Genomic DNA, 72,089 nt, shown 5'->3' with positions numbered 1-72,089 from the left:
GACTCTAAGCTTAAAAGCCGTGATCTGAACGTGGCTCTCTCACTCCAGCGCTGTCCTACCAGACAGTCTCGCTCCCTTCACCTGATGAAGGCCGCTTGTGTTGTGGCCGAAACGTCGTGAGAATATTATTGTGTTATTTTATTTTATCAATTTATTATTTTATTCTCATTCTACGTGACTTTACCGAAAGAACCAAAGAAGATGAATCATTGCAGTCACGAAAGCTTTAAATCGAAATTTAACCGCCTCTACGGGGAGGGATTCCACACATCCTTAAGATCATTCAACAGACTTCGGGATAAGAAGGCTCAACTAATCGAGTCTCTCACCTTTCTGAAGAGATGCCGCGACTCTAAGCTTAAAAGCCGTGATCTGAACGTGGCTCTCTCACTCCAGCGCTGTCCTACCAGACAGTCTCGCTCCCTTCACCTGATGAAGGCCGCTTGTGTTGTGGCCGACACGTCGTGAGAATATTATTGTGTTATTTTATTTTATCAATTTATTATTTTATTCTCATTCTACGTGACTTTACCGAAAGAACCAAAGAAGATGAATCATTGCAGTCACGAAAGCTTTAAATCGAAATTTAACCGCCTCTACGGGGAGGGATTCCACACATCCTTAAGATCATTCAACAGACTTCGGGATAAGAAGGCTCAACTAATCGAGTCTCTCACCTTTCTGAAGAGATGCCGCGACTCTAAGCTTAAAAGCCGTGATCTGAACGTGGCTCTCTCACACCAGCGCTGTCCTACCAGACAGTCTCGCTCCCTTCACCTGATGAAGGCCGCTTGTGTTGTGGCCGAAACGTCGTGAGAATATTATTGTGTTATTTTATTTTATCAATTTATTATTTTATTCTCATTCTACGTGACTTTACCGAAAGAACCAAAGAAGATGAATCATTGCAGTCACGAAAGCTTTAAATCGAAATTTAACCGCCTCTACGGGGAGGGATTCCACACATCCTTAAGATCAATCAACAGACTTCGGGATAAGAAGGCTCAACTAATCGAGTCTCTCACCTTTCTGAAGAGATGCCGCGACTCTAAGCTTAAAAGCCGTGATCTGAACGTGGCTCTCTCACTCCAGCGCTGTCCTACCAGACAGTCTCGCTCCCTTCACCTGATGAAGGCCGCTTGTGTTGTGGCCGAAACGTCGTGAGAATATTATTGTGTTATTTTATTTTATCAATTTATTATGTTATTCTCATTCTACGTGACTTTACCGAAAGAACCAAAGAAGATGAATCATTGCAGTCACGAAAGCTTTAAATCGAAATTCAACCGCCTCTACGGGGAGGGATTCCACACATCCTTAAGATCATTCAACAGACTTCGGGATAAGAAGGCTCAACTAATCGAGTCTCTCACCTTTCTGAAGAGATGCCGCGACTCTAAGCTTAAAAGCCGTGATCTGAACGTGGCTCTCTCACTCCAGCGCTGTCCTACCAGACAGTCTCGCTCCCTTCACCTGATGAAGGCCGCTTGTGTTGTGGCCGAAACGTCGTGAGAATATTATTGTGTTATTTTATTTTATCAATTTATTATTTTATTCTCATTCTACGTGACTTTACCGAAAGAACCAAAGAAGATGAATCATTGCAGTCACGAAAGCTTTAAATCGAAATTTAACCGCCTCTACGGGGAGGGATTCCACACATCCTTAAGATCATTCAACAGACTTCGGGATAAGAAGGCTCAACTAATCGAGTCTCTCACCTTTCTGAAGAGATGCCGCGACTCTAAGCTTAAAAGCCGTGATCTGAACGTGGCTCTCTCACTCCAGCGCTGTCCTACCAGACAGTCTCGCTCCCTTCACCTGATGAAGGCCGCTTGTGTTGTGGCCGAAACGTCGTGAGAATATTATTGTGTTATTTTATTTTATCAATTTATTATTTTATTCTCATTCTACGTGACTTTACCGAAAGAACCAAAGAAGATGAATCATTGCAGTCACGAAAGCTTTAAATCGAAATTTAACCGCCTCTACGGGGAGGGATTCCACACATCCTTAAGATCATTCAACAGACTTCGGGATAAGAAGGCTCAACTAATCGAGTCTCTCACCTTTCTGAAGAGATGCCGCGACTCTAAGCTTAAAAGCCGTGATCTGAACGTGGCTCTCTCACTCCAGCACTGTCCTACCAGACAGTCTCGCTCCCTTCACCTGATGAAGGCCGCTTGTGTTGTGGCCGAAACGTCGTGAGAATATTATTGTGTTATTTTATTTTATCAATTTATTATTTTATTCTCATTCTACGTGACTTTACCGAAAGAACCAAAGAAGATGAATCATTGCAGTCACGAAAGCTTTAAATCGAAATTTAACCGCCTCTACGGGGAGGGATTCCACACATCCTTAAGATCATTCAACAGACTTCGGGATAAGAAGGCTCAACTAATCGAGTCTCTCACCTTTCTGAAGAGATGCCGCGACTCTAAGCTTAAAAGCCGTGATCTGAACGTGGCTCTCTTACTCCAGCGCTGTCCTACCAGACAGTCTCGCTCCCTTCACCTGATGAAGGCCGCTTGTGTTGTGGCCGAAACGTCGTGAGAATATTATTGTGTTATTTTATTTTATCAATTTATTATTTTATTCTCATTCTACGTGACTTTACTGAAAGAACCAAAGAAGAAGAATCATTGCAGTCACGAAAGCTTTAAATCGAAATTTAACCGCCTCTACGGGGAGGGATTCCACACATCCTTAAGATCATTCAACAGACTTCGGGATAAGAAGGCTCAACTAATCGAGTCTCTCACCTTTCTGAAGAGATGCCGCGACTCTAAGCTTAAAAGCCGTGATCTGAACGTGGCTCTCTCACTCCAGCGCTGTCCTACCAGACAGTCTCGCTCCCTTCACCTGATGAAGGCCGCTTGTGTTGTGGCCGAAACGTCGTGAGAATATTATTATGTTATTTTATTTTATCAATTTATTATTTTATTCTCATTCTACGTGACTTTACCGAAAGAACCAAAGAAGATGAATCATTGCAGTCACGAAAGCTTTAAATCGAAATTTAACCGCCTCTACGGGGAGGGATTCCACACATCCTTAAGATCATTCAACAGACTTCGGGATAAGAAGGCTCAACTAATCGAGTCTCTCACCTTTCTGAAGAGATGCCGCGACTCTAAGCTTAAAAGCCGTGATCTGAACGTGGCTCTCTCACTCCAGTGCTGTCCTACCAGACAGTCTCGCTCCCTTCACCTGATGAAGGCCGCTTGTGTTGTGGCCGAAACGTCGTGAGAATATTATTGTGTTATTTTATTTTATCAATTTATTATTTTATTCTCATTCTACGTGACTTTACCGAAAGAACCAAAGAAGATGAATCATTGCAGTCACGAAAGCTTTAAATCGAAATTTAACCGCCTCTACGGGGAGGGATTCCACACATCCTTAAGATCATTCAACAGACTTCGGGATAAGAAGGCTCAACTAATCGAGTCTCTCACCTTTCTGAAGAGATGCCGCGACTCTAAGCTTAAAAGCCGTGATCTGAACGTGGCTCTCTCACTCCAGCGCTGTCCTACCAGACAGTCTCGCTCCCTTCACCTGATGAAGGCCGCTTGTGTTGTGGCCGAAACGTCGTGAGAATATTATTGTGTTATTTTATTTTATCAATTTATTATTTTATTCTCATTCTACGTGACTTTACCGAAAGAACCAAAGAAGATGAATCATTGCAGTCACGAAAGCTTTAAATCGAAATTTAACCGCCTCTACGGGGAGGGATTCCACACATCCTTAAGATCATTCAACAGACTTCGGGATAAGAAGGCTCAACTAATCGAGTCTCTCACCTTTCTGAAGAGATGCCGCGACTCTAAGCTTAAAAGCCGTGATCTGAACGTGGCTCTCTCACTCCAGCGCTGTCCTACCAGACAGTCTCGCTCCCTTCACCTGATGAAGGCCGCTTGTGTTGTGGCCGAAACGTCGTGAGAATATTATTGTGTTATTTTATTTTATCAATTTATTATTTTATTCTCATTCTACGTGACTTTACCGAAAGAACCAAAGAAGATGAATCATTGCAGTCACGAAAGCTTTAAATCGAAATTTAACCGCCTCTACGGGGAGGGATTCCACACATCCTTAAGATCATTCAACAGACTTCGGGATAAGAAGGCTCAACTAATCGAGTCTCTCACCTTTCTGAAGAGATGCCGCGACTCTAAGCTTAAAAGCCGTGATCTGAACGTGGCTCTCTCACTCCAGTGCTGTCCTACCAGACAGTCTCGCTCCCTTCACCTGATGAAGGCCGCTTGTGTTGTGGCCGAAACGTCGTGAGAATATTATTGTGTTATTTTATTTTATCAATTTATTATTTTATTCTCATTCTACGTGACTTTACCGAAAGAACCAAAGAAGATGAATCATTGCAGTCACGAAAGCTTTAAATCGAAATTTAACCGCCTCTACGGGGAGGGATTCCACACATCCTTAAGATCATTCAACAGACTTCGGGATAAGAAGGCTCAACTAATCGAGTCTCTCACCTTTCTGAAGAGATGCGCGACTCTAAGCTTAAAAGCCGTGATCTGAACGTGGCTCTCTCACTCCAGCGCTGTCCTACCAGACAGTCTCGCTCCCTTCACCTGATGAAGGCCGCTTGTGTTGTGGCCGAAACGTCGTGAGAATATTATTGTGTTATTTTATTTTATCAATTTATTATTTCATTCTCATTCTACGTGACTTTACCGAAAGAACCAAAGAAGATGAATCATTGCAGTCACGAAAGCTTTAAATCGAAAAAAAAAAAGAAACACCCCTTCGTCCCATCGTCTCTACTATCAACTCCCCCACCTACAAACTGGCACGTTTTCTTGCTGATATACTGCGACCTTTCACTGGAGAAACCACCTCTGCGGTACTAAATTCTACTCACCTGGTATCGACAATCAAAGGCATTTCCCTGTCCCCAGACGACCTGCTTGTCAGTGTTGATGTGGTGTCCTTGTTCACCAAAGTCCCGGTACCTGACATCTTCGCTATCATTGAAGACCTGGTTCATCAAGGACTGCATACTAATGTACCCCCCATGTTGAGACATTGCTTAACCAACACATACTTCACCTGGAATGGAACTTTATACAAACAAACTGAGGGCACCCCAATGGGCTCCCCCCTATCTCCGGTTGTAGCCAACGTATTCATGGAATATTTTGAAACTGACGCCATCCAGACTGCCACTCTACGCCCGACCTTATGGAAGAGGTACGTTGATGACACCTTTGTCATCTGGCCACATGGCCAGCCTGCTCTAGACCAATTCCGCGACCACATCAATTCCATACACCCAGCCATCAGATTTACCATGGAGGTCGAAAAAGATGGCAAACTACCCCTTTTTGATGTCTTAATTAAAAGGAAACATGATGGTTCAATGAGCCACTCTGTCTACAGGAAAGCTGCCCATACACATGCTTACTTGAAACCGGATTCCCACCACCATCCATCCCAGAAGAACTCCCTCATCAAGACTCTATACCATAGAGCCCAATGCATTTCCGACCAGGAACACATTACGAGTGAACTCAAGCACGTACACCAGGCTCTCAGGGCTAATGGTTACTCCGACTACACAATCCGCAAAGCCATCACTCCAGTCATGAAGAAGGATCCTCTTGTGGAGCCACTCAAAACCATCACCTTACCCTACATTACAGGGGTCACTAAAAATATCTCCAAAATCCTGAATAAACACAAGATCCAGGTCCGATTCAACACAGTACATAAAATCGGTGATTTAGTTCCATCTGTAAAAGATGCTGTTCCAGACATACAGTACCTGGGCGTTTACAAACTAAAGTACCTCTGTGGTAGTAGCTACATTGGAGAAACCAAACGACATATCTCGGACCGCATCCGCGAACATAAAGCAGACTTGAAACACGGTAGGACGAACTCCTCTGCCGTGGCAGATCACTGTCATAATTCAGTGGGCTCACATGACATTGACTTCTCCAAGACGGAGGTTCTTTGCAAACCAACCGGCTACCATGAGAGATTCGTTCATGAGGCCATTCACATATACAAGCACAGAGACAATTTCAACCGAGATGGATTCTGGCTTAGTAACCATTGGAAAGATGTTTTAAACCATTTCTGTTCTTAATTAATTGTATTTTACGATGACCTTCAGACCGCAGCTCTTTCGCCAGCATTGACTCTTAATACCTCTCACACCACGGTTAATGGTATGGTTTACAACATGGAGTATAATAGCGCCTCGCAGCTGTCTCTCTCCCCCTCCTCTGTTCCGACCATGGATGAACTCGTCCGTCTGAACGGGGCCCATAGCTATCCGTGGTGCTAAAGTTGAGGGTAAGAATCCACCCATTTTTTCGCCATATAGCATTGTGATATATAACGACTTATTGTTGGTAGCTTAGCTGATTGGAGAATATATAGTTTATTGATAACATTAAGGTAATTTATATTTTAGTTTTTTATTGGTTCACTATATAGTACTGTGAATAGCTCAGATGTGTAGGCCTTGACTTCAACATAGTCATTTCTGTGACCAGTCACTAGCTAATCACTCAGTTATTTCAATGCTAAATTCGCCTAGTTATTTCAATGCTAAATTCTCCTGTTTGATTTGTACTAAGTGCCTCGGTGAATGTGTATGCTCTGACTTTAACATAGCTATTTCTGTGACCAGTTACAAGCTAATCACTCAGCTATTTCAATGCTAAATTCTATGTTGATTCCTTTGTCAAGGGGTGCCTCTGCGGATGTGTATGCTTTAACTTAGCTATTTCAATGCTAAATTCTATGCTAATTCCTTTATCAAGGGGTGCCTCTGCGGATGTGTATGCTTTTACTTTTAACATAGCTATTTCTGTGACCAGTCACAAGCTAATCACTCAGCCATTTCAATGCTAAATTATATGCTAATTCCTTTGTCAAGGCGCTTTGTTTCCTCTCACACAGCTTAAAGGTCGTGATCTGAACGTGGCTCTTTCACTCCAGCGCTGTCCTACCAGACAGTCTCGTCACTTCACCTGATGAAGGCCGCTTGTGTTGTGGCCGAAACGTCGTGAGAATATTATTGCGTTATTTTATTTTATCAATTTATTATTTTATTCTCATTCTACGTGACTTTACCGAAAGAACCAAAGAAGATCTTTTTCTCACTTATGCTCACACATGCCTTTGGGACAGCACAAGAGGGAGTCTTTCTCCATACAAGAACTGATGGCAAACTGTTCAATCTTGGCCGTCTCAGATCCAAAACCATAGTTCGCAGAGTCCTCATCAGAGAACTCCTATTTGCCGATGATGCCGCACTGACAGGTCACACAAAACAAGGTCTGCAGATACACGTGGACCACCTTGCCAATGCCTGCAACAACTTTAACTTGACAATCAGTCTGAAAAAGACCAATGTCATGGGCCAGGATGTCAAAGACACCACTTCCATAAACATTGGTAGCTACACCATGGAAGTCGTTCAGGACTTCACTCACTTGGGTTCCACCATCACCTGCAATTTGTCCCTTGTCACAGAGATTGACAAGCGCATTGGGAAGGCGTCTACAGCTATGTTCAGGTTGACCAAAAGAATGTGGGAGAACAAATCTAGAACGCTCAACACCAAAGTAAAAGTGTATCGGGCCTGCGTCCTTAGCACCCTCCTCTATGGGTCTGAGTTCTGGACAACATACGCCCATCAAGAACATCGACTAAACACATTCCACCTCCGATGTCTCAAGACGCATCCTCGGTATCAGATGGCAAGATTGCATTGCCAACACCTCAGTCCTCAACTTGGCCAATATTCCCAGCATGTACTCTCTACTCAGTCATAGGCGCCTGAGATGGCTTGGACACGCGCGCCACATGCAGGATGGCAGAATACCCAAGGATGTCTTGTATGGCGAGCTGGCATCAGGCACACGGGTCACTGGTCGCCCAGTCCTGCACTTCAAAGATGTCTGTAAACGGGACATGAAGAGCTGCGACATCAACCCAAATGACTGGGAAAAAACTGCCGTCGACCGACTCAGCTGGCAGCAGGCTATGAAAACAGGCCTCAGGAGAGGCAAGGAGAAAAGACACTGCTTGGCAGACCAAGAGAGAGCGACGTAAAGAAAAAGCAACAAACACCTCTGGAGCTGCCACCGCCTTCACTCGCAATTGCTGTGGCAAGGATTGTAACTCAAGGATTGGCCTACTAAGTCATTATAGACGCTGCAAAACCTACAGCTGACCTCGTAAGGTGCAACCGAATTGTCTCTCGAAACACAAAGGCCGATGCATCTTTAAAAGTAGTTTGATGCTTACACACATCTCAAAAAGGTTTTTCGAGAAAATGTAACAATGAAAATTAAATCAAATGTACATATGCAGGTGATCACATATGCTAACAAAACACTTAAAAATGAGCAACATCTGCCGACTTATGTACAAGTGTGCATGATAAAATTAACCTGTCAGGCAAAAGTCTACATTTGATGGAAGGCACTGGCATATTTAAGATTCTATGAAAGTCACAATGCAAGCAAAAAGGGAAAAAAATCTGGATTGTTTCACAGCGGCCAGGGTAGAACATGTTGACACGTGATTACAAGGAGGAATGTATTGTAAAGGCAAGACTGGAGTGTGGAATCTATTTACGCAATCTTAACAAAACAGCTTTAAAAAAAAAATAATGGCATTGTAGATTATAAGCATGGCAAATCTCAACAACAATTTAACGTGATTCGGGACAAACCACGAGATCTGAGACAGCACACGCACATCCATCCATTCGTTACTACTTTAGCAAATGATAACAAAATAGAAAACTGGTATGCATGCATGGTGGCACCCATTTGTATAGACTTAACAAAAACAACATTGTATAAAAGTAGGACTGATATTTTTTCAATATTATAAACCAAGCGTTCAGAAATATTTGAACATAAATACCCCCAATTGCCGCACATATGCAGATTCTGATTGACAGGCTGTGGTACAGATTTATTTTATTAATGTCGACATTTTTTTGCACCGTATGTAGCCAACCATGATAATCAGGGGTGGAAGCAGGGACGCTCCTCTTTAGGAGATAATTGTATGTTTTTAATCAGTCATGAAGGAATACGGGCAGTCCTCGGGTTACGAACATCATTCATTCTTGAGACCCATCCATAACTTGAACGGTTCGTGAATCGGAACACAATAATCCATTGTATTTAAATATGGTCAGTGTTAAGAAATATGCTAAGGTTCAACAGAAAGGGAAGCACTGTCCAACTCACAATTAAGAATATGGTACTTTTACATGTAACGCTATAAAACTACTGTATATTAAATAAAATAAAACATTAAATAAAGTGGCATTATTGGAAAAAAACACTTTATTTTCATGAACCTTGAGTCCTGATGCTCGTCAGAAGAGGGGCAATGAGTTACCACAATTGCAGACACCCACACACAGACAGAGACAAACACACCACGACGACAATGATCCCCCGTGTAGCCTTAACAGACTATAGGGGCAAGTGCTGTTAGTAAGTAGAGCCGATGAAGGCCGGCACGGCACACGAGGAGGTGAGTAGCCAGCGCCACGTCCGACTGCCTTTGTCTCCCCAGTGGCGATGTTTACACACCACACCAGGTACTCATTTGACGATGAGCCGCCATGACGTCACCACGGCGCCTGTGCCAGGCTAGGTGCACTTTGAGGCTCTAAATATGTGGTTGGCTGTCTTGCTTTCTTCTCAAACAGTGGGATGCTTTCCAAGCAAGAAAATCTCACGAAAATATAGATTTGAGACAAAAATAAAATCAGAAATGCTGGATATGATTAGCACTTTGAGACCAGTCTGTAGTTTGACTGCTTACAAATGCTGCTTGGTGATTGATGTTCGCCTGGAAAAATAAACGGTCGATGGACTATACTATTTTTCTAATTATATTTGGATAAAGAATGGAGTTCTTGCTTATTTGTCCTTTCGCCCATGATGCTCCACATATATGCAAAACAAGTTAGTGTATGATTTAAGTTTTAGTGCTTTGAGAGCCTTAGTATAATTTGGAAATTATATCTCATTGTCCGACTCCTCGATAGACTCCTTCATAAGCTATCCTCACTGCTGAGGCAACATGCTATGTTCAACAACTCAAAGGGCATACCCTCACAATCTTCATAAATCATCTTTAAAACTCCTGGCCTCGCCCCTGAAAGAAATGCATGTGATTGTGTGTGTGTGTGCGTGCGTGCGGTCTCGTAATCTGGTGTCATCCATTCGCCCGTACGTCATTGTGACTTTTATAGATTCTGAAATGGACAAGTGCCTTGAAGGCATTCGCTAGGAATGCAGTCCATAGTGTTTAGAGACCACACCTTTGCTCTTGTCGGCTTGAAACAGTCTGCCACTGCATTTTCAAGCTGTCATCATTCAATATCCCACTCAAAAACTCACCTTTCTAAAGTTATAAATGCTACATATATTTCTCACTTCAATTGCCGAACGACTCGTGATTAATTTGTTTGTTGCTTGTTCAGATAGCCCATGTAAAGGCACTCTATAAATTGTCATTATGTTTTAATATTATTGGGAGCCCTGAGATTATGGATTAGTGCAAACTCTAGAGGATAGAGTTGCAGTAGATCAGTCCAAATGTGATGACAACATGGGGGAAGGTCTTGAGTGACAGATCTGGCAAGGAATATTGGATGTGGGAAATTTTACTCAGGTGGAGATATAGGGCCCAGCAGAATTAAGATATGGGAAAAATTTGTTCAGGTTTAAATATAATGGGAAGATTTTGCACACTGTCTAGCAGTGCAATGTAAGACGTGAGCATTTCCACACTTAATCTACAGTCTTGGCTGAGTGTGGTCTTTTTGGAGAAGTGAATTCGTTAATTTTTACATTTAACTTGAAAAGGTCAGTACCAATCCGGTTGGAGCACCATTGGGGTATGTCCTCAGGTCCTTCCTATTTTTAACAGAAGTCTCTCCGATCGTCGATGTCATCAAGTGACATCAATATGCTTATTTCCCGCTGCTGCATTCAGGCTCAGGTTAAAACAGATTTTGGGCGGACCAGGTGTGGTGGTTGCAGACGTCAGGATTCAGTTGTCTACTAATCTAAAGAGCCTCGGCACCTTTCTCGATACAAAATATGTTGTATGATCTCCACGTACGATATATAGTCAAGTCCTGCAAGTTTAATTCCATGGCTCTACAACTCATTCGACTACCATTGAGTCATGGCATAGCCAACACGGTGGCGTTTAGTATCATAGCGATGAGGTTTGATAATTACAACTATACTCTACGAGACGATGGCAAAAACATGAAAAGCTGCAGCCTGTACAAAATTCGTTGGAACATGTCATGACGGGTACTGCAAGATCACACCACGTCCATCCAGTGCTCACCCAGCTCCATTGGCTTTCGGTTGCCAAACGAATGCATTAAAAGTTTGATGCCATTACACACAAAATTATTTCCACAAATGTGCAACGAAACTTTTCTGATCTCGTCAAAGATCATGAACCATCACGTGAACTCTGCTCATCCTTGCAGTGGATTTTGACTGACCATCGAACAAAGACGGTCACTGCATCGTATGCTTTCGATTTAAAGCTTTCGTGACTGCAATGATTCATCTTCTTTGGTTCTTTTGGTAAAGTCACGTAGAATGAGAATAAAATAATAAATTGATAAAATAAAATAAAGCAACAATATTCTCACGACGTTTCGGCCACAACACAAGCGGCCTTCATCAGGTGAAGGGACGAGACTGTCTGGTAGGACAGCGCTGTCCTACCAGACAGTCAGTCTCGTCCCTTCACCTGATGAAGGCCGCTTGTGTTGTGGCCGAAACGTCGTGAGAATATTATTGTGTTATTTTATTTTATCAATTTATTATTTTATTCTCATTCTACGTGACTTTACCGAAAGAACCAAAGAAGATGCATCGTATGCGTTCAGGAGCACGTCTTTGTCCATCAGGAACGCTCTTCCGTCCGACATGAGGAAGCTACTGGAACTATGCAATTTTAAATCAAGATGGGAAGCAAATTTCTTAAGAACTGCTTTGTGTTCAGTTTGTTGTCCTTCCCCCGAGCCTCTGATGAGTGTGGTTGGCTACATATGGTGCGAAACAAGTTTAACGATTTACAACTAGGGCTACAACAGCCCTTTGATTATCTACAACTGTTGAATAATGCTTTAAAGTTAATTCTCAAAAATCAAATGTCGGTGCCCTGGCGACACAAATGCTGGTGAGGTGAACTGCGGTGGTGGACTTGCGCCCTCCGTGGCGCGCGTCCCTCCCCCACCTGCATCGTAAAGGCCACTGCTGACTTCCTCTTGGCGGAGTGACGCATGCGCTAGGGACGGGTGAAGGCAGTTAGCAATGGTTTTAAACGGTTTGCCCTCCACTCTGTCCTTCATTCCTACAAAAGAACTCATCATAGCAAACTCTATATCACTTGGAATTTGACCATCCTTGACATCCTAAAACACTGCCACAGGGCAGTCTTCATTCTGAAAGCGCTTTTAAACAAATCCGCCCAATATCTACAGGACCTCTTGAAACAGTCACAGCATCAGATGTGCATCCATATTCTTACTGTAATCCGAGCGATTCAAAGTAGAGTTTGTGACCTCTTTTCACCCTGCCGCCCCATGTTCCTGGCATGCCTTTGCTTCTCAACTTAGGATCGACTCCCTTCCCTCCCTCCACCACTTGAAATTATTCCTAGCTCAAAATGCACAATTCCGTTAACAAAATGCATAATTTGCATATATATTTTACACGTACTTTGACAAAATTAAAGGGTACAAAAGGTTGCTCAAGTTTTCAGAAAAGTTTAAACGATGATGAGTTAAAGGAAGCCGGTGTGAGTAAAGTTTTCAGTCATTCACGATATGCTGTCATACAGCCGAATACGCACATCAGGGAAACTGCAATGACTGTTTGTCTAGAGTCAAACATTATAAATCCCAATGTATATACGTGTGAAGATTAACGCGTTTTTACTTTCAAAGTAAGTAGTTCGATGCTTACACACATCTCAAAAGGGTTTTACGAGAAAATGTAACAATGAAAATTAAATCAAATGTACAAATGCAGGTGATCACATATGCGAACAAAACACTTTAAAATGAGCAACATCTGCCTACTTACGTACAAGAGTGTATGATAAAATGCACCTGTAAGGGAAAAGACTACAATCTGAGAGACATTTGATGGAAGGCACTGGCATATTTAAGATTCTATGAAAGTCACAATGCAAGCAAAAATGGAAAAAAAAACTGGATTGTTTAACAGCGGCCAGGGTAAAACATGTTGACACGTGATTACAAGGAGGAATGTATTGTAAAGGCAAGACTGGAGGAGTGGAATATTTTTACGCAATCTTAACAAAACAGCTATAAAAAATAATGGCATGGCAAATGTCAAGAACATTTTAACATGATTCGGGACAAACCACGAGTTCTGAGACAGCACACGCACATCCATACATACATTCGCTACCACTTCAGCAAATAACAAATGGAAAACTGGTATGCATGCATGGTGGCATCCATTTGTATAAACTTTAAAAATAACATTTTATAAAAGTAGGACTGATATTTTTTCAATATTATAAACAAAGCGTTCAGGAATATTTGATACTGATTGACAGACTGTGGTACAGACTTATTTTATTAATGTTGAAAATATTTTTCACCGTATGAAGCCAACCATGATAATCAGGGGTGGAAGCAGGGATGCTGCTGTTTAGGAAATAATTGTAAGTTTTTAATAAGTCATGAAGGAATACGGGCAGTCCTCGGGTTACGAACCACATTCATTCCTGAGACCAGTCCATAACTCGCACAGTTCGTGTGTCGGGACACAATAATCCACTATATTTAAATGACCATATGGTCAGTGTTAAGAAATATGCTAAGGTTCAACAGAACGGGAAGCACTGTCCAACTCACAATTAAGAATATGGTACTTTTACATGTAACACAATAAAATACTGTATATTAAATCAAATAAATCATGAAATAAAGTAACATAAAACACTTTTATTTCCATAATACCTTGAGTTCTGATACTAGTCAAAAGGGGGGCAATGAGTTACCACAATTGTAGACACCCACACAGACACACACAGAGATACCCACACACACACACAGAGACACACAGACAGAGATACCCACGCACACACAGACAGAGATACCCACACACAGACAGAGACACACACAGAGACACACACCGCGACGACAATGATCCCCCGTGTAGCCTTAACAGGCTATAGGGGCAAGTGATGTTAGTGAGCAGCGCCTATGAAGGCCGGCACGGCACACGAGGGAGTGGGTGGCCAACACCACACCCGGCCCCCTATGTCTCCCCAGTGGCGATGTTTACACACCACACCCAGGCACTGATGTTAGCCGTGAGCAAAAATCGAACTCGGGTCGCCACCTTTGTAGCGCAGTGCGCTCACCGCTACACTACCGCTCCGCACACACCAATACCAATATCAGTCATTCGCCACAAAGTGACGGCGACGTCACCACGGCGCCTGTGCCAGGCAAGGTGCCCTTTCAGACTCTAAATGTGGTGTTGGCTGTCTTGCTTTCTTCTGAAACAGCGGGATGCTTTCCAAGCAAGAAAATCTCACGAAAATATAGATTTGAGACGAAAGAAAATCAGAAATACTGGATATGATTAGCACATCGAGACGAGTCTGTAGTTTGACTGCTTACAAATGCCGCTTGGTGATTGATGTTCGCCTGGAAAATAAACGGTCGATGGACTAAACTATTTTTCTATATACGTGGATAAAGAATGCAGTTCTGCTTATTTGTCCTTTCGCCCATGATGCTCCATATATATGTATAACAAGTTAGTGTATGATTTAAGTTTTAGTGCTTTGAGAGCCTTAGTATAATTTGGAAATTATATCTCATTGTCCGACTCCTCGATAGACTATTTATTCATACGCTATCCTCACTGCCTAGGTAACATGCAGTATTTAACAACTCAAAGGGCATACGCTCACAATCTTTCTTTCACGTCCACACACGCGTTGTCTCTCACACACAGGAAAACACGCATTCGTTATTATCAAGCACTGGGTGGAGTCTGGGAAGCTCCACCTTTTTGTGAATCTGAATATAAAGCCGGGGTGAATGCAGAGCTGAAGAGACGGAGCGAATTACTTGCGCCCTACGACTCTCCATCACCTGAACATCGTAAGTATTATAAGAGATGCAAGTCGGCTGCACATTGGCCAGTAATAGGCTAAAACTATTGAAATCAGTTATAGGTAAATTATATACGGCATAGATGTGAGAACGTACATTGTATAGACTATGTGTGGTCAATACATGATCGCTATTGTATATCAGATATTTTAACAGGCTACGTTTAAAAAAGAATACCATATTAAAATGCATGTTAATGTCTTATGGGTTAGTGATGTTAAATATGTTGAACAAATGGCCCTGTAATTTTGGACTGCATGCAAACACCACAATAGTGAAATATAGGTTATTACAATCTAGGCAAAAAAAAAAGTTTTGAAAATATGTCAGACATTAATCTTGCCTGAACACTTGCACTTATGCTAACCTTGATGTTTGTTTATAATACTATCCATAGCCCAAACACAACATTAGCAACTCCCTTAATAGTCTTCATTTATCAAACGCATTATCTACTGATATGCCAATAACAGTGCATGCTACCTTCAATGACATTGCTCGGAGATATGGTCATTAACGAAAAATATAGAACAAAAACTCAGGGAAAAAGAAGAGATTTTATCCGTTCTGGCAATAAAAGAGGTGTTAAGATGTTAAAACACCTAACTGCATCCTTTGCAAGGCATCATGTCTGCATTAACCACGTACACTTGTGGTGAACAAATAATGCTTAAGTTTAAACACAGGACACAATCTAACCACCAAAGTATGCAAGGGAGCATGGAGAGGTGTGTATGTGTACAAAGAATTGTACATACAAGTGACGCTGTGTAGACTAAGGTTGCCGCGAGTCAGTACAGGGTTTTCACTTTATGCGGGTCCGGTTTGTGTAATATGTATATTGGACGAATGCACTTCTACCCAAAATTCTCTATATGCTGTTTAAATTCACTCATATACAGCTTCGTGATCCGACGTGGGATACCATTGTGTGTGTGTACTGTTTGGCAGGTAAGCTGTCCTGTGTGGTTTAGGTTTGTGTGCCCTTTTTCTTGGACCACATCTACAATCACAAAGCGAGGGAAACCTGTATGTGTTGCACTTCAGGCCCTTTCCAATGAATGTGCAGTATCATACGGAAAATTCCATCGCACAACAGTGGCATAAAAAGGGCTGTATAAGACGACCACCACTAGGGTGCTCTTATTAAAACATTTCTATCACAACTAATTGCAACACTACAGGCGCAGTCCTTGGCTCGGAAAGCGGCCCAAAAACAAACGAAAAAAACGTAAGATAAGCCTTCTAGCGACACCGTGTGCCTCAGCAGGAATAAAGCTCTGTTGCCAGTCACGAGGGCAAGCCCCGCAGTCTGCCAGTGCAGAACCGACTAATATGATTGTGTGCTGTATATATAGGATTTCTAGCTCATGCGATTAATAACCTAATATACATTATGGCCCGACATTCTCCTCCCACCTTTGCACACGTGGTGCATCCATCGGGTCAGCCTGAGATCATTCCTGGTTCTCCGCAGACATCCTGGCGCTTGATGTCATAACCCTTATCAAACTCCTTTCTTCGGAGGTCATCCCACGATATGTGTGAGCACAGACCCACTCAATTTCCCCTACGTGTTGTGTGTCTGTAGCCATGTTTATTGTGAAACGGCTTTCCTCGTTAGGTCGACTCATCCTTAAAATTAATTCCTGCTGCAGCAAGCAATGACAGTCACTGGGAAGACAAAGGCGGTTGGCAGGCTCTGGTTATACCCCTGGATGACATGTTATTTTTGTCGTGGAGATTACGTATATTTTCTGAATTATCCTTTGGTTCAATACTTCACTATAAAACTTCCATACATCATTATCAACTTTATATGCTTAACCCAGATCTCATGGCACTCATGTATTGATAAGTGGATGTTAATAGAACATGTAACTAGTCGTATTCACAACCCCCTGACTATGTGCTGTATTGTCACTTAACAACATATCATATCACCAAAGTTAATGTTTAATACCATGATTTTGATTTAAAGCTATCGTGACTGCAGGGATTCATATTCTTGGTCCTTTCGGTAAAGTCACGGAGAAGGAAAACAATAAAATAATAATATAAAACAATAAAATTCTCACAACGTTTCGACTGCAACACAAGCAATCATCATCAGGCGTGAAAACCACAGTAAAAAGAGGCCCGATGGTTCAATGAGCCACTCTGTCTACAGGAAAGCTACCCATATGGATGCTTACCTGAAACCGGATTTCCACCACCATCCATCCCAGAATAATTCCCTCATCAAGACTCTGCACCCTAGAGCCCAATGCATATCCGACCAGGAACACATAGTCAGTGAACTCAAGCACGTACACCAAGCTCTTAAGGCTAATGGTTACTCCGACTACACAATCCGCAAAGCTATCACTCCAACCATGAAGAAGAACCCTCTTGAGGAGCCTTTCAAAACCATCACTTTACCCTACATTGCTGGGATCACAAAAAAGATCTCCAAAATCTTGAATAAACACAAGATCCAGGTCCGTTTCAACACATTACATAAAATCCGTGATCTGGTTCCGTCTGTAAAAGATGTGATTCCGGACATACAATACCCTGGTGTCTACAAACTAAGTTGCCTCTGTGGTAGTAGTTACATTGGAGAAACCAAACGCCATGTCTCGGACCGCATTCGTGAACACAAAGCAGACCTTAAACACGGTAGGACCAACACCTCGGCCGTGGCAGATCATTGTTCTAATTCAGTAGGCTCACATGCCATTGACTTTTCCAAGACAGAGGTTCTTTGTAAGCCATCTGTCTTCCATGAGAGATTCGTTCATGAGGCTATCCACATATACAAGCACAGAGACAATTTCAACCGAGAAGATGGATTCTATCTTAGCTATCATTGGAAAGATTTGATAAACCATTTCAGGTCTTAATTGATTGTTCACGCTTACAGTGGCTTTCAGACAGCATACATTATAAAAAATTTCGTCTCCCCCCTCCTCTTTTCAGAATATAGATGGACTAGTCCTAAATAAACTGCCAAATCGTTGCGCGTGGCGCTAACGTTTTTTATAAATAAATAAATGCGCCGTTTAAAAATAAATTTATGCGAACCAACACACCTGAAGACGACCGTTTGAGTTATGGTCGAAACGTCGTGAGAATTTTTTATTGTTTTATATATATTTTATTATTTTGTTGTTTCTCTTCAACGTGACTTTACCGAAAAAACTAAGAATATGAATTACTGCAGTCACGAAAGCTTTAAATCAAAATTTAATCGCCTCTACGGGGAGGGTTTTCACATAACTTTAAGATCCTTCAACAAACTCCGGGATAAGAAAGCTCAGCTGATCGAGTCTCTCACCTTCCTGAAGAGATGCCGCGACTCTGGGGTAATACCAATCGCATTTACACTGACCTCTGCTGCTGTAACTTCTTCTAATGCGAAACGAATTCTTTTCAAAACTAGCTTAGCTCTTATCTCAGAAAAAATCAGACTTATACGCACCGAACTAGATCAGTTAGACAAGACACTCTACAAATCACACTTATCATTGACGGCAACAATGTCCACATCGGATTGGGAACATGTAGACAATATGACTGCCTCTTCAGCTGCTACTATGTCGACCAAATGTAAGGAAAACCTGATTTCCAAATTTAACCTCCTCTTCAACAAAAGACCGGACCCACACAACAAAAAGTTAGACGTTAATAAAGTCGTAATTAATCGCAGTAACAGTTCTATTTCCGATGGTCTGAAATCCGTTTTAGCTAAAGGTCTAAACTTTGCAGTCACACCTAAACACATACCAGTTAATGATACAATTGCCCAAGTAGACGTTGCTCTCAGGGGCCTGGGTCACATCGCTGCAGACGTAGCAAGATCTGAAATCGCTGCAACCCTCAAAAACGCTAAGATGCCAGCTAGCAACCTCAGCAAAGATGAGCGTTTTGAATTATATAAATTAAAAAAGAGGAATGATATTGTAGTCCTCTCAGCTGACAAAGGCAATGCTACTGTCATCATGGATAAAATAGAATACAACAACAACATTAAAGAATTACTCGACGATGGTAGTTATACAAAAATAAAAAGAGATCCCACCAACAGCCTCGTCACACAAACCACCAAAATAATTTCTGATTCAACCACATTAATTGATCAATCTAAACAGTTTTCGTTGAAACCTTCTGCTGCCAGCCCACCAAGATTATACGGCTTACCAAAAATACATAAAGTAGATACACCCCTTCGTCCCATAGTCTCTACTATCGGCTCCCCCACCTACAAACATGCTCGTTTTTTGTCTGAAATCCTGCGTCCTTTCACTGGAAAGACCACCTCTGCGGTACAAAATTCTACTCACCTGGTATCGACAATCAAGGGTATTTCCCTGTCCCCAGACGACCTGCTTGTCAGTTTTGATGTAGTTTCCTTATTCACCAAGGTTCCTGTACCTGACACCATTGCAATCATTGAAGACTTGGTTCATCAAGGATTAAACAGTGAGGTACCCCCCTGGTGAGACACTGTTTAACCAATACATACTTTACTTGGAATGGAACTTTCTACAAACAAACTGAGGGCACCCCAATGGGCTCCCCCCTTTCTCCAGTTATAGCTAACATTTTCATGGAGAAATTTGAGACTGACGCCATCCAGACTGCCACTCTGCGCCCAACCTTATGGAAGAGGTACGTGGATGACACTTTTGTCATCTGGCCACATGGCCGGCCTGCTCTAGACCAATTCTTCGACCACATCAATTCCATACACCCAGCCATCAGATTTACAATGGAAGTCGAAATAGATGGCAAGATACCTTTTTTGGATGTCCTAATTAAAAAGAGACCTGATGGTTCAATGAGCCACTCTGTCTACAGGAAAGCTACCCATACGGATGCTTATCTGAAACCGGATTCCCACCACCATCCATCACAGAAGAATTATCTCATTAAGACTCTGTATCATAGAGCCCAATGCATATCCGACCAGGAACACATAAGCAGTGAACTTAAGCACGTACACCAAGCTCTTAGGGCTAATGGTTACTCCGACTATACAATCCGCAAAGCTATCACTCAAACCATGAAGAAGAACCCTCTTGAGGAGCCTTTCAAAACCATCACTTTACCCTACATTGCTGGGATCACAAAAAAGATCTCCAAAATCTTGAATAAACACAAGATCCAGGTCCGTTTCAACACATTACATAAAATCCGTGATCTGGTTCCGTCTGTAAAAGATGTGATTCCGGACATACAATACCCTGGTGTCTACAAACTAAGTTGCCTCTGTGGTAGTAGTTACATTGGAGAAACCAAACGCCATGTCTCGGACCGCATTCGTGAACACAAAGCAGACCTTAAACACGGTAGGACCAACACCTCGGCCGTGGCAGATCATTGTTCTAATTCAGTAGGCTCACATGCCATTGACTTTTCCAAGACAGAGGTTCTTTGTAAGCCATCTGGCTTCCATGAGAGATTCGTTCATGAGGCTATCCACATATACAAGCACAGAGACAATTTCAACCGAGAAGATGGATTCTATCTTAGCAATCATTGGAAAGATTTGATAAACCATTTCAGGTCTTTATTGATTGTTCACGCTTACAGTGGCTTTCAGACAGCATACATTATAAAAAATTTCGTATCCCCCCTCCTCTTTTCAGAATATAGATGGACTAGTCCTAAATAAACTGCCAAATCGTTGCGCGTGGCGCTAACGTTTTTTTATAAATAAATAAATGCGCCGTTTAAAAATTAATTTATGCGAACCAACACACCTGAAGACGACCGTTTGCGTTATGGTCGAAAGGTCGTGAGAATTTTTTATTGTTTCATATATTGTATTATTTTGTTGTTTCTCTTCAACGTGACTTTACCGAAAAAACTAAGAATATGAATTACTGCAGTCACGAAAGCTTTAAATCAAAAAATAAAATGCTCTATATCTTCTAATGCAAGGATGAGAACTTAAAAGATTAATTGCTTCCATCATGTATTTATTAAAGTATTTTAATTGAAATAGAACAAACATAGAACAATTGTTAAGTTACATTTATAAAGTTAGAATAATAAAAAATAAAACAATTACAATGTAAAATAGAATTGTCAAGATGTGTATGCCTTAACTTAGCTATTTCAATGCTAAATTCTATGCTAATCCCTTTAACAATGGGTGCCTCTGCGGGGGGTGTATGCTTTAACTTTTAACATAGCTATTTCTGTGACCAGTCACAAGCTAATCATTCAGCCATTTCAATGCTAAATTATATGCTAATTCCTTTGTCAAGGCGCTTTGTTCCTCTCACACAGCTTAAAGGCCGTATCTGAACGTGGCTCTTTCACTCCAGCGCTGTCCTACCAGACAGTCTCGCCCCCTTCACCTGATGAAGGCCGCTTGTGTTGTGGCCGAAACGTCGTGAGAATATTATTGTGTTATTTTATTTTATCAATTTATTATTTTATTATCATTCTACGTGACTTTACCGAAAGAACCAAAGAAGATGAAAGTAATAGGACTTTTCAAATCGAAAAAATCGTAGCCTTTGTGATTTGCTAATCGCATTGTTTCAAATAGCGATTTCGATTTGAAATCGACCCTTTCACATCGTGGGGGTTAGGGGTGCAGGCCCCCTCGATCTGGAAAAACCGAGTAAAATTTTTGGTCCCCTTGGTCCCCTTGGCGAGCGAAGCGAGCACTTCCAGCCCGGGGGGTTCGGGGGTGGGATGCTGTGAGATATCACGCGAGAGGCTACCGTAAATACGCTTGGCATCCTCCCAACCAACGTGCAAAGTAACTTTTTACAAAATGTAATGTAAAAAAATGGTGTATATTTATGGTATTAAAATAATAAAATACATTCATATCATACACATGTTGTGAGTCCAACTGAGTCACAGACTTTATTCTTCAGAGGCAACACGTTTATCATAACAGTATATACAAAGAGGTAACTGCTCCTTTACCAGATACAGCCTGGGGTGGTGACCACCCAGCTAACTACTCTATACGTAAGAGTTATAGCTACGAAGGGTCGGACCCTCACTCGGGTCCCCGGCCACATGTTGATGCCTCGTAGGACGTAGAGCTTCCAGAATGTAGACGTAGAGCTTCCAGCGTGTAGACGTAGAGCTTCCAGCGTGTAGACGTAGAGCTTCCAGCGTGTAGACGTAGAGCTTCCAGCGTGTAGACGTAGAGCTTCCAGCGTGTAGACGTATAGCTTCCAAGCGTGTAGACGTAGAGCTTCCAGCATGTAGACGTAGAGCTTCCAGCATGTAGACGTAGAGCTTCCAGCTTGTAGAACGAAGTGACTCTGGTCCCTCTCAGGGACCCACCTTATATCCTCCCGGGTCGGGGTCGGCTCCACCCTCGGCCCCACCCACTTTCTCGAGCATTCTAGCTCCTCTCTCAATCCCCCTCGAGAGCTCTCCCTGGACACGTGATCACCCCCTAGCCCCCCCCCCCCCCCCCCCCACCTGGGGCCTTCTCTGTGAACCCACCCGGTGCTGTCCGCAACGTAAGAACATCGCATGCTACGGTGACATTCCCGATGTCACTACACATATATTTGAAGCATTTGTGCAGTACTAAACGTTGTGTGTGTCATCTGCTGGCCTTCGTGTGTCGTATGCGGCTTTTGAAAAACTCCCAAAAACTTCCCCAAAAAATTCCCATTTTATTTCTCTTGCCGACCCCGCGATATATCAAAACCGCGATGTAGAAAGTCGTGATGGAGAAGGGTCGTCTGTATATACAATAAGGAACCAAGATGAGCTAGCTTTGTTACCCATATAGACACGCAGTTAGGTATTGATCAGCATCATCCATATCACAAGGATTGTTTCGAGGCAAGGAATGGTCCTTGTGAGCTTCCACATCAAGTCCTTAATCTAGGCTGTTTTTTCGGCCAATGACAAGTCCACACATCCCGCTTGTTCTTCAGGGATCACTGATTCGAAGAAGGGGTTGATCCTCCGGAGGATGATGCGTTCTAGGAGTCTGTAGGTCGTTCACATGAGTAATATTGGCCCATAGCTTCCCAGGTCATCGGTTGGCTTGGCGGGTTTGAGTATTGCAATGACCAACACCTCCCACCATGATTTTGGGATTCGTCTGGTTTTAATGGTTTTGTTCAGATTAACTGATATTTAGATGCTGTATAAATGTGTATGTTGTTGTAATAACCCTTAAATGAAAGTCTATGCGAGTCAGTAAACCCATGCATAGTTCACAGCTATCTGAAATTGTGGTTGCTGTGTAGTGTACGGTGAAAATAATTAATCACGTGTTTGATCTTCTTTTCTTTTCAAGCTGGACACAATGCAACTCCACCTCACCCTGACACTTGTCTGTCGATAAAGAAGGTCAGGAAGAGAGTTCCAGCCTCCTTTGTGCTCCGAGCAAGCGAGAGGTGAGTCCATGAGACTGTCAACTCTGGCACTTGCATTGTGAACATGTAGGTTGCCGTTGGCATCACGATTAGAATGTCTCTGTCATGTAAATGGCATGTTTAATTATGCAATTGTAGTAAACAAATAATTTAAATCGTATTTAATAGTCAGGAATAGATATTTATTTTCGTTGTCAAGTATTTTATGCACATCGCCTCACCACCTGCATTAGGCAAGGCCTAAAGGGCCGAGCTCTCAAATCCAGCACAAGTGACGGCACATGAATAATAACAGTCATGGTTGGTAATGTGATGGTAATCAATGTATACAAGCCACGAAAAAGCAATGGCCATTACCACCTCAGCAGTCACTGCAATGGCTAATGTACTTTGCATTACATTATCGCATAGGGATAATGTAATGTACAATATAACATTGGGATAATGTAATATGATGCCCAACACATTATCCCTATGTGATCGACTGACTCCAGTGTAATTGTAGCTTTGAGCAAAGCCTAGAGCCACCCTTCTCTCGCGCAGGAGCGCACAGGGTATGCGTGTGTGGTCTTAGCTCAGCTCTTTCTACCACCACACCTTAGTACCACCACTTTTAACCTCTGCCAGATCCTGCAATTGCACAGTAGACACACGATCTCTAAGACCATACCTCATAATATCCCCCATCTGTAAACTCCAAGCGCCGCACCACTTTTTTCAATACATGACGTTGGCCCCACCCCAGTACATCCCTTACTACTGCCTCTAGGGGGGCCGGTGTAGTATTGGCTAAAGACCGACTTTTATCAACATTTGCATTGGGAAATGACATGCAGACAAAAACGTTCTCATGTGGCATGAGAACCATATGTGGAGCTTGAGCACAGGAGATGGGCAGGATTGATCCATTAGCTATGGTGCCATGGCTGAAGTGCTGCTTGTTATAGCATGGTAAGTTAAAACACTTCCCATTAGTCTCTTGAGAATATTGGGCCCGTTGAAGGAATGAATTTCGTGCTGTTATATTCCAAATTTCAACCTGCAATGACTCAATCAATTGTTTAAATATTAAAATTGTATATTTATTTCATTTTTATTATTTAAAAAGTAGATAAGCGTGGTAGGTATTTGGAAATACTTAATTTAATATTTATCACAGATGTTTGACATTAAAATAGGTGATGAAATTCGGTTATTCGTCTGAATATTTGTTATGCTCATGATTAAAACAACATTAAATATTCAACTGAATTATAAATTGATTTGTATTATTGTTAAATGTTGTATTACTAATTAAGGACGGTCTATGTGTGTATTCAAGGCTATGTCTGAAGAGGAGGACCACGACATTAAAGCTCAAGATGAGCTTGCCAAAGTACTTACAGACTTAGGTCTTAATAAAACTCTTTGGATTACAAAACTACGAGATATTTTGGGTATCACCAATGTACAAGCATTGCAATATTGTGGCCCTGAGGAATTTGAAATCATAGAACCACATTGCCGGCATTCATGGGAGAAAAAGGCATTGTGTAAGTTAATGAAAATGTCTGGCAATGAAGTTATTTTAAAACAATCACAACAATGTGAGCCAATTGGAAATAAACAGGAGCAAGATACACCAACAAAGCAGCATCCAGAACAAATCCATCAGAAAATATTAACTCGCAGTGATAATTCTAACATAGAGACTGAGACAGAGCAGCGAATGGAATTGAAAGGAGCAAAAGAAAACCCATTGCGTGATGGCAACCATTCCACTGATATGGCAAACACTTATCTAAAGCAGTTAGATTTATCAGACATTTCAACTTTACGTGGAACAATATCACATATAAGTCTTTTACAATATGCATCTAAAGGACTTGTTTTGGAGGGGGTGTATCGATCTGGTCAAATAAACGATATGTTAAAGAAAAGAGGCAAACTCCTAAACATCCCAATGTCGTTTGATCTTGCTGGGCCAGTACATCAACCGATGATAAAGCAACAAGAGTTTCCATCCTCTGAAGAGGAAAACATATTTGAGACAGCAGTGGAAAAATTGGGATTCAATACCATAACGACAGAAGAAGGTTTCTTACAGGCCTTGAATGAAGAAATCACCTCGTGGCATAGCAAGGCATTACACACTGAAAAAAAGCAACAAAAAAATCCCACGGATACCTGCATTCATAGCGTCAAATACCTGTACTTACCACTTGCCTCAGGAAGTCTGAACTTTGATCAACTCAAGCTGTCTGATGAGGCGTTGGAGGAATTACAAAGCATTGAAAACACTTTAAAAAACGTCAATGAGTCTTTTAAAACGCACGTGCTAAGCAGCAGGTTTGGAAGTTTTTTTGAGAACTTTGGCTCTCATGCCCATACAGGCCCTGTCCACTTTGGTGGGATATTTAAGTGGAAAGCATCAGCAGAGGGCATCAGCTCAGATGAGGAAAAGGAAGAAAGAAATATGCTATCGGAGGCAGTGGAAAGGTATTCCACTTCTGCCTACAACAGCAGTGGCTGTGGTGGTGGTGGTGAAAGCATGATGGCATCCGAATTTACAACGGAATTTTCCGAAAAATACAATGCTACACCTCTTAGTAAGGTGACAATTTCCGTAGGTACAATAGGTGGATCACCTGGCATTTGTTCTTTTCAACAATGGAAAACTGACATTGTCTCGAACACCAAGACGTGGACTGTCATTGATCTAGGCACATCATTGGTTCCAGTGTGGGACATTGTCACGTTTAACCACAAGGATTACTTTAAAAATACCTTGATAGCTAGCAGGCTCAAGGAGGCATACACACTTTTGACAAACCAAAATCCAAATTTTGGTCTTGAGGATAAATTGGTCTCTGCTAATGCTAAAGCCAGGTCAGTGATGCAAGATATTAAACAGTGGCAAGAATCCGACATGGAATATAATTTAGAAAAGATACTTGATTTGAAACAGACGTTATATGATGAAACAAAAAGCAATTTAATTTGGATAAACACCTGTTTGTCTCACCCAGCCTTTCAATCATTTTTGTCAAATCTTGTTACAGCACCTGCCAAAACGGTGAAAATCAAAAAGCTTATGCGCTCTATTATGGAGCCAAACAGTTGTGAAGTTAACAGCTTTCCACAATTCGCCTCCATTATGCAGTGGCTGAATGAGTATGAAAGAGTCCCTAATCATGTATCTGAATTTAAAGATCTTGTGAACATCTTAACACAAGCATAAGAACATTTAAAAGTTGACTTTTCACCAACTTATTCAGAAATACATGAAAAAAAACAAAGAAATCACACATTCATTTAATTCATTATGCCAATCACTGAGAACAACAAAACTCATCGAACAAGAGCTACTCATCATTTCAGTAGCTTCTGCTGTTGGCTACTGTGTAAAAGAAAAACGATTTCAGCATCCCCTGAATTACGACAACATTGATCATCTTCAACGTGCACTAGAGTCCGCTTACGGAGAGTACTCAAGACTGATGGAACAAGACAAATCCAGAGCTCAGGCATACGTGTTCCGGACAGGTTTGTCTAATGCACGAACTCCTGCCGAAAAGCAAAAACAGTTCGATTTCATGAGATCCCAGATCGAAGCAACAATGTGTGCTGAAGTTTCCCATGTGATTAAATGCAGTGAAATAAGGCCAACTGACTGGAATAAACTTGATATGATGCTGGAATCCATTATCGTTGGAACTTTAAGGCAAGAAGAATTACAAAATAAACCATCTATTCAACCACGAAAAAATAATGAAGAGTTATTGAATCTGCTTGAAAGACTCGCACTGATAAACTACTACCCTAAGAAATTACACACAAGTGATGTATGTGTTGTCAACAGGTCTCCAATTCAAACTAACCCTGATCGATGCACAGAACAAGAACTTGCTCTTTCTTATCTGCAAAAACTGATGATGATTGACTATCGAGCAAGATGTGTTAGTTTTCAGTGTAACAATCTAAACAAAGGTAAATTAAACAACTTATCTCAGTCCACGTATACAAATAAAAGCCCTAATAGTGATAACTTCTTTTCTGATGATAAGAATGATGATGACATAATAAATAACAGGGATAGGCCTAGTACAAACACTGAAACCCACATTCACCCTATGGATTTACAAATGGCAATATTCCATTGTGGAGACAATTTTGTAAGGCAGTACATTTTCACCAAACTTTCATTCATCCAGTTCGCACTTCCGCTATTAGTTCCAAATCCTTGTTGTTCAGAAATAGAATTCCCTATCTGGTCATTCAGACAGATTAAAAAAAGCTGGAAATGCCGTGATGCATCTACCACAAAATGGAAATCTAAAAACTGTGCAATCAGTGATGCCAACACTGCACTCGTGTCCTTCGTAAGATTTGGTGAATCACCCACATCAAAATCTCAGATAATGAATTCTCTGCTCGGCAAGCAAAAGCATGAAGTTTTCTTTCATAGGCACTGCCGAGGCAGCAGCAGGAATGGTCAACTAATGAAAGGAGTTGCAGAGATCGCCTGGTATCTTCCAGGTGGCAAGGACGATGATGTATTTAATGACTGCATAGCATTCACTAATCTCCACGGAGATGCAAGAGAACACAAAACACAGGTGCAATTTTTACATGAGATATCGTCTATAAATGTGATATTACTGTCAGATGGTGATCGCAATGAAGAAGGTAAACGCATCTTAGACGAATGTTTGAGTTCCCCAAAGCCGCTAGTTTGCCTCTGTGCTGACAATAAGAGAGTTTCCAGTGGAGTATCTGGAACAAACGCGAAAATTGCTGTCGGGAATCGAAATGAGGCTGAGTTAATTGATGAATTGACGTCAATAATAAAATTATATTTAGACAATTCAAAAAGAAATATTAATATCGAAGCTTGCTCAGATATTGCAAGACAGTATGGCTTCATTGTTGATGAAGATGATAAACAATGTTTAGAGGGCAAGGATATGGCGAAAGTTTTGCTGAGTCTTATAAGTAACAAGCCGCTGTGTTCCATAAAGGAGATATTTTTGCCTCTTCAAGGAAAATTGTGGCAGTCGTGGTGCAAGAAAGACAATCCCTTTAACAATGGGTGCCTCTGCGGGGGGTGTATGCTTTAACTTTTAACATAGCTATTTCTGTGACCAGTCACAAGCTAATCATTCAGCCATTTCAATGCTAAATTATATGCTAATTCCTTTGTCAAGGCGCTTTGCTCCTCTCACACAGCTTAAAGGCCGTATCTGAACGTGGCTCTTTCACTCCAGCGCTGTCCTACCAGACAGTCTCGCCCCCTTCACCTGATGAAGGCCGCTTGTGTTGTGGCCGAAACGTCGTGAGAATATTATTGTGTTATTTTATTTTATCAATTTATTATTTTATTATCATTCTACGTGACTTTACCGAAAGAACCAAAGAAGATGAAAGTAATAGGACTTTTCAAATCGAAAAAATCGTAGCCTTTGTGATTTGCTAATCGCATTGTTTCAAATAGCGATTTCGATTTGAAATCGACCCTTTCACATCGTGGGGGTTAGGGGTGCAGGCCCCCTCGATCTGGAAAAACCGAGTAAAATTTTTGGTCCCCTTGGTCCCCTTGGCGAGCGAAGCGAGCACTTCCAGCCCGGGGGGTTCGGGGGTGGGATGCTGTGAGATATCACGCGAGAGGCTACCGTAAATACGCTTGGCATCCTCCCAACCAACGTGCAAAGTAACTTTTTACAAAATGTAATGTAAAAAAATGGTGTATATTTATGGTATTAAAATAATAAAATACATTCATATCATACACATGTTGTGAGTCCAACTGAGTCACAGACTTTATTCTTCAGAGGCAACACGTTTATCATAACAGTATATACAAAGAGGTAACTGCTCCTTTACCAGATACAGCCTGGGGTGGTGACCACCCAGCTAACTACTCTATACGTAAGAGTTATAGCTACGAAGGGTCGGACCCTCACTCGGGTCCCCGGCCACATGTTGATGCCTCGTAGGACGTAGAGCTTCCAGAATGTAGACGTAGAGCTTCCAGCGTGTAGACGTAGAGCTTCCAGCGTGTAGACGTAGAGCTTCCAGCGTGTAGACGTAGAGCTTCCAGCGTGTAGACGTAGAGCTTCCAGCGTGTAGACGTATAGCTTCCAAGCGTGTAGACGTAGAGCTTCCAGCATGTAGACGTAGAGCTTCCAGCATGTAGACGTAGAGCTTCCAGCTTGTAGAACGAAGTGACTCTGGTCCCTCTCAGGGACCCACCTTATATCCTCCCGGGTCGGGGTCGGCTCCACCCTCGGCCCCACCCACTTTCTCGAGCATTCTAGCTCCTCTCTCAATCCCCCTCGAGAGCTCTCCCTGGACACGTGATCACCCCCTAGCCCCCCCCCCCCCCCCCACCTGGGGCCTTCTCTGTGAACCCACCCGGTGCTGTCCGCAACGTAAGAACATCGCATGCTACGGTGACATTCCCGATGTCACTACACATATATTTGAAGCATTTGTGCAGTACTAAACGTTGTGTGTGTCATCTGCTGGCCTTCGTGTGTCGTATGCGGCTTTTGAAAAACTCCCAAAAACTTCCCCAAAAAATTCCCATTTTATTTCTCTTGCCGACCCCGCGATATATCAAAACCGCGATGTAGAAAGTCGTGATGGAGAAGGGTCGTCTGTATATACAATAAGGAACCAAGATGAGCTAGCTTTGTTACCCATATAGACACGCAGTTAGGTATTGATCAGCATCATCCATATCACAAGGATTGTTTCGAGGCAAGGAATGGTCCTTGTGAGCTTCCACATCAAGTCCTTAATCTAGGCTGTTTTTTCGGCCAATGACAAGTCCACACATCCCGCTTGTTCTTCAGGGATCACTGATTCGAAGAAGGGGTTGATCCTCCGGAGGATGATGCGTTCTAGGAGTCTGTAGGTCGTTCACATGAGTAATATTGGCCCATAGCTTCCCAGGTCATCGGTTGGCTTGGCGGGTTTGAGTATTGCAATGACCAACACCTCCCACCATGATTTTGGGATTCGTCTGGTTTTAATGGTTTTGTTCAGATTAACTGATATTTAGATGCTGTATAAATGTGTATGTTGTTGTAATAACCCTTAAATGAAAGTCTATGCGAGTCAGTAAACCCATGCATAGTTCACAGCTATCTGAAATTGTGGTTGCTGTGTAGTGTACGGTGAAAATAATTAATCACGTGTTTGATCTTCTTTTCTTTTCAAGCTGGACACAATGCAACTCCACCTCACCCTGACACTTGTCTGTCGATAAAGAAGGTCAGGAAGAGAGTTCCAGCCTCCTTTGTGCTCCGAGCAAGCGAGAGGTGAGTCCATGAGACTGTCAACTCTGGCACTTGCATTGTGAACATGTAGGTTGCCGTTGGCATCACGATTAGAATGTCTCTGTCATGTAAATGGCATGTTTAATTATGCAATTGTAGTAAACAAATAATTTAAATCGTATTTAATAGTCAGGAATAGATATTTATTTTCGTTGTCAAGTATTTTATGCATATAAAGATTGCTATTCACAGCTTCGAAGTGGATTACGCATTCGAAAAAAAACACTTAATACAGAATTAGGGAGACTGCAGTCAAAAGATGTAAATTTTCATATGATACAGTAGTTATGATGAGCCTAAAAGCAGACGTACACATTTTTTTTATTCAACGAAGAGTATATAATTCTGTGTCAGCACGCGGATAGCAAGTTACAGAATAAATGGTGCTGCCATCTACCAACCTAAACATCGCCTCACCACCTGCATTAGGCAAGGCCTAAAGAGCCGAGCTCTCAAATCCAGCACAAGTGACGGCACATGAATAATAACAGTCATGGTTGGTAATGTGATGGTAATCAATGTATACAAGCCACGAAAAAGCAATGGCCATTACCACCTCAGCAGTCACTGCAATGGCTAATGTACTTTGCATTACATTATCGCATAGGGATAATGTAATGTACAATATAACATTGGGATAATGTAATATGATGCCCAACACATTATCCCTATGTGATCGACTGACTCCAGTGTAATTGTAGCTTTGAGCAAAGCCTAGAGCCACCCTTCTCTCGCGCAGGAGCGCACAGGGTATGCGTGTGTGGTCTTAGCTCAGCTCTTTCTACCACCACACCTTAGTACCACCACTTTTAACCTCTGCCAGATCCTGCAATTGCACAGTAGACACACGATCTCTAAGACCATACCTCATAATATCCCCCATCTGTAAACTCCAAGCGCCGCACCACTTTTTTCAATACATGACGTTGGCCCCACCCCAGTACATCCCTTACTACTGCCTCTAGGGGGGCCGGTGTAGTATTGGCTAAAGACCGACTTTTATCAACATTTGCATTGGGAAATGACATGCAGACAAAAACGTTCTCATGTGGCATGAGAACCATATGTGGAGCTTGAGCACAGGAGATGGGCAGGATTGATCCATTAGCTATGGTGCCATGGCTGAAGTGCTGCTTGTTATAGCATGGTAAGTTAAAACACTTCCCATTAGTCTCTTGAGAATATTGGGCCCGTTGAAGGAATGAATTTCGTGCTGTTATATTCCAAATTTCAACCTGCAATGACTCAATCAATTGTTTAAATATTAAAATTGTATATTTATTTCATTTTTATTATTTAAAAAGTAGATAAGCGTGGTAGGTATTTGGAAATACTTAATTTAATATTTATCACAGATGTTTGACATTAAAATAGGTGATGAAATTCGGTTATTCGTCTGAATATTTGTTATGCTCATGATTAAAACAACATTAAATATTCAACTGAATTATAAATTGATTTGTATTATTGTTAAATGTTGTATTACTAATTAAGGACGGTCTATGTGTGTATTCAAGGCTATGTCTGAAGAGGAGGACCACGACATTAAAGCTCAAGATGAGCTTGCCAAAGTACTTACAGACTTAGGTCTTAATAAAACTCTTTGGATTACAAAACTACGAGATATTTTGGGTATCACCAATGTACAAGCATTGCAATATTGTGGCCCTGAGGAATTTGAAATCATAGAACCACATTGCCGGCATTCATGGGAGAAAAAGGCATTGTGTAAGTTAATGAAAATGTCTGGCAATGAAGTTATTTTAAAACAATCACAACAATGTGAGCCAATTGGAAATAAACAGGAGCAAGATACACCAACAAAGCAGCATCCAGAACAAATCCATCAGAAAATATTAACTCGCAGTGATAATTCTAACATAGAGACTGAGACAGAGCAGCGAATGGAATTGAAAGGAGCAAAAGAAAACCCATTGCGTGATGGCAACCATTCCACTGATATGGCAAACACTTATCTAAAGCAGTTAGATTTATCAGACATTTCAACTTTACGTGGAACAATATCACATATAAGTCTTTTACAATATGCATCTAAAGGACTTGTTTTGGAGGGGGTGTATCGAACTGGTCAAATAAACGATATGTTAAAGAAAAGAGGCAAACTCCTAAACATCCCAATGTCGTTTGATCTTGCTGGGCCAGTACATCAACCGATGATAAAGCAACAAGAGTTTCCATCCTCTGAAGAGGAAAACATATTTGAGACAGCAGTGGAAAAATTGGGATTCAATACCATAACGACAGAAGAAGGTTTCTTACAGGCCTTGAATGAAGAAATCACCTCGTGGCATAGCAAGGCATTACACATTGAAAAAAAGCAACAAAAAAATCCCACGGATACCTGCATTCATAGCGTCAAATACCTGTACTTACCACTTGCCTCAGGAAGTCTGAACTTTGATCAACTCAAGCTGTCTGATGAGGCGTTGGAGGAATTACAAAGCATTGAAAACACTTTAAAAAACGTCAATGAGTCTTTTAAAACGCACGTGCTAAGCAGCAGGTTTGGAAGTTTTTTTGAGAACTTTGGCTCTCATGCCCATACAGGCCCTGTCCACTTTGGTGGGATATTTAAGTGGAAAGCATCAGCAGAGGGCATCAGCTCAGATGAGGAAAAGGAAAAAAGAAATATGCTATCGGAGGCAGTGGAAAGGTATTCCACTTCTGCCTACAACAGCAGTGGCTGTGGTGGTGGTGGTGAAAGCATGATGGCATCCGAATTTACAACGGAATTTTCCGAAAAATACAATGCTACACCTCTTAGTAAGGTGACAATTTCCGTAGGTACAATAGGTGGATCACCTGGCATTTGTTCTTTTCAACAATGGAAAACTGACATTGTCTCGAACACCAAGACGTGGACTGTCATTGATCTAGGCACATCATTGGTTCCAGTGTGGGACATTGTCACGTTTAACCACAAGGATTACTTTAAAAATACCTTGATAGCTAGCAGGCTCAAGGAGGCATACACACTTTTGACAAACCAAAATCCAAATTTTGGTCTTGAGGATAAATTGGTCTCTGCTAATGCTAAAGCCAGGTCAGTGATGCAAGATATTAAACAGTGGCAAGAATCCGACATGGAATATAATTTAGAAAAGATACTTGATTTGAAACAGACGTTATATGATGAAACAAAAAGCAATTTAATTTGGATAAACACCTGTTTGTCTCACCCAGCCTTTCAATCATTTTTGTCAAATCTTGTTACAGCACCTGCCAAAACGGTGAAAATCAAAAAGCTTATGCGCTCTATTATGGAGCCAAACAGTTGTGAAGTTAACAGCTTTCCACAATTCGCCTCCATTATGCAGTGGCTGAATGAGTATGAAAGAGTCCCTAATCATGTATCTGAATTTAAAGATCTTGTGAACATCTTAACACAAGCATAAGAACATTTAAAAGTTGACTTTTCACCAACTTATTCAGAAATACATGAAAAAAAACAAAGAAATCACACATTCATTTAATTCATTATGCCAATCACTGAGAACAACAAAACTCATCGAACAAGAGCTACTCATCATTTCAGTAGCTTCTGCTGTTGGCTACTGTGTAAAAGAAAAACGATTTCAGCATCCCCTGAATTACGACAACATTGATCATCTTCAACGTGCACTAGAGTCCGCTTACGGAGAGTACTCAAGACTGATGGAACAAGACAAATCCAGAGCTCAGGCATACGTGTTCCGGACAGGTTTGTCTAATGCACGAACTCCTGCCGAAAAGCAAAAACAGTTCGATTTCATGAGATCCCAGATCGAAGCAACAATGTGTGCTGAAGTTTCCCATGTGATTAAATGCAGTGAAATAAGGCCAACTGACTGGAATAAACTTGATATGATGCTGGAATCCATTATCGTTGGAACTTTAAGGCAAGAAGAATTACAAAATAAACCATCTATTCAACCACGAAAAAATAATGAAGAGTTATTGAATCTGCTTGAAAGACTCGCACTGATAAACTACTACCCTAAGAAATTACACACAAGTGATGTATGTGTTGTCAACAGGTCTCCAATTCAAACTAACCCTGATCGATGCACAGAACAAGAACTTGCTCTTTCTTATCTGCAAAAACTGATGATGATTGACTATCGAGCAAGATGTGTTAGTTTTCAGTGTAACAATCTAAACAAAGGTAAATTAAACAACTTATCTCAGTCCACGTATACAAATAAAAGCCCTAATAGTGATAACTTCTTTTCTGATGATAAGAATGATGATGACATAATAAATAACAGGGATAGGCCTAGTACAAACACTGAAACCCACATTCACCCTATGGATTTACAAATGGCAATATTCCATTGTGGAGACAATTTTGTAAGGCAGTACATTTTCACCAAACTTTCATTCATCCAGTTCGCACTTCCGCTATTAGTTCCAAATCCTTGTTGTTCAGAAATAGAATTCCCTATCTGGTCATTCAGACAGATTAAAAAAAGCTGGAAATGCCGTGATGCATCTACCACAAAATGGAAATCTAAAAACTGTGCAATCAGTGATGCCAACACTGCACTCGTGTCCTTCGTAAGATTTGGTGAATCACCCACATCAAAATCTCAGATAATGAATTCTCTGCTCGGCAAGCAAAAGCATGAAGTTTTCTTTCATAGGCACTGCCGAGGCAGCAGCAGGAATGGTCAACTAATGAAAGGAGTTGCAGAGATCGCCTGGTATCTTCCAGGTGGCAAGGACGATGATGTATTTAATGACTGCATAGCATTCACTAATCTCCACGGAGATGCAAGAGAACACAAAACACAGGTGCAATTTTTACATGAGATATCGTCTATAAATGTGATATTACTGTCAGATGGTGATCGCAATGAAGAAGGTAAACGCATCTTAGACGAATGTTTGAGTTCCCCAAAGCCGCTAGTTTGCCTCTGTGCTGACAATAAGAGAGTTTCCAGTGGAGTATCTGGAACAAACGCGAAAATTGCTGTCGGGAATCGAAATGAGGCTGAGTTAATTGATGAATTGACGTCAATAATAAAATTATATTTAGACAATTCAAAAAGAAATATTAATATCGAAGCTTGCTCAGATATTGCAAGACAGTATGTCTTCATTGTTGATGAAGATGATAAACAATGTTTAGAGGGCAAGGATATGGCGAAAGTTTTGCTGAGTCTTATAAGTAACAAGCCGCTGTGTTCCATAAAGGAGATATTTTTGCCTCTTCAAGGAAAATTGTGGCAGTCGTGGTGCAAGAAAGACAAAGAATTGACTCGCATGAAGGTAAAGGGGGGCCTAAGTGTTGAGGAACACAAAAGTAATATTTCAATGGAAAAAACACTCATTAGGAAAGAACAGCTTGAAAAAGCATTTCCTCTTAACGATTTTATGAGATCATTCATCATAATTTTGACCAAGAAGTCATGCACAGTAAAAACATACTTTATGCATTGGCTACGCATATACTTAGAAAATATGTCTGCAGATCGCTTATCACAACTTAATCTCACTTATCATCAGATCTGGACAGCAATAATACAATTGAAAAAACAAGGTTCTAACACGACTACCATTGCTGCAAAACAATCAGAGTTGGATAAAATATCAGAAGAACTTGATGCCTCTTCCTTTGGAATTTATCACGTTTTTAGGGAAGTTGGTCAGATCTACGAAGCTTCACAGACAACGCCATCAGTTGAAAAACTCCCAGCTACTTTGTCAAAGATCGCAGCAGAAATGATGATCTCTGGATTTCCCCTTGAACTCATGGATGGTGATGCTGCACATGTCCCTCTCATTTGGATTAGCTCAATCTTGGATGGAATCATTAATGAAATTGGAAACGTGAGGCTGTTTGTAATCTCAATACTGGGAATACAGAGCAGTGGAAAGTCCAAGCTACTTAATGCCATGTTTGGTCTCCAGTTTCCTGTTGGTAGTGGGAGATGCACCCAAGGAGCCTACATGCAGTTAGTGAAGGTGGAGGCAGAGTTCAGTAAACAGCTGGGATATGACTTTGTGCTGATAGTCGACACAGAAGGACTACGTTCTGTAGAGCTGTCAAATGCAACACATAGTCATGACAATGAGCTGGCAACGTTTGTGATTGGGCTGGGAAACATGACCGTGATCAACATTTTTGGAGAGAACCCTTCTGAAATGCAAGACATTCTACAAATTGTTGTGCAGGCATTTCTGAGAATGAGGCAGGTCAAGTTATCACCGAGCTGTGTGTTTGTCCATCAAAACGTAGGGGATGTGACTGCTCACAATAAAAACATGGAGGGAAGGAGACGCTTTCAGGAGAAACTTGATGAGATGACCCGCATGGCTGCAGCCCAGGAGCAGTGCGCTGTTGAATCATTTGATGCGGTTATCAGGTTTGACATGAACTCTCAGATCCGTTACTTTGCTCATCTTTGGGAGGGAGACCCTCCGATGGCTCCGCCAAATCCAAGCTACTGCCAAAATATTAAAGACCTTAAAGAAATGTTACTTAGAAATGCGAAAAAAGAAAAAACAGTCAACGTCTTGAAGATATCAGAATTCAAAGCACGCATTAAGGATCTATGGACGGCTTTGCTTGCAGAAAACTTCGTTTTCAGCTTTAAGAACACATTAGAGATTGCAGCTTATACCAAACTGGAAGAAATGTATGGAAAATGGACTTGGGAACTCAGGAGTGATGTTCTTCAGCAGGAAAACAAACTCTATAACAGCATTGATAACAATACAGATGCTATGACACGATCACAGATTGAACTAAGAATTTTGTCAAACTATCAGGATATTAAAAATAAAATGGAAGAACATTTCAATAGCGCAGATGATGCGGAAATGTTGGTTCAATGGAAAGTTAAATTTGAAAAAGGATTTGAAACAGTGAAAGAAGAGCTATTGTCTGATGCTTACAAAAACTACACAGCCCTGATGGCTCAAAAAGACAAAAAACGAAATCTCGATCTACAGAGATCAAGTTACGAAGATCAGCTTATTAGAAAGAGCAAGGATTTGGCTTCAAAATTGAGAGACAAAAATGTAAATGACGGACAATGGGACAGGGATTTTGATAAAATCTGGCAGGAGTGGATTAAAGTGATAAAAGACAGTATGACCAGCCCTGCAACACTTGATGTAAAAACACAAATTGAAAACCTTCTTTACGAAGTTAATGCGAATCAAATTAAACACCTACAAACAGCGATATGTCACTATCACATAGGGACAGAATTTTACGTTAATCAAAACGAACACATTATGATGGGCACGAAATGGCTTGGAAGTCGGAGTCACCATTTCAAAGATGAGGATATGGAGTCAATTAAAAAAATAATTACTGACATAAAATTCAATGTCAATAGATGCATTACCACCCAAGAGAAACATAAAAGAATTTCAATTCATCCTACATATATGAAATTTTAGAGGTAATTAATTCAGAAATACAAGAATTTTCACAATCCAATAAAAGATTTATGCTCACAGATAAGTTCAAAATTAATTTATCTGTCCACATATTGGCAGCGGTTACAGGGCGATTTCAGAAAATGCATGAGAATTTCCAGAGGGAAAATGACCCATTAGTATACTTCGTCAGTAAAAAAGAAGAATACTTCAACAGCTTCAAAATTCGCTGCCAAGGCTCAACATCCACAGCTATTTTTGTGGATTTTTTGTGTAACAAACTGAAAACATCCATTCAACAGGCAGTTTATGATAAAGTTTGTGTTGACATTGCAGGCAGGATGAAGTCCACATTTCCGGCATTCAACGGAAATCGATCAAAATTAGAAAACTACATTCTCATAGATTTAGCGAAGAAGAAAGATTTTAATGCATTTGATGAATATATTCACCATCCAAAACACCACTTTGAGAAATACATTACGGAACGTGTAGAAGAGTATTGCAAGGAAAACTATAATGAAATAATTTATGAGATGTTAAAGTCAAGTCTTGGGGATTCCACAGCTGCAATTACTCGTGCAATTAATAAAGCAACTGAAATCGTACAAGAAAACGAGTATGATGCATCTTCATGGCTGGATGCATTTTGCACACAGCTTGATGACGCCATCAAGCTCCCAAGACAAACTTTGGACAAAGGCGACTACAAAGAAATAACGGATATTGAATTTCTTAAAGAAGAATTAACAAACGGACTAAAAACCGTGGTTCAAGGCTTAAAAAATAAATTTTCTTCAGCATGCTTAAATGATTTACAAAACGTTCAGAACGAACCTCACGAAATACTATTTCGGCAGCTATGTGGGTGCTGGGTGCAGTGCCCGTTCTGTAAAGCCATCTGCACAAACACGATGTCCAATCATGAAGGAGACCACAGTGTTCCCATTCACCGCCCCAGGGCAGTACGTGGAGGACATTGGCATGAAACTGATCACTTTGTCACCGACATCTGCACTAGTTTAGTTGCCAGTAACTGCAGCATAGTGTTTCCAGACAGAAAAATACCATGGAAGGATTATCGTACAGCCGGGCCAAATTATGCTTGTTGGAGCATAACACCAGACTTAACCACACAGCCATATTGGAAATGGTTTGTCTGCAAGTTCAAGTCAAACTTAGAAAAGCGCTATAACCTAAAATTTGCAGCGCTGGGAAAAATTCCATCAGATTGGGAATGTATTAAAGAACATGATGTTATTGAGGATTTAGAGAAACTGTAGGTTAATAAAACTACAAATGAGCATCCTATGTCACAGATGAACTTATGAATATGTGGCTCTGTTTCAAAGTCTGAAAGATTTTCATTTTTATGTTATTAATAATAACGAACAAAATTCATCATCAAACAGGAACATCTCTAAAATGGCATGTCATTTAACGGTCGTTACATGCATGCATATGGACATACATTTAACTTGAGACATTGTGGATGTTATAGTAAACTGATCATCTGCCTTAGACGTGAATATTTTCGCGCAAAATAAATATATGCATCTTTTTAAGTAATCCATAAAGAAATATCTACAATCATTTACAATGTGTTTATTCCTCTATACCCTTGTTTTGTTTAAACGTGCATTTTGTTTGTGATGCACTTCAAATGTAAATCCAAAATTAAGAATAGAAATGTCAATGAAAATGGTAAATTACACATCAGCTAACTGCGTGCTTAATATTTAATTGTGTTTCTACTTTAACATTTGTAATTGAAATCTAAAATCAATATTGCATGTTTTAATAGTAAATTTGTGCTTCTAGTTCCCACAAATACTCACCAGCCTTGCACTTTCTTCTTCATGTTGGTGTCGGACCCCTATTTCATGATGCAGAACCTTCTCCCCTGGGTGCTCTCTTCTAGAGCTTTAATCACCTGCCCATCCCCTCTCATGAATGCCCAAGACAGGTATTTTGCCTCTCACGATCGTTCTTTTCAGACTTTTATGTTCATCCAAAATTGCTTCATCATGAGCATAATACTATATTTCCATGGGATAGCATATGGCCAGTTGAAGTCAAATCCAAAGCTGAAAAGGTTCCAATATTATCAAGTATTCCGTTCTCAGCATGGATATCTGCCAAATGTAACATTTAAGTAAATGTTGAAACATCTTTACCAGTAACTTCTTCTTTGCTGCTTATTTCCCTTTGCAGCAGCAATTCTGTCTTGCTGAATGCTATTTTTTCCATTAAAATAATGATATCACCATTACGCACAATTAACTCGTTTGCTCTCCAATTATACGTTCAGACCCAACAATAACACATGTGAGTAAATACAACACAATTTCAGCAAACCTCAGGGTACTGTAATTCTATAATCGCAACAAATGCTTCCAATGACTGGAAAGGCACCAAATGAGACACAAAAATTAGCGGGGTTTACAAGGCTCTTAGAATTTACAAAATTAAACAACATTGTACTGATCAACACCATTCACCCCCACAAATAATCAAGAAGATCAACGTAGCACTCATGTTGTGGTGCATTTCACTACTGGACTGACGATACACGAATGTCAAACCATTTTTGGTCAAATAAAAAGAGTGGATATTTCTCTGGGGCAGACATTGGAAGTGATGACGGTGGCTTAATCATGATGATGGTCACAATCAAACTCAGAAAGAATTTCAGGGAAAAGAGCACGAGAGCGAGATATGACTTGGACAAACTCTACAGCCGACAGATAAAGGTAGAATATTAAGCAATGATTTCAATAAGGTTTGCGCCATGACTAATGTTAGTGCTACATTAAGTTACGGATGATTTCATGTAATATCACAATAAAGGGCCAAAATATGTTATTAACAAGGCTTGGGAGTTTAAACAGCAATGAGTGACTAAGGGGGGCATGTACCAAAGTGACTAGTCATAGAATTTGAAATCCAAGAGACCTGATGGAGAAGACGATACAATGATCAATCATCCACTAAACAATCCTGTCAGAACTGAAAAACTATTTTTTCTCGACAGAAACAGAAGAAAGCTCTTGAGACTGTAAGGAAACTCATCAAATGGAACCAGTCAATACAATCAGCAACATAACTATTTAGCAACTTATTTGCAAACAGTAACACACACTTACACGCTCTAACCCAAAAACCTCTATTTATGGATGATATTGGTCGCGAAAACCTCCGTGTTAAACTGAGTAACACAAACAGACAGCCAATGACTCCCTCCAATATCAATGTTGCTGAAATGATGTGCTTCCAAAATGTCGTGTCGCTAATGGGATGTGAAAAAATATTTGTTTAATGTTCATGTTGAGGTAAAGATATTGGAGAGATGTGCATTGTGACCCTATTGATTTTGGAACTTTTATTCGAATAATTATGTCATGATACAAAGTATCCAAGTCACAGTAAGGTTGGCAGCATACTGTGAAATATCTGTCGAAGCCCAGAGGAACTTTTTAACCACATTTTCTAGGGCACAGTCGAAGTTAAGAGAGGGTGGCCAATGATCAACATCGTGCCTTAGACGTAAATATCAAAGGCATACATGTAGATCACAAGAGACTGATAAAGGTGGAATCGGTTGATACATCACTGGCCACACCTACGACATTACAAGTTAAGTAAACAAAACTCACATTCGTAATCTTCAACTCTTATCCACTCTATATCTCTGGCCTCTGTTTATGTGCTATGAAAAAGGGCCATTGTCACGAATAATCTGTTTTATATATATAAAAATGAGTATTTATAGCAGTGCTATTGCATTTTTAAGCCAAACGTCCAGTAACTTATGATAATGACGATACCAACATTTTCATACGTGGACATATAATCATACAGGTTGGTAAATGTGAAGAAATAGTAACAGTTTTGCATACAATTAATAACATTTCTAGGTTTGATGCATCGAAGTCAATAGGCTGTATGACTTGAACATTATAATGTTTTAGGTGATTTTCAGATAAGCATAGGAGCAAATATTGTCCACGCTGCCTACCCATCTTCCTCTCTTCCAGATCCATTGTCAGTTATTGCAAAGTCTACATTATTTTTAACACCACAATTTGCATAGCATGAAGATGGAAAAAACTGCATATTAAGTGTAACACGATCAATATCAATGGACAAAAGCAAACAACTTTAAAATGTAAATGAGTGGAAGCTGGATCAAGAAAACGACAAATGCAGAGTTCTATTAAATATCAACGAATAGGCTGAGATAAATAAGTAGAACAACAGATTCATCCTCTGGGCATTGTTGGCAATACAGGCGGCAGGAAGACGTCACTTTGAAGGGACATGGAAGGCGATGAACAAGACGACAGAGATGGATTCATAAAAGCAACTAATAAAAGTGGCATCATTGCTGACAAATGCTTCAGAAGGGTGGACGAGTGGAAAGATCAAGTTCTACAACTGCCAACCGCTTCCAAAGACAACATAAATTGTTGACTTTTGATATAATTATTTTACACGAAGCTTCATATTTTACTTCATTAACAACTTTAAGTTAATTACATCTATTGTCAATTTGGTCATTGTAGATAAGGTGCGTGAGCAATTGGGAGGTGTTCTGGAATTTGAGTTATTTTCGATCCCATGCAACTTTATATATACATAGAGTAAGATGATACTATCTGAATACAATACAGGAATATATATATGTACATCTTTACGTCATATTTACGAAGTGGAGTGTTGGCATAGTGCTTTGCTATCTGCCATATGATATTTGCCATCTGTGCATCTTATATTTTGTGGCAATAAGAATCTGATTTCAATAATATGGTTGGTATTGCAACAACCAATGAACTAAGGATTGTTTGGATGTCGCATTTTTTTTGTTTAGCTAATCTTGATTGTATAATGCTGAAGAGGTCAGTTATTTTATGAATTAATACCTGTTTGTATGTTTCGGAGCATGAACATGATATAGTGGTTGTGCAAATAGATACAAAACATATAAGTTTAACATAATATGTTTTCAAAGTCACAATTCAATGTTTTATTGGGGCCATAACTATCGGTTTTAATCAATACATTTATAAGCATACAAATATTAACATATTTTGTGTTTTAATGAAAGCAGCATTTCAAAGTGGTGAACAAGACAAACACGAAATACAAAACACACCAAGGGACAATTGAAAAAATGTAAAAAATGAGACGATCAAAATATTCTTAGTTTTTTCGGTAAAGTCACGTTCAACGTGACTTTACCGAAAAAACTAAGAATATGAATTACTGCAGTCACGAAAGCTTTAAATCAAAATTTACGATCAAAATAGTGAAGATATGCCAAGGAATGTGGGGAACGTTGGGTTCTGTTTTGGAAAAAAAGGTTCCAAAGAGAGTTGTATTCTATTTGCATAGTTCTTCGAGCTCAATTGCCTTGCTTTTTAAATAATCCACAGCATCAGGTTTAAGAATCCGCATTACTTGTAAGTCTAAATCAAGGATTGTGTATTTATTAGAACAATTCTTCAAGGAGTAGATTTTACCTCTCCCTCTACCAGCCACTAAGGCCCACTGGTGATTGTTGTGAAGAAGCCCGATGGTTCACTGAGGTTTTGCTTAGTTCTTAGCCACCTAAATCAGGTGACTTTTGATGGTACTTATCCCCTGCCGAGTATTAACGACTCATTGGAGGCATAAGCAGGGTCAATTTGTATTCGTTCGTTCGTTTCTCAATCCGCTAGTCCTGGTGAGGGTCATGGCGGCAGCATGTTGCGTAGGGTAGTCCAGACCTCCTTTTCCCTGGCAATGGACTCCAGCACTACTATACACTACACTATCATGCGCCACTATACACTACACTGTACTCTACACTATACACTGCTATACACTACACTATACACTGCTATACACTACACTTATATGCAATACAATACACTATTATACACTACTATACTAGACGCTACACAATACACTACATTACTATATACTACTAGACACGTACTCTAGCTCGACAGTCCCGCCAGCGTGTCCGGGGACATGCTGGCGGGACTCCGATAGGGAGTCTATCGGAGGGCATCCTAACCAGGTGCCCGAACCACCTCAACTGGCTCCTGTTAATCCGGAGGAGCAGCATCTTGAATTTGAGGCTCTCCCAGATTACCGAGCTCCTTACCCGATCACCGAGCACCTTACCCAATCACGGAGAGTGAACCTGGCAACCCTGGTGAGAAACCAATTACCCAAGGATCATGTTCCAGATCCATCGCTGAGTCTGAGCCAGTTCTGCAACAGACTCAAAACAGTGTTGTTTCAGAGAGCCTACTTCAATGTGTGATCAATGCACATTCGTGATGGACTGGACTCATAAGACTGCACAATATCAAATGCTCCTACTTACTTCTTACTTACTTACTCATGACCATAGGTTAGAGTGGGAATGTAGATCGACCTGTAAACCACTTCACTACCACAAAATGGTACAGTGCCCGCAACACAGCGGGCGCCACACCAATCCGCCAGCCAATATCACGCTCCCACTCACCATCACTCAACTTCTCCACTGAGGGCAGCTGTTCCCCCCTTCCCTGGGGAGAAAAATCCACCGTATCCCGTGAGTGAACCATGACCCAGATTTGGAGGTACTGATCCTCATCTCAGCTGCTTCACACTCGACTAGAGCAGAATTCCAATAACATCTCACCATTCGGGTTCAGATCAGGGGGGGCATTCCTCACAATCATGCCTCTCCAGGTATCGCCATAATTTCCCACGTGAGCATTGAAGTCGCCCAGTAAGACTGTGGAACCGGTAGACGGCACTCTGTCTAGCAGTGCACCCACCATCTCCAAAAAGGCCGAATACTATGAACCGCTGCTTGGCGCATAAGCACAGACAACAATCAGAGTTTTCCTTTCTGAGACCCGAAGTCTCATTGAGGGGACACTCTCATCCACTCGGGCAAACTCCAACTGAACAGCACCCAGCTGGGGGCTTGTGAGTATCCTTACACCCGCTCGGGTCCTCTCACCAGTGGTCACTCCGGAATAGGAGGCCACCCCGATCAAGAAGTTTGTTCCAGTGCCAATGCTGTGTGTGGAAGTGAGACCGGCTATATCTAGTCGGTACTTTTCCACGTCCTCCACCATTTCTGACCCGGTCCCAATAGCAAGTGTCCATCACTATGGTCCAGCCCATCTGAGACCATCCCTTTTCCTGCCAAACTGGCATCGCATCCACCCCTCACCCTTTGTCCTGCGAATGGTGCGCCCACAGTACTGGGAATCGATAACAACCATGCTAAAAAAACGGCATCGATTCCCTGATATATGTACTGACGTCATCACAGGTGTGTGCAATCAATTCTCTGATATCCCGATCACACTCAATCGTATCAAATATTAAAAATGTGGGTATCGATTTCCCAAAGAGGAATGGACAACGACCACGCTATTAACCAGAATCGATTCACTTCACTGCTATAATATATAATGACGTCACTACAGGTAGGCAGAATCGATTCTCTTCGACTTCTATTTGCCGTATTGGAATCGAATTTTAACATTGTGGATATGGATCTCGCCAAGAAGAAACAATAACAGACGGGCTATAAACCGGAATCGATTTCCTGATATATGGAGTGAAGTCTTAATACGTGTGTGGAATTTATACTCTGCTATCCTGATCATGCTCAATCAAATCGAATATTAACATTGCCGGTATGGATCTCGCCAAGAGGAATCGACAATGCTATAAATAATAATAATTCAATGCATAATGTGCATTCCATACTAGGATCAGGAAACAAAAACAGAACCAGGGCAACCGACCAAACGAAAGAGGGAAGGCCACTTTAAAGAGATGGGTTTTCAAAGCAGACTTAAATATTTCAACCAACTCTGATTTCCAGACTTCAAGTGTCAAAGTTTTCCATAATTTGGGTGCCATGATAACAAAAGCCCGATCACCAAAAGAGCGCAACCTAGACCTGGGAGTGCCAAGCAGTTGGAGATCAGAAGATCTTCAGGATATTAATGGAATATATACATTCATTAGTTCCTGCAAGTAATGTGGGGTGAGTCTTTTAAAGCCATATAGGTTAATAGCAATATATTAAAATCTACTTGGAATTTGACTGGTAGCCAATGAAGAAATAAGAGGACTGGTGTGATGTGCTCACGTGTAAGCACTTGCGCAGCTGCATTCTGAACAAGCTAGAGTCTGCCAAGTACTTTGCTCGGTATCTCAACCAGTAAGGCGTTGCAGTAGTCGAGTCGGGATAACACAGAAGTATGGACCACTCTCCAACGCAGAAGGTGACATGATTACTCATGTTGTAAATACTCTTTGGTTCTTTCGGTAAAGTCACGTAGGTATAAAATAAAATAAATCACGACCTTTCGATCGCAACAGCAAGCAATCGTCTTCAGGTGAGAGAGAAACAAGCTGCTGTGACGAGATATTATATAGGTCCAAGAGGCGGAGGGAGGGGGGTTGCCGCAACGGGCAAGAGGGTGGGGGTGAAATCCAAAGAGGGAACGTGCGGAAGAGAGTGAGGTGATCCAATCGTCTTAGGTGAGAGGGAGAAAAAGAAGCTGAGACATCAAATTTAGCAAACTTAGAAATGCAATTCAACTCAGAGAGTCGGCTAACACAAAAGTTAACACTTTACCTGGTTGATCACGTCCTCCCAATGATACATATCTTAGTTGGGTTGGTTCTGTCGATTTGTAAACGAATGTGGTTCGTGGTATAGTTTGCATATTTACTTATTTTTCATAGCATGGGGCCATGCAGCACTTCGTTTATAACTGCCTGCTCTGTTATTGACGTTGCTTTTACGTCCAGGCTCAAGCCTGCTTTTACATAGTTTATACGGCGCCTTAACCAATGAATGCAATGATGGAAATAAGGTAAATTCAATATATGATGGGAAGCATTGGGCAAATCTTTGATGCGTGAATTTGGTAAAATCCAAATAATTGACAGTAAATTATGATGAATTAAATGAATGAATGTGGGAATGAGTGATAGCCATGTCATGAGAATTTTGTCATGAGAATCTGCAGAGACCCATCGCGGCTCTCAGGCCATGCGGTGTTCCCAGCCCACAGCGAGGAGGCGGTGGAGGTTCAGCCGCCCACGATTTTTCTTTCTCTAGAGTACAGACGCTATATTCCTTTTTATTTCATTCTATACATTTACCATACAATATGTATTTAACACGAGAAAATATTAATCAGAGTTTACATTCAAAATACTTAATGTTTAATGTCTGGGTTGATCCCATGAAAGGAAATGAGAGGGGTGTCGTTTTACGAACCATGAACCAATTGCCAGTGTTCCCATTGTCGTTGACTTTGCCTATCGCGGATTTACCGATAGCAGGTATATTTTTAAAGAACGTAACCTCCGCGACAGGCAATGCTTTGCTGTTCGCGGTGTTTCCACCAACCCATAACTCTGGGTACAAAGGTCAAAGTTCCTGGCTGATAAAACAAAAATGGGGGAAGCTCGTTGAGTTTATTGGTGTTTTACATCAACAATAAATGACGGCCCTTTACAGTCTCGTGTAATATTTTACTTGCCAGTTTTCCCCTTCATCGCCAAATGTATTTTACTTGTTGCCCTCACGAACAACTCAGCCTAGTTCAGTCCTAATTGCGAAGCCTTCCATGTATTTCAGTACAGTAAACGTGGTAGACACCCATTGTGAACCTGTTAACTGTGTTGTATACAACATTTCAACTTGTTGGTTGGCATCTATTTATTCATTTTTTTTCTTTTCCAGTCATCTTCGTGAAGAATATAACCGCGCATGCAATACTAGTTTAACATTCTGTCGCAACGTTTAAATAGAGGGAAGATTGAGACATCATGCCACGATTGAGGCATTTCATGTCTGTAGAGCAGGCATGAGCAAAGTACGGCCCCCGGGCCGTATACGGCCCATTGGGCTTTTTAATCCGGCCCGCCGAACTTGTCCAAATATTGTTATTATTAAATTAAATTTTACCTTTCTCCTGTAATGCCCCCATTTCCCCATTAGATGGCGCACTTTGACCGGGAGTGGCCCGGCCCCTCTGTCAAATTTTAGAACTCATTGTGGCCCGCAAGTCAAAAAATTTGCCCACCCCTGCTGTAGACTCTTCATAAATTAAAAATCAGTGTATGCTCTTAGTTTAATTAATAATCGGACATGCTTAATTTGCTGCCGGATGTAGACCTATTTGATTTGGGGCCAACTCTCACAACACTTGCATTGTAATAATCCACCAAGCAGCTCTACACGAACTGATTTAATCACTCCATCTCCTTAGTTATCTTTCTCTTGGATTTATGGCATCATAAATCCATGAACTAAACTATTTTTATTGTACCAGGTAAAGTCAACCGAGAGATGCAGCTCCTTAATGAGCCAGCCCTGGACCTCCTCTTGGTCAACTTAGCCTCAAATGACGACCTGTTGTGGTGCGTAAACATTATCATTGGGAAGACAAAGGCTGCCAGGCGTGGTGCTAGCCACCCAACCCCTGGTGTGTTGTGTCAGTCATCATAGGTACTCGCCAATACCACTCACTCAGGTTAAGAACCAGGCTACAGTTTACATTAAAGACTCCCATTTTTGTTTAATCAGGCAGGAACTTTGACCTTTGTACCCAGAGTTATGGCTTGGTGGCAACACCGCGAACAGCAAAGCCTTGTCTATCGCAGAGCTTATATTCTTAAAAAATATCTGCTATCGGTAAATCCGCGATAGGCAAACTCAACGACAATGGGAACACTCGGGATTGGTTCATGGTTCGTAAAATGACACCCCTCTCATTTCCTTTCATGGGATAAACCCAGACATTAAACATTAAGCATTTTGAATGTAAACTGATTAATATTTTCTCGTGTTAAATACATATTGTATGGTAAATGTATAGAATGAAATAAAAAGAAAGAATATAGCGTATACAATACTATACATGTATATAGTACTGTACGCTAGAGAAAGACATCTTTGGCGGCTGAACCTCCACCGCCTCCTCGCTGTGGGCTGGGAACACCGCGTGGCCTGAGAGCCGCGATGGGTCTCTGCAGATTCTCTTGACAAAATTATCATGACATAGCTATCACTCATTCCCCCATTCATTCAATCAATTCATAATTTACTAGATTTGTGTGCGTGTCTCCCCATATGTCTCTGTGCTAACCCGTGATGCTTGGATGTCGATATATGTGTATGCAGTCTGTTTTCCAGCACTCTCTTGGATTTCACACTTAACTTATAATTTAGCAATCTTTGAAATAACATATTCAACCAGACCATGCGTTAATTGTGTTTTGACCAACCGTCTGTGTTGCTTTATATAGTTTCTAAATTTTGCTAAACCCTCTTTGATTTAGTGTGCTCCTCCGTCTTTGTATCCCCTTGTGTATCTGTTAATTCCCTCTATTTGGGTGTCTGTATATATATCTGCGGTTATGTGTTTCCTCTCTCTCTTAAATTTAGCTTTTCTGTACCTGATGAAGATTGATTGTGTTGCAATCGAAACGTCGTATAGTATTAGTATAGTATTATGTTATTTTACGTCTTATTTCTACGTGACTTTACCGAAAAAAACAAAGAGTATCATAATTTACTGTCAATAATTTGGATTTCACCAAATTCACGCATCAAAGATTTGCCCAATACTTCCCATCATATATTTCATTTACCCTATCCCCACCATTACATTCATTGGTTAAGGCGCTGTGTAAACTACAAAAAACCAGGCTTCAGCCTGGACGTAAAAGCAACGTCAATAACAAAGCAGGCAGTTATAAAAGAAGTGCTGCATGGCGCCACGCTATAAAAAATAAGTAAATATGCAAACTATACTACGAACCACATTCGCTTACAAATCAACAGAACCAACCCAACTAAGATATGTATTATTGGGAGGACGTGATCAACCAGGTAAAGTGTTAACTGTTGTGTTAGCCGACTCTCTGAGTTGCATCGCATTCCTAAGTTTGCTAAATTTGATGTCTCAGCTTCTTTTTCTCCCTCTCACCTAAGACGATTGCTTGCGTGGCAATAGGATCACCTCTCTCTCTTCCGCATTTTCCCATTGTGGTAACCCCCCTCCTTCCCCCTCTCGGACCTATATAATATCTCGTCACAGCAGCTTGTTTCTCTCTCTCTCACCTGAAGACGATTGCTTGTTGTTGCGATCGAAACACCATTTTTTTATTTTATACCTACGTGACTTTACCGAAATAACCAAAAAGTATGGATTCCTGCAGTCACGAAAGCTTCAAATCAACATGTTGTAAATGTTGGAGATTTACTCTGCAACACACCGATGGCCTGACATAGAAACTAATTGGCACGTTTTGTTTACGTGACAAATCTTATTGGTTGGTGGTGGCGGGTTACGACACATTTATATGTACATGATCTGACCCAAAAATCTTAATCATATCTCATAATACGCTTGGGGGCATTGTTCCTGTAACACTCTGCCCTCTGGTTGACTGGGTTGTTCGCGGTGACGCCACGCACTGCAACAAATCAGCGTGTGCAATGGGACTCCAGAAGATAATTTAAATTAGCACCATTGCACAGGTGAGACACCCTGTCCATGCATTAATTAATAATCCTGTGCTGCAAAATGCAACATTATTTGCAGCTCACCGTCAAAACACTTTACGGTCATTCCCCGCTTTACGCACGGGTTCTGTTCCTGAGGATCGTTCATTGGTTCAACTGATCGTAAGTTGACACACTCATTGCACAAAATGAACCCTACTTGCATTGGCGAAATGAACTGCCGAACTATTTGGTTTGGTGGAGCAATCCTTCGCCAGCTGTAATGAGTCTTAAAATCACCACGGAGAGTGTGTGTGCGTGTTGAAAGTGTGTGTTGAGAGTGTGTGTGTGTTGAGAGTGCGTGTGTTGAGAGTGTGTGTGTTGAGAGTGCGTGTGTTGAGAGTGCGTGTTAGGAGAGTGTGTTGAGAGTGTGTGTTGAGAGTGTGTTTTGGGAGTGTGTGTGTTGAGAGTGTGTGCTGAGAGTGTGTGAGTTGAGTGTGTGTGTTGAGAGTGTGTGTTGAGAGTGCGTGTTTTGGGAGTGCGTGTGTTGAGAGTGCGTGTTTTGAGAGTGTGTGTGTTGAGTGTGTGTGTTGTGAGTGAGTGTGTGTGTGTTGGGAGTGTGTGTGTTGGGAGTGTGTTTGTTAAGAGTGTGTGTGTACGCACGTGCGTGTATGTTGTGGATACGGTAGTGTAGCGGTTAGCGCTACGTTGCGCTACGAACCTGGCGACCCGAGTTCGATTCCCACTCATGCGCAACCGAAGTGACGATTATCTAAACCAGTCCTGGGCCTCCCCGAGGTCGACTCAGCCTAAAATGAGTACCGAGTGGGGTGTGGAAACATCGCCACAAGGTAGACAAAGGCGGTCAGGCGTGGTGCAGGCCACCCACCATGTCGTGTGCCGTGCCGGCCTTCATCCGGTGTTCGCTAACTGCACTTGCCCCAATAGTCTATTACAGGCTATACGGGGGATCTTTGTTTTATTTTGCGTCAGGAGTGGCGCTGTAGCGATTAGCGATATAGTGCGTTAAAAACCTGCCGAGCTGAGTTCCCTTCCCGCACACGGCCACCACCAGTGACGATGATCTAAACCGATCTTGGGCCTCCCCAAGGTCGACTCAACCTTAAATAAGTACCTGATGCGGTGTGTAAACATCGCCACTGGGGAAACAAAGGCGGTCAGGCGTGGTGCTGACCACCCACCCTCGTTTGTAGTGCCGGCCTTCATAGGTGCTACTCGCTAACAGTTAAGGCGAGGCAGGGGATCTTTGTCTAAATGTGTATGCGTGTTAAATTGTAAGCGTTTACTGATAAGTAGCGATCTGATCCTCATCATGACATTCTCAAGGAACTTCCGCGGGTTACTGCTAGTTATGAATATCGGTCGCGAAAGCCGACTACGATGTGTCAAACTAACATCGACAAGATCGGCGATTCTATCGCAGTCGTTTCTATTGCACCATAGCACCCACTGCCGCCGCGGGACGCATTTGATCGATCGGTATGCAGGATCAGGATCCTTGAGAATCTCCTCCGCTCGCGACGCGAACATTTGCAAATTTTGTGAACAAATTGGGTTACACTCAAATTGCTCGTTGTAGGGAAATATCGTCAAGAGAATGCTCGTTAAGCGAAACACACCTGTATACAGTGTACACACAGCACACTGTATATGAGCGTTTACACAATGTATGCACAGTTCACACCAGCGTATACACACACAGTACACCACACATTCTTTAGAATGTAAAGACAGCCAGTACATTCACTCTCACAATCCGATTCTATAAGAATAGGTGTTCCCCCAATGCACTCAGGACAATGAGCGCTCGGGGTGAGCAGCTACATCATGGGACCTCCTTTGCCAGTACCAAAATATGATAATAGCTTGTTAAACACCAAACATAAACCTCTTGCTTCGGTGTTTAACAACTTAACCCCTGTTTTGTTGCTAGAAAAAAATGGAAAACCTATTTTCATATTTTGGTACTGGCAAAGGAAGTCCCATGGTGAGTGAGTGGAGTATGTATGTTCTCCTCCTGTTACAAAGAGTGAGTGGCGTTTGGGTGATCTCTCCATGTTCTGCAGAATTTGAGCGAGTGGAGTTGGTATGTTCTCCCCCTGTTATAAAGTGTTATAGTGAGTGGAGTTTGCATGATCTCCCCTTGTTCTACAGAGTGAGTGCAGTTTTTATGTTCTTCCCCTGTTCTCCAGTGTCAGTGAGTAAGCGGAGTTTGTATGCTCTCCCCTTGTTATGTAGTGTGAGTGAGAGGAGTTTATATGTTCTCCCCCTGTTCTGTAAAGTGTGAGTGGAGTTTGTATGATTTCCGCCTGTTCTGTAGTAAGAGTGTGTAAGTTAGTTTGTATGATCTCCCCCTGTTCCACATAGTAATAGTGGAGTTCATATATTGTCCCCGTGTTATACAGTGAGTGTAGTTTGTATGATCTCCCCTTGTTCTACAGTGAGAGTAAGTGAGTGGAGTTTGTATGATGTCTCCCTGTTCTGTAGTGTTAGTGGAGTTTGAAAGTTTTACCCCAGTAGTGCAGAATATGATTTAGTGAGTGGAGTTTGTATGTTCCCCGCTGTTCTGCAGAATGTGAGTGGAAACTGTATGATCTCCGCCTGTTCCGTAGTGTGCGAGTGAGTGAAATTTGTATGATCATCACTTGTTTTACAGAGTGAGTGAGTGGAGTGTATATAATCTCCCCGTTCTAAAGAGTAAGAGTGAGTGAGTGGAGTATGTGCATTTTCCCGATGTTATAAAGGGTTAGTGAGTGGAGTTTGCATGATCCCCCCTTGTTCTACAGGGTGAGTGGAGTTTGTATGTTCTCCGCATGTTATGCAGAATGTGAGCGAGTGGGTTTGTATGTTTTCCCCATGTTATATAGAGTGAGGGGCGTTTGTATTATTTCACCCTGTTCTGCAGTGTGAGTGAGTGGAGTCTGTATGTTCTTCCCCTGTTCTTCAGTGAGATTGAGTGAAGTTTGTATGATTTCCCCCTATTACGGAGTGAGAGTGAATGAACGGAGTTTGTTGTATGTTCTCTCCATGTTCTCCAGTGTCAGTGAGTAAGTGAAGTTTGTATGATCTTCCTTTGTTCTACAGTGAGTGGAGTTTATATGATCTCCCCTTGTTCGGCGCCATCTTGATGGCAAGATGGCGCCGATGATGGCAGCCTCGGCCGGTTGGTGCGCCCTGTTTTGTCCAGTTTTGTCTTGTTTTGTCTTGAGAGGGGCTTGCTGTTCAACACACTCGTGCTGGTGAGAGAGGCCTGCTTTTCATCACACCCGTGCTGGTGAGAGAGGCCTGCTGTTTTGGGGCCTGCTGTTCATCACACCCGTGCTGGTGAGAGAGGCCTGCTGTTCAGTACACCCGTGTTGAGGGGCCTGCTGTTCAGCACACCCTTGCTGGTGAGAGAGGCCTGCTGTTCAACACACCCGTGCTGGTGAGAGGGGCCTGCTTTTCAGCACACCCTTGCTGGTGAGAGAGGCCTGCTGTTCAACACACCCGTGCTGGTGAGAGGGGCCTGCTTTTCAGCACACCCGTGCTGGTGAGAGAGGCCTGCTGTTCAACACACCCGTGCTGGTGAGAGGGGCCTGCTTTTCAGCACACCCGTGCTGGTGAGAGGGGCCTGCTGTTCAGCACACCCGTGCTGGTGAGAGAGGCCTGCTGTTCAGCTCACACGTGTTGAGGGGCCTGCTGTTCAGCACACCCGTGCTGGTGAGAGGGGCCTGCTGTTCATCACATCCGTGCTGGTGAGAGGGGCCTGCTGTTGAGGGGCCTACTGTTCAGCACACCCGTGTTGGTGAGAGAGGCCTGCTGTTCAGCACACCCGTGTTGAGGGGCCTACTGTTCAGCACACCCGTGCTGGTGAGAGGGGCCTGCTGTTCAACAGACCCGTGCTGGTGAGAGGGGCCTACTGTTCAGCACACCCGTGCTGGTGAGAGGGGCCTGCTGTTCAACACACCCGTGCTGGTGAGAGGGGCCTGCTGTTCAACACACCCGTGCTGGTGAGAGGGGCCTGCTGTTCAACACACCCGTGCTGGTGAGAGGGGCCTGCTGTTCATCACACCCGTGCTGGTGAGAGAGGCCTACTATTCATCACACCCGTGCTGGTGTGAGGGGCGTGCTGTTCATCACCCCCGTGTTGGTGAGAGGGGCCTGCTGTTCACTCCCATGCTGGTGAGAGAGGCCTACTGTTCATCACACCTGTGTTGGTGAGAGGGGCCTGCTGTTCACCACTCCCATGCTGGTGAGAGGGGCCTACTGTTCAACACACCAGTGCTGGTGAGAGAGTCCTGCTGTTCATCACACCAGTGCTGGTGAGAGAGGCCTGCTGTTCAGCACACCCGTGCTGGTGCGAAGATGGCGCTGATGATGGTAGCCTCAGCCGGTCGGTGCGCCCTGTTTTGTCTTGTTTTGTCTGTCAATTCAGTGTTTTGCCAAGATTTTCGGAGTTCTCTAACAAGAGACGAACTTTTAAATATCAGGGAAACAACTCCTGTGGATTTAATTCCTACTTTTCTGCTTCCAGCGGCAGAATTAGTAGGCATTCTAGTCAATGCCGCGCTAGGCTTTGCTCAAGCGACGAAACGCCGCCCAAGGGGTAAACGGTCGGGGGCTCTAGTACGGCTACGCAGACGCGGGATCCGAACAGTGCTTCCGAGCTTTTTCCTCTCCAACGTACGTTCACTGTGCAACAAAATGGATGAACTTCAGCTACTGATGGTAAAAAACAAAGACTTTCTTTCAGCTTCTGCATTGTGCTTCACGGAAACATGGCTGTGTGATTTGATTCCGGACACTTCGCTACAACTAGCAGGATTCCATCTTGTAAGATCGGATCGTGACATAGCACTCTCCGGCAAGACGAAAGGCGGTGGTATTTGTTTTTACATTAACAGTGGCTGGTGTGTAGATGTCACAGTGATTCTGCAACATTGTTCTCCACTCCTTGAATCAATTTTTATAACCTGTAAACCGTTTTACTCGCCTCGCGAGTTCGCGTCGCTCATTTTGGTCGGAGTTTATTTGCCGCCTTGTCCTCAGGTTAAAGAGGCCCAACGCATGCTCGCCGATCAGATTCTGAGTGTGGAGCGAGCAAATCCAGATTCGTTGGTTATCGTACTTGGCGACTTTAACAAAGGTAATCTCAGCCACGAACTCCCCAAATACATACAATTCATTAAATGCCCAACCAGAGAAGGGAACACTCTGGATCACTGTTACACTACAGTCAGTAGAGCCTACCACGCCGTCCCCCGAGCAGCACTAGGACACTCTGACCATGCCATGGTCCACCTGATTCCTGCATACAGGCAGAAACTAAAACTCTGTAAACCTGCTGTGAGGACATCTAAACAGTGGACCAGTGAGGCTGTGGAAGATTTGCGGGCGTGCTTAGACTGTACTGACTGGGATATGTTCACGACTGCTACCAATAGTCTGGATGAACTCACAGAGGCTGTGACGTCCTACATCAGCTTCTGTGAGGACTGCTGTATCCCAACACGTACCAGGGTGAACTTTAACAACAATAAGCCCTGGTTCTCAGCAAAGCTCAGAAGGTTGAGGTTGGAGAAGGAGGAAGCGTTTAGGAGTGGAGATAGAGACAGATTCAAGGAGTCGAAGAACAGGTTTAGCAAAGCGGTGAGAGAGGCTAAACGACTGTACTCAGAGAGACTAAAACACCAGTTCTCTACAAACGACGCTGCTTCTGTCTGGAGAGGGCTCAGGCAGATCACCAACTACAAACCCAGAGCCCACCACACCACTAACGACTCCCGCCTAGCCAACGACCTGAACGAGTTCTACTGTAGATTTGAAAGACAATTGGACTGTCCTGAACCACCCCTTCCAACCCAAGAGGCCCCATCCCCCACCAATACTACAGAGACGACTATCTCCTTTCAGGAGGGAGAAGTTAATAGACTTTTCAAGAGGCAGAATCCACGCAAAGCAGCCGGGCCGGACTCTGTCTCTCCAGCCACCCTCAGGCACTGTGCTGACCAGCTGTCTCCGGTGTTCACCAACATCTTTAACACCTCCCTGGAGACATGCCATGTACCAGCCTGTCTCAAGTCCTCCACCATCATCCCTGTGCCCAAAAAGCTAAGGCCAACAGGACTAAATGATTACAGACCGGTCGCCCTTACATCTGTGGTAATGAAGTCTTTTGAGCGCCTGGTCCTGGCACACCTCAAAGCCATCACAGACCCTCTCCTGGACCCCCTTCAGTTTGCCTACAGAGCCAACAGGTCTGTGGACGATGCAGTTAACATGGCCCTCCACTTCACCCTACAGCATCTGGACGCCCCAGCATCCTACGCCAGGATCCTGTTTGTGGACTTCAGCTCTGCCTTCAACACCATCATCCCTGCCCTGCTTCAGGACAAGCTCTTCCAGCTGAACGTGCCATACACCACCTGTAAATGGATCACAGACTTCCTGTCTGACAGGAAGCAGTGCGTTAAGCTGGGAACACAAGTCTCTGGCTCCAGGTCCATCAGCACCGGAACTCCTCAGGGCTGCGTCCTTTCCCCTCTGCTCTTCTCCCTGTATACCAACAGCTGCACCTCCAATCATCTGTCCGTCAAACTATTGAAGTTTGCGGATGACACCACCCTCATTGGGCTGATCTCTGGTGGGGATGAGTCTGACTATAGGTGGGAAGCTGACAATCTGGTGACCTGGTGTAGCCAGAACAACTTAGAGCTAAATGCTCTAAAGACAGTTGAGATGGTTGTGGACTTCAGGAAGAATACAGCACCACTCACCCCCATCACCCTGTTAGACTCCCCAGTAAAAATTGTAGAGTCCTTCCGCTTCCTGGGCACTATTCTCTCCCGGGACCTCAAGTGGGAATTGAACATCAGCTCCCTCACCAAGAAAGCTCAACAGAGGATGTACTTTCTACGGCAGCTGAAGAAATTCAACCTGCCAAAGACAATGATGGTGCAATTCTATACAGCGATCATTGAATCCATCCTCACCTCCTCCATAACCGTCTGGTACGCTGCTGCCACTGCCAAGGACAAGAGCAGACTGCAGCGTATCATCCACACTGCTGAGAAGGTGATTGCCTGCAATCTACCAACCCTCGAGGACCTGCACACGACAAGGTCCATGAGGCGAGCGAGGAAGATTATGGCCGATTTCTCCCACCCTGGACACTCTCTGTTTCAGCTACTCCCCTCCGGCAGAAGGCTTCGGTCCATCAGGACCAAAACCTCACGCCATAAAAACAGTTTCTTCCCATCTGCTGCTGGCCTGTTAAACAAGGCCAAGGGCTAACACTGTTTTTAACATTTGATCTACATAACGACACCTTGCCGATATTAACTATGTTACCCTATTTGTATTTTTTATTTTTAAATTATATCTTAAAGCTATTTTATATTCGATATGTATTTAATTTTATATACTTCAGCCCCTTGGTGTTAGACTTTTAACCCTTATTATAGTAAGACTTGTTTAAAACTTATTTAAGATTTTAGATTCCTATATGTTGAATGTATGCACCATCCTGCCAAAGTAAATTCCGTGTCGGTGTGAACTTACATGGCGAATAAAACCCTTTCTGATTCTGATTCTGATATTGGACAATTCACCCCCGTTCCGAATAGCGTGAGTGTAGTTTGTATGATGCCTCCCTGTTCTGTAGTGTGAGTTCGTGGATTTACATGTTCTCTCCCCATTCTGCAGAATATGATTGAGTGAGTGGAGTTTGCATGATCTCCCCTTGTTCTACAGAGTGAGTGAGTGGAGTTTCTATTATTTCCCCCTGTTACGTAATGTGAGTGAGTGGAGTTTGCATGTTCTCCCCTTGTTCCGTAGTGAGAGTTTGTATGTTCTCTCCATGTTTTTAAGAGTTAGAGTGAGTGTAGTTTGTATGATTTTCGGTTGTTCCACAGTGAAAGTGAGTGGAGTTTGTATGATCTCCCCCCGTTATAAAGTGTTATAGTGAGTGGAGTATGTATGTTCTCCCCCTGTTATAAAGAGTAAGTGAGTGGAGTTTGCATGATCTCCACTTGTTCAACTTAGTGAGTGTAGTTCGTATGTTCTTCCCTTGTTCTCCAGTGAGATTGAGTGGAGTTTGAATTATTTCCCCCTGTTCTGTAGTGAGAGTGAATGAGCAGAGTTTGCATGTTCTCTCCATGTTATAAAGAGTTAGAGTGAGTGTAGTTTGTATGATTTCCCCTTATTCCACAGTGAAAATGAGTGGAGTTTGTATGATCTCCCCCTGTTATTAAGTTTTATAGTGAGTGGAGTTTGCATGATCTCCCCATGTTCTGTGAGTGGAGTGTGTATGTTCTCCCCTGTTATGTAGCGTGAGTGAGTGGAGTTTCTATGATGTCTCCTTGTTCTGTCGTGTGAGTGATTGGAGCTTGCATGTTCTCTCCCCTTCTGCAGCATATGATAAGAGTGAGTGGAATTTGTATGATCTCCCCTTGCTTGTAGTGTGAGTGAGCGAGTGAGTGGAGTTTACATGATCTCTCCCTGTTCTTAAGAGTAAGAGTGAGTGGAGTATGCATGTTCTACCCCTGTTCTGCAGTGTGAGTTAGTGGAGTTTGTATGTTCTCCCATTGGTATAAAGAGTTAGTAAGTGAAGTTTGTATGATCTCCCCTTGTTCTGTAGTGAGAGTGAATGAGCGGAGTTTGTATGTTCTAATCGTGTTATAAAGATTTCGAGTGAGTGCAGTTTGTATAATTTTCCGTTGTTCTACAGTGAGTGAGCGGGGTTTGTATGATCTCCCCCCGTTATAAAGTGTTATAGTGAGTGGCGTTTGCATGATCACCCCTTGTTCTACAGTGAGTGAGTTCAGTTTGTACGTTCTTAGCCTGTTCTCCAGTGTCAGTGAATAAGTGGAGTTTTTATGCTCTCCCCTTGTTACGTAGTGTGAGTGAGTGGCGTTTATATGTTCTCCCCCTGTTCTGCAAAGTGTGAGTGAGTGGATTTTGTACATCCCCCCCCCCATTCCGAATAGCGTGAGTGGAGTTTGTATGATGCCTCCCTTTTCTGTAGTGTGAGTTCGTGGATTTACATGTTCTCTCCCCATTCTGCAGAATATGATTGAGTGGAGTTTGTATGATTTCCCCCTGTTCTGTAGTAAGAGTGTGTGAGTTAAGTTTGTACGTTCTCCCTCTGGTATAAAGAGTTAGTGAGTGAAGTTTGTATGATCTCCCCTTGTTCTGTAGTGAGAGTGAATGAGCAGACTCTTTGGTTCTTTCGGTACTGCACGTAGGTATAAAACATTGTTGTTTTATACCTACGTGACTTTACCGAAAGAACCAAAGAGTATGGATCCCTGCAGAGTTTTTTATGTTCTAACCGTGTTATAAAGAATTAGAGTGAGTGCAGTTTGTATAATTTTCTGTTGTTCTACAGTGAGAATGGATTTAAAGCTTTCGTGACTGCAGGGATTCATATTCTTGGTTCTTTCGGAGAAATTTGAGACTGACGCCATCCAGACTGCCACTCTGCGCCCAACCTTATGGAAGAGGTACGTGGATGACACTTGGCCGGCCTGCTCTAGACCAATTCTTCGACCACATCAATTCCATACACCCAGCCATCAGATTTACCATGGAAGTCGAAAAAGATGGCAAGCTACCTTTTTTGGATGTCCTAATAAAAAAAGAGACCTGATGGTTCAATGAGCCACTCTGTCTACAGCAGGGGTCTCAAACTCGCGGCCCGCGGGTCAATTGCGGCCCGCGGAACGATATTTTGTGGCTCCCTAATTGACATAAAAAAAATTATTTTATTTTTAATTTTTACCATAGCTCAGGCTCGTGACAGCTTCCGGTGTTTGTTGACAAGTTAGCCAACGCGAATTAGCAACGTTAGTCACTTGGTTGAAACGTGATTCCGGAGTGACACCAAGTTGAAGGAAAATATATCCTGTCACCCAGTGCAAGGTACAGAGGACTTAGGAAATGGGATATGGGATATTTACACAGAAATATTTTTTTTTTACTTTTAATTAAATAGTACCGGTAACATACACAAATACATACTGTAAATGTTTTTTTTCTGAACAGTAGCCAACCAGGAACTGATCTGAAGAATTTAGTGTGAGTGCATTTGATTGGTCCACTGTGGCCTGTTCGGTAATTTAATTGGTCTGAAGTGACGGTAAATGTTTTGGCTGCATGAAGCTTGTGTAAAAAAAAACATAAATTAGCCGCATCATTGTTTAAGCCGCAGTGTTCAAAGCGTGTAAAAAAGTAGCGGCTTATAGTCCGGAAATTATGGTCGTTTTTTATTAACTTTTTTTCTATTATTATTAAATGTGTTTTGGGTTTTTTTTGTCACCCAGCCCCAGTCATGTCTTTCTCAAAGTCTGCCGTGAAGAGAAAGGTTGGCGAAGAGCACAGACAATTTCAGGAAAAGTGGGAGACGGAATATGTTTTTGTTGAGAACAAGGGCACCCCGACGTGTCTTATATGCACAGAGAAAGTTGTGGTGCACAAGGAATCCAACATCAGATGTCATTACTTAACTAGACATACTGAGGAGTATGCAAAATACCAGGGAGATGAGAGAGAGGACCAGGTCGCCAATCTTAAAACATGTCTACTGAGGAAACATGATTTTTTCAAGAAAGCAAGCAAAGACAGTGATGCAGCAGTCGAAGCTAGCTACGTGGTGAGTGAGATGATTGCTAAGGCGGGAAAGCCATTCAAAGACAGCGAGTTCATCAAAAAGTGCATGTTATAGGCTGAAAGTATAGTCTGTCCGGAAAAGAAGGGTCAGTTTAGCAACATCAGCCTTTCAGCCAACACAGTGGCAGAGCGCATTTCTGACCTGTCAGGTAACATATACGATCAACTGCGTGAGAAAGCCAAACATTTCCGTGCATACTCAGTCGCTCTTGATGAGAGCACAGACATCACTGACACTGCGCAGCTCGCAATGTATGTCCGTGTTGTTGACGACAATTTTGAAGTGACAGAGGAGTTGCTCACAGTGAATCCAATGCATGGCCAGACCACCGCTCAGGTGATATTCCGCCAGCTGTGTGATGCCATTGTGGATGCCTGTTTACCATGGAAGAGGTCTCCTGGAATAACAACCGACGGAGCGCCATCGATGACAGGGAGGAGAAATGGACTGGTGGCAATTGTTCAAAGAAAACTGGAAGAGGAGGATGTGGAGGAGGCCATTGCTCTGCACTGCATTATCCATCAGCAGGCCCTTTGCAGCAAATGCATGAAGTTTGACAATGTGATGTCTGTCGTTGTGAAATGCATCAACCATATCAGATCCAGGGGCTTAAAGCATCAGCAGTTTCGCGCCTTTTTAGAGGAAATAGAGTCAGCATATGAGGATGTGCTCTACTTCACCGAGGTACGTTGGCTCAGCAGGGGAAACGTCTTGAAGAGGTTTTTTGAGTTGAGAGCAGAAGTGAAAGCCTTCATGGAGAAGGATGGGATGGCTGTTCCTGTGCTAAGTGATCCCAAATGGCTCATGGACTTAGCTTTTCTTGTTGACATCACACAGGAGCTGAATGTACTGAACAAGAAGTTACAAGGCCAGGGGCAGCTTGTCAGTGCTGCCTATGACAACAAAGTCAGAGCATTCTCCACAAAACTTGTGTTATGGAAAGCCCAGCTCTCTCAGACAAACCTCTGCCATTTCCCAGCAGGCAAGGCACTCATGGATGCGGGCACACTATTCAGTGGTGAGAAGTATGCTGATGCCATTGTAAAGCTACAGGAGGAATTTGATCACAGGTTTGCAGACTTCAAGACACACGGAGCCACTTTTGAAATTTTTGCTGACCCCTTCTCCTTCGATGTGCAAGATGCCCCTCCTGTGCTTCAAATGGAGTTAATTGACCTGCAGTGCAATTCTGAACTCAAGGCCAAGTTCAGGGAGGTGAGTGCAAAAGCAGACAAGCTTGGACAATTTTTGAGAGAATTGCCCCCCACCTTCCCTGAGCTTTCCAGGATGTTCAAGCGGACCATGTGCCTTTTTGGGAGCACATATCTGTGTGAAAAGCTCTTCTTCACCATGAACTTTAATAAGTCAAAGTACAGGTCCAAAGTTATTGATGAGCATCTTCAAGCAATACTGAGGGTGTCAATTGCTTCCTCCCTCAAGCCAAATGTGGCTCAGCTGTGTAAGAAGAGGAAGCGCTGCCAGGTCTCTGGCAGCAAGGAGTAGGTAAGAGAAGCCTATGTTCTGAAGAACCGTTCATGTTCTGAACTGTTATTAATAAAGATTGAGAAGATTGGATCAGTTGTACTTTTTTTAATACTTGATGCGGCCCAGCCTCGCCCAGACTCTACCTCCAGCAGCCCCCAGGTAAGTTGAGTTTGAGACCCCTGGTCTACAGGAAAGCTACCCATACGGATGCTTACCTGAAACCGGATTCCCACCACTATCCATCCCAGAAGAATTCCCTCATCAAGACTCTGTATCATAGAGCCCAATGCATATCCGACCAGGAACATATAGCCAGTGAACTCAAGCACGTACACCAAACTCTTAAGGCTAATGGTTATTCCAACTACACAATACGCAAAGCTATCACTCCAACCATGAAGAAGGACCCTCTTGAGGAGCCTTTTAAAACTATCACTTTACCCTACATTGCGGGGATCACAAAAAAGATCTCCAAAATCTTGAACAAACACAAGATCCAGGTCCGATTCAACACATTACTTAAAATCTGTGATCTGGTTCCATCTGTAAAATATGTGATTCCGGACATACAGTACCCTGGCGTCTACAAACTAAGTTGCCTCTGTGGTAGTAGTTACATTGGAAAAACCAAACGACATGTCTCGGACCGCATTCGTGAACACAAAGCAGACCTGAAACACGGTAGGACCAACACCTCGGCCGTGGCAGATCACTGTTATAATTCAGTAGGTTCACATGACATTGACGTCTCCAAGACAGAGGTTCTTTGCAAACCATCTGGCTACCATGAGAGATTCGTTCATGAGGCTATCCACATATTCATAATAAAGGTTTTTGGGTTAGATCGCGTTATTTATGTGTCGTAACCCTCCACCACCCGACATGGCCTATCAGCAAAAAAAGTGTCACGTTGACAAAAGACAAATAGTTCACTACTTTAGCCCACCGGTGTGTTGAAGAGTGAATCCACAACATTTACAGTTTGAGTACGACGTTTCGCTGGTAATTACATCCAGCATCATCGGGCAATTCGCCAAAATGGTAAAGCCCTCGCTTGCTCCCGGAATTATGAATAATATTGGTCGCAAAAGCCTACGTGTTTAAACCGCTATCCACATATACAAACACAGAGACAATTTGAACCGAGAAGATGGATTCTGGCTTAGCAATCATTGGAAGGATCTGATAAACCATTTCGGGTCTTAATTGATTGATCACGTTTAAGGTGGCTTTCAGACCGCATCCATTATTTTTCGTCTCCCCCTTCCTCTTTTCTGAACATAGATGGACTTGTCCATCTAAACAAACTGTCAAATCTCTCTCCTTGGTGCTAACGTTAAAAATAACCGCCACTTTTTTCAAATTTTCTTGTTGTGGTTTTCACACCTGATGATGATTGCTTGTGTTGCAGTCGAAACGTCGTGAGAATTTTATTGTTTTATTTTTTGATTATTTTATTGTTTCCCTTCTACGTGACTTTACCGAAAGAACCAAGAATATAGTGAGAATGGAATTTGTATGAGTGAGTGGAGTTTGTATGTTTTCCCCTTGTTCTGCAGAATGTGAGTGAGTGGAGTTTGTATGTTCTCCCCCAGGTAAAGAGTTAGTGAGTGGAGTTTTCATGAACTCCCCTTGTTCTAGAGAGTGAGTGGAGTTTGTACATTTCCTCCCTGTTCAGAAAAGCCTGAGTGAGTGGAGTTTGTATGATGTCTCTGGAGTGTGAGTGAGTGGAGTTTGCATGTTCTCCCCCTCTTATGCAGTGAGTGCAGTGTGTATGATCTCCCCTTGTTCAACAGTGAGAGTGAGTGGAGTTAGTACGTCTCCCTGTTCTGTAGTGTGAGTGGCGTTTGGAAGTTTTCCCCCAGTAATGCAGAATGTGATTGAGTGAGTGAAGTTTGTATGACTTCCCCATATTCTATAAAGTGAGAGTTTGAGTATAGCTTGTATGATCTCCCCTGGTCTGTAGTGTGAGTGAGTGGAGTTTGAATTATCTCCCACTGTTTTGCAGAGTGAGTGGAGTGTGTATGTTCTCCCCATGGTATGAAGTGTTATAGTGAGTCAATTTGTCTGATCTCCCCCTGTTCTATAGAGTGAGTGAGTGGAGCTCGTATGATCTCCCTGTGTTTTGCACAGTAAGTAGGAGTTTTATTCCTGCTCATGATCGATAAAAGTGTTGAATATTTAAACCGGTCCTGGGCATCCCCTAGGCCAACAATAATCTCGAATGAGGACCTGGTGCAAAATGTAAACATCGTCCTGGGGAAGACAAAGGCGACCGGGCTTGGTGTTACCCACACACCTCCTTCTGCGCCGTGCCGGCCCTCATTGGTGCTGCTCATGAACAGCACTTGCCCCAAAACATGTTAGGGCTATATGGGAGTCTTTTTCTTCGTGTGTTTGTGTCAGTGAGTACTTGTTTTATATTCTTGGGTCTATCGGTAAATTCACGTAGATAGGTTCAAAGAAAAAACTAATATTTTCTTTACCGAAAGACCCAAGAATATAAATTCCTGTAGTCACGAAAGCTTTAAATCAAGATTTAGTGCTTGTTTTTGTTTGTGTGAGTCTGGTTCATGTGTGTTTGTCTTCGTCTTTTTGCGTGTGTTGGTATTTGCGTGTATGTGTTCGTGTGTTTATGAGTCTGAGTGTGTGTTGAGTTTGAAGCATCCAGGCAAAACTGCCAGTTATGCAGTGTGAGTGTGCAAGTGAGTGCGAGTGCGCTAGTGAGTGCGTTAGCGATGTGCTAATGAGTATGTTAGTGAGTATGCTCAGTGAGTGTGTTATTGAGTGTGCAAGTAAGTGAGAGTGTTTACGTGAGTAAGAGTGAGTGTGTGAGTGTAAATAGTATGGGTCAAACATCATTTCAATACTGAAAAATCAGCTGCAGAACACTCACCCGGGATCACACAACAGCAACATCGCCCCTTACTTGGCAGGAACCTCCTGACACGAGTCTTGATACTTTGACAGGATCTCCTGGATGAATAAACATGATAATAACAATAATAAATACATAATACTCTAATGCATTTATGTTAAAGTATAAAGTGGTTGAAAATAACAGGTACTGTATATGAAATATCACAATCGAATACTACAGTGCTGCTTAATAATAAGATTATATAAAATATTCTTAATCCAGGGAGATGTTTCTCCAATTAACAGATGAATGCACATTTGAGTTACAAACTCCTGAAAACCTTGAACTTTACACACAGAGCATTACAGTGTACATAACTAGTGAGTAGGCTGGGATTAGTAATAATAATAAGAGGTAACTCACTGACAGCGGCAGTTGAAACAATGGGGCACGTTTATTACATCTCCCCCCTCCACCGCCTCTGACCACCCAGCAATGTGCCAGGTGCAGTGGAGTAAAGTGTGGGGTACTCCCGCCTCTTACCCCACACTGGTGTGCCGAGATGTTAACTACCTTGCCTGGTGTACAGGAGGTCGTGGGATTGATCCCAAACTTCATGAAGCCTGCTGTATATTTGAAGTTTGCATGTCTCCCTCTCACCGTGGTCATGTGAATTTTTCTCCGGATCCTCCAGTTCCCCCTCCACATGTAGAAACATGCGTTTAGAGTATTTGGCTGCTATACCTTTCCACGCAGTCAGCCACTTTGCTGAGCTATCATTTGTGGCCAAGTCGCTTCGAAGAAAGAGCTATATAGCCCAGTGGGCCTTGTCTGGTAAAATATAAATAAATGTTTAAACAGTTTAAGACGGTCTGGCCACGGTGTAAGATTTTGACAAGATAGCCTCTAGAGGAGCGCTCTCTACTCTAAGTAGGTCGTCCCACCAGCAGTGGAGTGAGCAAGCAATTGCAGGGCTGCGCCTACAGTTGCTGCATTATAAACTATTTTGTATTGTACCAGGTAATTCATATTCTTTGGGTCTATCGGTAAAGCCACGTAGATAGAAAAAAATAATCAAAATAATAACAATATCACGACGTTTCGATCGCAACACAAGCAATCGTCTTCATATGAAAAAAAGAGGGGGGAATCTGCCGAGGCAGGCTGTTTGTAAAGGTTTAGAGATGGGCGGGGTAGCTAATGGAGAGGTCTCCGACACCTCCAGTAGGTCTACACCAACCACAGAGCTGTTTACAAATGGTTTAGAGATGGGCGGGGTAGCTAATGTTAATGTGGGGGAGGTCTCCCATCAACTGCAGCTCTACACCAATCACAGAGCTGTTTACAAATAGTTTAGAGATGGGCGAGGTAGCTAATGTTAATGTTGGGGAGGTCCCTCGTCAACTGCAGCTCTACACCAATCACAGAGCTGTTTGTAAAGGTTTAGAGATGGGCGGGGTAGCTAATGTTAATGTAGGGGAGGTCTCTCGTCAACTGCAGCTCTACACCAATCACAGAGCTGTTTGTAAAGGTTTAGAGATGGGCGGGGTAGCTAATGTTAATGTAGGGGAGGTCTCTCGTCAAATGCAGCTCTACACCAATCACAGAGCTGTTTGTAAAGGTTTAGAGATGGGCGGGGTAGCTAATGTTAATGTGGGGGAGGTCTCCCGTCAACTGCAGCTTTACACCAATCACAGATCTGTTTGTAAAGGTTTAGAGATGGGCGGGGTAGCTAATGTTAATGTTGGGGAGGTCTCTCGTCAACTGCAGCTCTACACCAATCACAGAGCTGTTTGTAAAGGTTTAGAGATGGGCGGGGTAGCTAATGTTAATGTTGGGCAGGTCTCTCGTCAACTGCAGCTCTACACCAATCACAGAGCTGTTTGTAAAGGTTTAGAGATGGGCGGGGTAGCTAATGTTAATGTGGGGGAGGTCTCCCGTCAACTGCAGCTCTACACCAATCACAGAGCTGTTTGTAAAGGCTTAGAGATGGGCGGGGTAACTAATGTTAATGATGGGGAGGTCTCCCGTCAACTGCAGCTCTACACCAATCACAGAGCTGTTTGTAAAGGTTTAGAGATGGGCGGGGTAGCTAATGTTAATGTAGGGGAGGTCTCCGTCAACTTCAGATCTACACCAATCACAGAGCTGTTTGTAAAGGTTTAGTGATGGGCGGGGTAGCTGTTAATGTAGGGGAGGTCTCCGTCACCTGCAGTAGGGCTACACCAATCACAGAACTGTTTACAAATGGTTTAGAGATGGGCGGGATAAATTTTGATTTAAAGCTTTCGTGACTGCAGTGAATTGGTTCTTTCGGTAAAGTCACGTTGAAGGGAAACAATAAAATAATAAAATATATATAAAACATATATAAAACAATAAAATTCTCGCGACGTTTCCACTGCAACACAGTCATCATCAAATGTTCTTGCCGTTGGTTTTCACACCTGATGATGACTGCTTGTGTTGCAGTCGAAACGTCCTGAGAATTTTATTGTTTTGTATTTATTTTATTGTTTCCCTTCAACGTGACTTTACCGAAAGAACCAATAATATGGGCGGGGTAGTTAATGCCAATGTGGGAGAGGTACTACGGAGCTGTGTGGGGTGGCCATTGTATTGTGAGGGTTTAGCATTTTACCTGTTGCGATCGAAACGTCGTGATATTGTTATTAGTTTTTTTATTTTTCTATCTACGTGGCTTTTCTGAAAGACCCAAAGAATATGAATTCCTGCAGTCATGAAAGCTTTAAGTCAAGATTCGTACCAGGTAAGGCACACCGAGCTAAAGAGTTATTTTTCAAAGCGACCTGGCCACAAATGATAGCTCAACGAAGTGGCTTTTCATTTGGAAATTTATAGCATTCAAATACTTTGTAATTTGATTCAATGTGTCATATATGCAACACAGTACTATGGTGATAATGCAAAACCTGTTTAACAAGATGGTCAGATGTTTGTAAGAATATTGTTGCAATTGCTGATGTGACACGGACACTTACATTAAGCACCCCATACATGAACATCCACATGGCTTGTTCAATCTACTGCTAGATGAATGTCTCACCACAATGTTTTGGTGGCTGTTTGACCATCCCTCGCCGGGGGGTCACGCGTAATTAATCCACTGCCTGGATGAGGGCTTCCCCGAAGCCGTCGCCCCCTTCCACAAGCCCGCGATGTAACAATCCACGCATCCCAGACGCGCTCCGTTCGCTTGGTCGCCACTCCCCTCGCCGTTCTTGGCCATCAGTCATCGCCCCTTCTGGCCGGGACGCGTCCACTCTAAAGCCCCCTGATGATGATGTGGATGCAGATGATGATGATCATTATCATGTGCATGATGTAGATCATGATGTGGACCATGCTGATGATGCGGACGATGGTGATGTGGCCGAAGACGATGGTGATGTGGCAAAAAGACGATGGTGGTTGGTCATGGTGATGTGGATGATGGTTACGTGGATGATGCTGATGTGGCTGAAGATGATGTGGGTGGTCATGATGATGTGGATGATACTGATGATGATGTAGATGATTATGATGTGGATAATAATGATGTTGGTGGTGATGTCGATGATGATGTAGATGATGATTATTATGTGGGTGATGATTTTGATGATGTAGATGATGTGGATGAAATTAGATTCTAAACTTTCATGACTTGTTTCTTTCAGTAAAGTCACGTAGGAATAATTTATTTATTTCCACGTGACTTTATCGAAAGAATCAAAGAGTATGATGATAATGTGGATGATATTGATGTCTTTACCGTGCGTGTATTCTCCACTCCACGTCTTCGTCGACCAAATTCACATCTCTCTCCTCGCTTCTTCTTCTTGGTAGGCGTGTTCTGCCACTGCCGACAGTTGTATTTGGGAGTATTTAATATTTTTTTGGTGATCTTGTACTCTCGTGCTGATCATTTGTCCTTTTTGTCCAACATAGTATTTGCCAGACGTGCAAATTAATCCGGTACACACCTTCTGTTGACAGCATCGGTAATACATCTGTTGTACAACATATTAATTTACGTATTATATGTACTATGCCAAATATGATTCAGATGCTTTTTTTTCTACAACCATCTGGCTAGTTTATCAATTACTCCTGCAATGTACGGTATTTTAATAGTTTTAATTACTTGGTCAGTTTCAACGGGCATGTTGTTTAATTTGATTTGCCATTCAGTGCCCTGTTGATTTGTGTATCATTGTAACCGTTCAATTGCAGAGCTTCGTTAACATGGTTAATTTCAATTCCTCGACTGTCACCATTTGACACTTTCTTAGCCCGATGTCTGAGCATTTTGATGAGAGGATTTCTGTGCAGGATGATGGTGGGACTGCATTAATTAAATTAACACTCCAGAGTTTTGCAGTTCAACTTTCAATGATTGTCCCACACTCAGGGGTCATTTTATTATATACTGTTTTATCAGTCATTAGATTTAGCAAACCTAAAATGTGGAAGATCATTACTCCATCGCTACAGCTATTGAGAGAGCCATGCCTTAATCTCGATGCAATGACTATTGCAGAAGACTGCACAAGAGCAACACCTTAGTACCTTAAATCCAAGAAAAGTTATTTAATGGCAAATACTACATTTTTATGGAAACGGATTGAAAACCCATTGCATAGTTAATGATACATCTACTGGCACAGTGCAACTGCAGATCAAGTGTAATGCCTTCACTATTACAGGGGTCACCTTGCAGGGTTGAGAACAGATCACTATTCCATCACCTACGGGACGTCTGGTAAATGCATTACCAAGTTGCAGCATGTACAACATTCTTTACAAGATTGTGCCATGTCTGTCCAGTGCTCGCAGAGCAGAATTGGCGTCCGGTTTCCCAACGAATACACTAGAATGTCGCACTCATTACACACAAGGTGCTTGCCACAAATGTACCACAATACCTAGCTGAGCATAAACGATAAAAATATGCGGTCTTTTCAGCAGTTTTGGCTAACTATCGAACAAAGACGGTCACTTAGATACACCCCTTCGTCCCATCGTCTCTACTATCAACTCCCCCACCTACAAACTGGCTCGTTTTTTGTCTGAAATCCTGCGTCCTTTCACTGGAAAAACTACCACTGCGGTACAAAATTCTACTCACCTGGTATCGACAATCAAGGGTATTTCCCTGTCCCCAGACGACCTGCTTGTCAGTTTTGATGTAGTTTCCTTATTCACCAAGGTTCCTGTGCCTAACACCATCGCAATCATTGAAGACTTGGTTCATCAAGGACTAAACACTGAGGTACCCCTCCTGGTGAGACACTGTTTAACCAATACATACTTCACTTGGAATGGAAATTTCTACAAACAAACTGAGGGCACCCCAATGGGCTCCCCCCTATCTCCGGTTATAGCTAACATTTTCATGGAGAAATTTGAGACTGACGCCATCCAGACTGCCACTCTGTGCCCAACCTTATGGAAGAGGTACGTGGATGACACTTTTGTCATCTGGCCACATGGCCGGCCTGCTCTAGACCAATTCTTCGACCAAATCAATTCCATACACCCAGCCATCATATTTACCATGGAAGTCGAAAAAGATGGCAAGCTACCTTTTTTGGATGTCGAAATAAAAAAGAGACCTGATGGTTCAATGAGTCTCTCTGTCTACAGGAAAGCTACCCATACGGATCCTTATCTGAAACCGGATTCCCACCACCATCCATCACAGAAGAATTCTCTCATCATAGAGCCCAATGCATATCCGACCAGGAACACATAGGCAGTGAACTCAAGCACGTACACCAAACTCTTAAGGCTAATGGTTATTCCAACTACACAATACGCAAAGCTATCACTCAAACCATGAAGAAGGACCCTCTTGAAGAGCCTTTCAAAACCATCACTTTACCCTACATTGCGGGGATCACAAAAAAGATCTCCAAAATCTTGAATAAACACAAGATCCAGGTCCGTTTCAACACATTACATAAAATCCGTGATCTGGTTCCGTCTGTAAAATATGTGATTCCGGACATACAGTACCCTAGTGTCTACAAACTAAGTTGCCTCTGTGGTAGTAGTTACATTGGAGAAACCAAACGCCATGTCTCGGACCGCATTTGTGAACACAAAGCAGACCTTAAACACGGTAGGACCAACACCTCGGCCGTGGCAGATCATTGTTATAATTCAGTAGGCTCACATGACATTGACTTTTCCAAGACAGAGGTTCTTTGTAAGCCATCTGGCTACCATGAGAGATTCGTTCAT

At 42.3% G+C, this 72,089-nt stretch overlaps 3 protein-coding genes and 1 long non-coding RNA gene across 4 annotated transcripts; all 4 read left to right on the top strand.

Moving 5' to 3' along the window:
• The first annotated feature begins 13,613 nt into the window (after positions 1-13,613).
• Positions 13,614-28,511, top strand: LOC142906204 (uncharacterized). Its single transcript, XR_012930069.1, has 3 exons — positions 13,614-15,211; positions 23,502-23,601; positions 24,902-28,511. It is a non-coding gene; the product is annotated as an uncharacterized LOC142906204 (long non-coding RNA).
• A 2,085-nt stretch (positions 28,512-30,596) lies between these two features.
• LOC142906179 (interferon-induced very large GTPase 1-like) lies at positions 30,597-34,318 on the top strand. Its single transcript, XM_076053599.1, has 2 exons — positions 30,597-30,884; positions 32,420-34,318. The coding sequence occupies exon 2, from the start codon at positions 32,423-32,425 to the stop codon at positions 34,316-34,318; it is 1,896 nt and encodes a 631-aa protein (XP_075909714.1). The 5' UTR covers positions 30,597-30,884; positions 32,420-32,422.
• LOC142906165 (interferon-induced very large GTPase 1-like) lies at positions 34,314-38,315 on the top strand. The gene has a single exon (XM_076053598.1). The coding sequence runs from the start codon at positions 34,362-34,364 to the stop codon at positions 38,313-38,315; it is 3,954 nt and encodes a 1,317-aa protein (XP_075909713.1). The 5' UTR covers positions 34,314-34,361.
• Positions 38,312-43,372, top strand: LOC142906191 (interferon-induced very large GTPase 1-like). Its single transcript, XM_076053601.1, has one exon. It carries the CDS (start codon positions 38,366-38,368, stop codon positions 39,575-39,577), a length of 1,212 nt encoding a protein of 403 aa, XP_075909716.1. The 5' UTR covers positions 38,312-38,365; the 3' UTR covers positions 39,578-43,372.
• Positions 43,373-72,089: the final 28,717 nt, after the last annotated feature.

This window comes from Petromyzon marinus, chromosome 3 (assembly GCF_048934315.1).
Source record: "Petromyzon marinus isolate PM22_M1 ecotype Great Lakes invasive population chromosome 3, UKy_Petmar_22M1.pri1.0, whole genome shotgun sequence".
Classification (NCBI taxonomy): Eukaryota; Metazoa; Chordata; class Hyperoartia; order Petromyzontiformes; family Petromyzontidae; genus Petromyzon; species Petromyzon marinus.
The sequence above is the reverse complement of the archived record's forward strand: the minus strand, read 5'-3'. Positions and strand labels throughout refer to the sequence as shown.

Coding starts and splice junctions, on each gene's coding strand:
- LOC142906179 (XM_076053599.1), top strand. CDS start 32,423: ATGTCTGAAGAGGAGGACCACGACATTAAAGCTCAAGATGAGCTTGCC.
- LOC142906165 (XM_076053598.1), top strand. CDS start 34,362: ATGAAAAAAAACAAAGAAATCACACATTCATTTAATTCATTATGCCAA.
- LOC142906191 (XM_076053601.1), top strand. CDS start 38,366: ATGCTCACAGATAAGTTCAAAATTAATTTATCTGTCCACATATTGGCA.